Raw genomic sequence first — 63,896 nt, 5'->3', positions numbered from 1 at the left:
ATTTAACTTTATAATGCTATAACTTATTGAAAAGTTTATGGATCCACACAATTTTTTTATGAGAAATAATATTTTTTAATAAACCCTTTTTCATTCGACATACTTTATCTTAATCGAGATATTAATAAGGAACCAGCAGATCAAGTAGCTTTTGGAATAAAACACCAATTTTTTTAAAATTAAACACTATCTAAAGATTTGCATCGAAGCGTTTATTTTTGATAGTGATTTTAATCACTATCAGATATCATTATACTTGATCCAACTATGCCACGTCACCACTGTGCCGCGACCCCCCTGTGCTGGGTTTTATATATTTGAACATTTGCAAAATTAATTCTATTTTAAAAGAATTTTATTATAATTTTTTAAATTAGTATAACCTTAATTTTGAAAAAAGCTATTCGGTTTATCATTATTTGTTATAATCCTAACCAATTTAAAATTTTATTCCAAGTTCTTTGTAGTATAGTACAACATATATATTTGATTGAAGCACAATAAGAAGAAATCAAAGTGACGTTCTAAAAATTGAAATAAATTGAAATAAATTTATTTATTTAATAGATTCCCAATTCTCAAAATTATTTAAAAAAATTAAAATCTAGAATGTTTATATCTGAAAATAATTAACAATAAAACTATATGACGATTGAGATAGTTATTGTTATTATTAAAAACTTCTGCATACATAAATATATAATATTAAAAATGGTTACTGTGTATTAGTTACTCTAGATGATAATTAAATATTTTTATGGTAATAATAATAATTATGTGCTAATAATGAACTTCAATAACGAGGATATAAATTAGTCATAAATCTAGTTTTAGATATAAAAATCGACTGATAAGAATATTTTCAATTATGAAGGTTTGAAATTTACTCCTATAATGTGTCTTATTCTATAATCGTGTTAAATTTTATAATTTTTTATGCTTCCATTATGATTTTTGATTCTATTAAATATATTTCTCGTTTCGCAATTGTATATGAAAATAAAAAAATTAGGCGTTAGTCTGTACTAGTATAATTTATCAAATCTTAATTAAGCTTATTGAATTTTTTACGTTATTTTCAAGAAAGCGCTGAAAAATAATTAAATAATACCTACACTTATAGGAACTTTGAATGGAAGTGTCATTTCGCTGTTAAAAAAATTCCAATTTTTTAAAGTTATAAATTAATAGTTTTATAGGAAATAGGTATTTCATGAATGAAATCCAAACTTGAACATATAAAAACAAATAATTATATATAAATAAAAATTCCATTGATATAAGAATTTATGGATATAAGTGTAGAACTTTTTATATCTCTTTTATGAGCATTCGTCAATTATAAATATACAGTTATGAATGTCAATATTAAAATATTTAATTGTCATCTGTGGTTAATGGTACATAATAACTCTTTATTCTTAGACCATCAAATAACATTTTTACTGTCATAAAGTTTTGTGATGTTAAACATTGGAAATAATAATATTAAATATGAAGGGGTGAAAGTTTTATTGAAATTCTGCTGTCTTTTCCAATAAAATGAAGAATTATCTAAGTACAGTATTTTTTTCACTAGAAATAACAACACATTTTTTAAATATTTTCCCGAAAAAGATCAAAACAATTTTGTTGATTAAAATGATGACCCAGTACATTTTAATAATTTCGTTTTTTTTGACAATAACAAATTTATTGTTGTTATCTTGTTTTTTATTGTTCCTCTTATGTATCAATATTGAATTAGAATACATCAAGTTTTAATAAAATAAATACAATACAATTTTTTTAATCATAAAAAATAACAACAAAATAATTTTGGAATATCAAAAAGGATATTACTTGTACTTATTATAATAACTAATGTATTTTTTAATAAAAAGTGCCATTTTTATATAATAAAATTTATTCATTGAATAAATAACACAGTATGTCATATAATGGTATAGCTGACAAATGTTTAATCATTGAATAAAAAAAAAATCATTATTGTAAAAACAAGGGTTGTTAAAAACATATTTAAAAAAAAGATCCTGTTTAAAAAAACAACTAAACAGTTTAAAATGTTCTAATATTCAATTTTAAATTTTGAAACTTTTGTTGTTTTAAATAGATAGTGTTTAAATTAAAACAACCCTGGTATAAAATTTGCTGTTTGCAATTTAGGGTTAATAAATTTTTCAAAATAGTAGTGAAACAAAAAATAAAAATTATTTTTATATTTTAGGAGGAAATATTGGCACCTAAGTTGAACTATTTGTATTTCATTGATGATCCGTTTATTTAATTAGTATGGCATTCAAATTATTTTCAATTCATAAAAAAATATATTTTGGCAAGAATATTTTAACAAAAATAAACTGTTTTAAAAAATATTGTGTGATACAATTTTCTAATAAACTAAATTTTTAATTACTAATGGTCAAATCGGTATCATCACTTAAATGATATTAATCAAATTTGTATATGATGTATAAAATTTAAAAATATAATAGTTAATTTTCAATAAATGTAGTTATTGAACCATTTTATATAAAACTATTTTCCCTACAAGGCCTTTAATGGAATATGTCTATGTATTTTCGCATACAGAACTATAAATTCTGTCATAGTTGTTTGATAATTTAGTACTAATAAATTATAAAGTTAAAATATAAAAAAATATTATTTGTATATTTTCTAAAGGTATAATACACATGTTTAAAATACGTCTTTAATTAAATAAAAAAAGCGTCTGACGCACGTTTTGGAAAATTTAACTTTGGAAATCAATTCATTTTACACAATTTTAAGCCTGAAATACCTATTACAATCATTTTTTTAAATGAATTAAAATAAAATATAAATTAATCAATTTACTAAGAAATTCAATATAATATTTTTAATTTTCTTCTTATTTTATTATAATAAAGGGCTATTCAATGCCCTTGAATATATAAGTATATTCAAAAAGAATATCCTTATTTTATGTTATATACAGGGTGATTTTTTTATCATAACCCACTCAATTACTTGCAGAATAATAATAATTTAAACATTTTTTTTTTATTATTATCTTTAGTTACACATTATTCTTGAATTATTAACTATGTAATACTTTTTAAGTTCATCCCTTATGCCTTGGAGGGGGGTCAACTTTGTTTTTTTAAATGGTAACACATATTTTTAATTTAATAAAATGTTTGAGTTTTTAATTTAATAGTAAATGGCATTTGAATTTTTAATATAACTTAATTCGTTTATTAGATATAATCATTTAAAGTTTCAAATTTTTGAATTAATATACAGGTATAATACACAAGGGATTACAAATACAGGTAGCTAATTGGTTTTTTATAACATCGATATTAGCAGGTACACAGCATTGTTATTATCAATAGTAGTAAGGCACATTGTTATGAGTTTATAAATACACTAACTGACAATACAGAAAGTATATCTATTGATAATCATAATTGATAATAAACAATCCGTGACTGAGACAGCAATGTCATAAAAATCCAATTAGCTACCTGTATTTACAATCCCATGTGTATTATACATGTATATTAACTCAAAATTTTGAAACTTTAAATGTTTATATCTAATAAGCTAATAAAGTTATATTAAAAATTCAAATGCCATTTACTATTAAATTAAAAACTCAAACATTTTATTAAATTAAAAATATGTGTTACCGCTTAAAAAAACAAAGTTGACCCCCCTCCAAGGCATAAGGGATGAAGTTAAAAAGTATTACATAGTTAAAAATTCAAGAATAATGTGTAACTAAAGATAATAAAAAAAAAAAAATGTTTAAATTATTATTATTCTGCAAGTAATTGAGTGGGTTATGATAAAAAAATCACCCTGTATAGATGAAATTAAAAAAAATCGTATTGAATGGTTAAGAAGTTATAAAGAAAATATTAGATTAACAAAAATCTTTATGTCTATTTTAAAATAAATATAATTTGAAAATTCGAGAAAATTATTTTTATGTTTCAATATTTATTTTTAAGATGTAACGATGAATTTAAGGAAAATATATTAATATATTATCACCAGAATTACGTCGTCTGATTATAAGTTTAATCTTTGATTTAATTAATATTTCGCTGTAATGCTTTTTACAACTTTTGGTAAATATCATAATTGTTTAATCTCAATAAGTTACAAAATGGCGAGGATTATAAAATAATATACTGAGATAAGTATGTTACAAAGAATGGTGTAGGGATAATAATGGACGAGGAGATGAAAAGTAAAGCAGTAGAAGTAGCTAGGAAATGAGACAGAATTATGGTCGTAAAATTTATATTCGAAGAAAAAGTGCTGAATGTAATAAGTGCCTATGCACCACAAGTGAGATGTGATGTAATAGACAAGGAGTGTTTTGAAGAGAATGAGGTGATACAAGGAACACTGATAATGAGGTTGCGGTGATATGTGGAGATATGAATGGACATGTAGGTAATGAGAAGAGAGGATATGAAAAAGTACATGAAAGGTATGATTTTAGTGGAAAAACTGAGGCTGGAGAAAGAATACTGGATATCGTAGTATCGTATGATCTTGCTGTGGTTAATACTTATTTTAGAAAGATGGTAAAACATTGTATAACTTATAAGAGTGGAAGTAATAGATCAAATATTGATTATTTTATGTGGAAGAGAGAGAGTGTAAAGCGAGTACAAATTTTTAAAGTTATTTCAGGCGAGAGTATAACATATACTGGTGCTATAGAAGTTGTTGCGTAGTGGGAAGAGAGTATACAGAGACAGAAAGAAAACAGGAGGAGAGTAAAGGTTCCGGTGATGAAAATTAAAAGGAAAAAAATAAAAAGACTGTAAAAGAGAGGACGATGTGGAATGCCGAGGGAAACATAAATAATATGTGGAATAGATTTGCTAGTTGTGTAAAGAATACTGCAAAGGACATTATTGGTAAGAGTAGGAGTAGAATGATAGGAAACAAGGAAATCTGGTGGTAAGATGAGGACGTCCAGAAAATCATAGAGAGTAAGAAAAAGCAGTTCATAGTAAGTCAGAAGAGCAAAAGGAGAAAAGATTGGATGGAGTATAAACGCTTATGTTAAGAAGTCAAGTATACGGTAGGTAAGACAAAGTTTAAAAGGTATTATAGGCTAGGAACAAAGGGAGACGAAAAAGAAGTTTATAGATTTGCAAAACTTGTGTAAACTGGCCAAATGTGTCAATCGACTAGGTGATGATCATTTAGTAATAATATGGAGTTGTAATGTAGTTATAATGAGGTTATATGATCACTAGTGATATATTTTCGATATGGAGTCAATATGTGTTTAGCGTTGATAATGGTAACATTATTTTTAGAATACATACTAGTATAATCGGTTTTTTTAGTAATTTTATGCTTTTTGGGTTAAATATTTTTTATATTTTTATTTTAATTAAATTATTGAAGATAAGACACTGATTATTTTGAATACTGTTAAAAATTTAAATGTATATTAAAGGAAACTATTGTTTGATGTCAATAACTCTACAATAATGCGTAGTATATGTAGTTTGATAATACTTTTTTTATCTTTTTAGGGAGAAATAACACAAACCCTAAATTTCTTTAATAATCTTTCTCTTTTTACTTTAATGATGTAACTAAAAAAAATTATACTAAATAGCAAATGATCAATTGAAAATTTGTCAAAGATCATTAAACGAAAACCCTATTACAACATTAAAATATTTTTAGACTGTTTTTAATCATAATTAAAGTTTCTACAGGAAATAATCCCCTATAAAAATAAATACAATAAAAAATAAATGGTCAATTAAATGTTGTATATTGTTTTTAATTAAAAAAGTTACAATGTTAATAAAATGATATTTTTAAATTTAGTGAGTCATGATAATATATCATCATACATCAATTTCTTTAGAATAAATTATGCTATTTTTAATGAGCATTTTTCGTACTTTTAGTTTAAATTGATTTAAAAATATATGGTAGTTGGTATTTTAAAATTGGTTCTTAAAATTAGACATACAGTAAGTATAAGTTATTTAGAATTATTTTATAATTTGTTATAATTGGTACAATAAAAGAAAATTAATAGAGTTTTAAGTTCCACTTAATTTATAAGCCTTTATGATACATAAATATCATCAATTCTAATTGATTATAAAAGGGCGCTTATATTAGTTTCACCTGTATTTAATTCAAGCCTAATTTGGTTATAATACAATGAGCATTGTACATGAATCGTAATAGGAATAATTTTTAAAATATAATAGTAGTTAAAATTTTGTAACTCCTGTTTCTAATAAAAAGTATATAACTAAGTACTGAAACTAACAAATACGCTTATAAATTTTAGTATCAGAAAAAATTGTTGCCAGTTCTTAGTAGCATACAAATTCTGTGCTATTGGTATACGATAGAAGTTTATTAGCAAATAATATTAGTAAGTGGTAAACACATATGTGGGATAATCAAACAAAAACTTTATGAATTTTCTATAAAAACGTATGTATAAAATTCGCGCGCATTATCAATATTAAACTAACTATAGCTATTACAACTATGTATTGGTATTTATTGTTATTTACTGCCGTGCTACCGTCTGGTAGTTTCGGAGAAACTTATACATTGGCTGAAATGGTGAATTTATTTGAGCGTTTGGAAGGTGCTAATGTTTCATTAGGCCAGGAGAGTATTATGGTAGCTAACAATAAAGAGACGCAATTGAAAGATACGTTTACAGACATTTCTGGACTATTAAAAAAACATTCTAACGAGGCTATGAAGACAATGAAAGTTGGATTTTCGTGTCGTACTCTGAGGTATACGATGGCCATGAGCCATTTTAGTTCTCGAATTCTCTTACAGTTAAAGGGTATAATTGCAAAACTCATACCTGTGTCTGTGTCGACTATACAGAAATACGCCCAATCTTGTGCAAAAACCGCTGATGCTCATAAAGACAACGCGATGCCTAAATTTGAAGAAGAGGTACCCGTTCAAATTAAAGGGATTATTGCTGATCACTTGTCACAAGAAGCGTTGGTAAACAGAAAAACTGGTACATATACCAGAGGTCTTGCTGAATCCATGTATAAAGGTTACGCTAAAGGAGCAGCCGTTCAATGTGCGAAAGCAGTTGCTGATAAAGTAGTTCAAAGAGTGTTCAATACAATTATAGATCAGGAAGTCGATGAATCAATCAAAGTCGTTGAGCCCGTACTTGAAGATCCTGCATCGTTTAAAAAAGAAGCCAGAGATGCTGCAAAGGTTGCTGCTATGAAACTCCTACAAACTCATATAGATGCAGTGTTGGGAGATATAAAGAAAACTCTTGAAGAAGTTCATCCTTGGGTGTATTTATTTAGAGCTGGAATGGTCAACATAATCGATGACTTGAACCCCGAAAGTAACAAAAAATTGAAATTGCCATCATCAGCTAGCGAAGAGATGAGTAGACACGCAAATTGGGCTCGTGACATATATTTTACTAAATGTATTGGGGAGGATATAGATAAAGAAACGATATATAAGCCATTAGGAGAAATAGATTTGAATATAATTAAGAATGAAACTATTCCTATAAAAACATTGTTTGAATTCCAAGAGAAACTAAAAACAAAAATAATAGAAGAAACCAAAATTTTACCTGAATTTTGGAAGGAACGTGGACCATTTGATGAACTTTAATCATATTTGTGTAAAATATTGTATACTAATAGTTATAAAAATATTTATAATCATATAAATAAATTTATATATATATATATTATTATTATTTTAAGAATTATAATTATATTTTTTTGATAAACATTATCTTGTATAAAATTAATGATTACTATTTATTCTTCATCGTTTTTTACAATGCAAATATACGAGTGTAGAGTTCATTAATAAAATGAATACAAACAGATTACTATTAAATTTTAAGATACTATTGAGACTATAAATTATGAAAACTAAATAATTTTGGTTTTGTTAAATAAAATGTTATTTATAAAAAAATATATGAATTAAAATGTAACAAGTTTTTAAATTTATTTGAATAATTCAATAAAAATATCATTTTTTTCGATATCGAAATTTGATGTTTAATTTTTTAAAGGTTTTGTAAGTTGATTTAACGATAGTCGACTTTTTTACACATATCATCACTTTGTTTTTGATTGACTATTATAAAAATTAGTTTATTAGCCAACTTAAGAATACCTAAGAGATAAAATTATGTTGAAGTATAATTCCTGATCAAAAATTATTTATTTTAGTAAAACATTAGTTCTATGAATGTTATTTTAATTTCTATTTAACTTTAAAAAAAAACATATATACAAATAAAAGATCATAGACACTTTGTAAAATGCTTTATTAATCATTTATGTATTATGTTAATAATATATTTTCATTTACTCTACTTTAATTTAGTGATGAATATTTGTAAGATTTTTCATAAATTTCTGTTAGTATTTATAATGACAATAATACATTTCTTTAACGGATACCTAAAAAGATATTTACAAGTACACTAATTATAAAATTATATACAGGTTGAGACACTTTGTTTTGGAAAATTTTATAACTTTTGATACACAGAATATAATATATTATATTTAGTATTTCGTTAATTTCTATTTTAAATAATTTTTTTTAAATTTTTTAAGCCATTTTAACTCTTTTTTACAAAAAAATTAGATGGGTTGGTAATAATTCTAAAGCAAGTATTCATTGAATTACAAGTATTTCAATATATAGAGTGGGTATATAATGCAGATAGAGTACACGAACACTAGTACAAGCACTTCTCATTTTCACTACATACTCTCTCCATACATTACAATGCTTGTAACTCATAAGCAATTCTCAAGTTATCGTGCCATCAAAATTGTATTTGAGAAAATGGGTAAAAAATGGTTGTATTGAAAATTCGAAAATATAGATAAATAACCTTAAACTTATATTTCTAAGATTCACTTAATCTAGACAATTTTTTAAATTATTTTAATAAAATTGTTTTATGAAAGTAATTTAATAATTTTCAAAAAATTGAAAATTTTTTTATTATAATAGATTTATATTGTTTTTTTCCATTTATATCTATTATCTAGTTAATTGATTATAAATTCTCAAAACTTTTTTCAAGGATACTTAATTTTCATGACCATTATATCAACAAATGAAAACTTTGAAAATATGCTTATTTTTGCTATAATAATTTATAATATTTAATCATCATACACTGAAGTGACAAATTAAGTATAATTGAGTTATTTTTTATAAATATTTTTAATGAAATCTTGAAAAATTGATTTTTTGAAAACATGTTTTTGAAAGATTATTTTTGTTATTATGTGATTTAGTTACTAACAAGAATAATATGATAAGTCGTAACAAATAAATTATGTAACTTTTGTGAAAAATATCGTTAAAAACATATTATTGTGAAAGTAAAAACTACGATTTTTTCTAAAAAAATATCTTTTAAAAAGCAAATGTTTTGCTCCCTTAAACTACGCAGCAATAATATTTAATAATTAGGTGCATTTTTTATTTAAATGAGTAACTTACATAGATTTACATGTAAGGCATACACCTAAGTTTATAGGTATAGGATATATTAGTATGATATACAATGATATATAATGATTTATAGATATATAATGCCTGATATTTGAGTTTTTGATTTAGCTAATTGATGTAATTTGTATACCATTAACATATGAAATTATTTTTGTAGTTAAAATATATTTTTATCTCCATAAGATTCCTTAGTTATAGGAATAATTATCTTCTATTAAATTACAAATAATTAAAATTGTTTCACATTGGTAGCTTTGATATCTTTTTTTAAACACGCATGAAGAAACTTCTTTTAGGAAAGAGAAATTTTTTACGAAAGTTAAACTTTATTTTTTTTTTAAATCAATATATTCAAATTTTACTGTAGAGTTACTCAGAAAATCAATTGAGGTGTTAAGAAAATAGGGTATATTCTTTTCATTTATTTTTTGAAGAAAATTCCTAATCTATGTTATGAACAAAAAAAAAAACTAATAATTCATAGTGCCAGTGTACAAACAGATCTATTGCTATAAATATATAAACTGAGTTTGGTCAGCAATATACTAAATTGCTCAAGTTTCTCTCTTTTATTTTTGTAAATAAAGAAAATTATGTAAATAATTTGGATAAAAAGAGATTAAAGGGTTGATGAATTTAGAGTCAAGTCATATTATTTGATCAAATATGGTAAAATTAAGTTTATTTTTTATTGAAAAAGGCGTTATCACAGTTTTTGTTGTTTTGTATTATAATTATTATGATTATTCGTGCAGCAAAAAATGTAATATGTAAACATTATAGGAGCTTTAGTCACGACGACAGACGCTAAGTTTTTAGTCGACGGTTTATAATTGATGGCACGAACTCAGTATGACACGACTGATTGATTTATAGGTGCGCCCCTCACGTCGCCAGCTGATAAAGGTGGTCATCATAATTTTAACTCTAAACCATCTTTAATACTAGTTATATTTTATTTTTTGGTTAGTTTATGATATTAAACAATACTCTTTATAACTTTAAAATTTATAAGAGCGAAAAAAGCGATATTAAATACACCATAATCTTTTTATCGTTAAATTTTAGTAGAGGTTTGGTTGGGTTTATTTTACATTTTATGAATTTTAAACGAGCATAATATATTATGAAAATAATGATATTAAATTAGTTGTTATAATATGGTTTAGTTCCCTAAAAAATATTTTCTAAAGAATGAATTTAATTAATTCAAATCACATGAATACTGGCGTGAAAATAATGGCGTTTGATAAATTTAAAAGTGTATCAGTGAGAATTATAACAATAATTTTATGCATAAGAATTTTTTTGTTTTTAAGAAGAAAAATTTAAACTTAAAACTATGTAAATGTATTTCATTTTGTTTGTTCTTGTTTCGAATTGCACATGAAATAATATTCATAAAATATTTAAAGAATAAACTAAAGAAACATGAACGATTTCATGTAATAAAATTATAATTAATAGTAAAATAAAATTATAACATTTTCAAGTTTATTAATTTATATAAAAATTTCTTATATATATAGAAGATTCGTTGAGTACTTCCTCTTATTTATATTGTATGGTGAAGATTAAAAATGCTTTAGTAACGTAAATTTAAATGGAAATTTTTTTCTTTAATGTCAATAACAAAATAGCAATTAATTTAGAATGAATGGAAAAAAAGTTGTTGGAAAAATTATTAACAAATGAAAAAATTAAATTTATATGCATTTTATCTAAATAAAAGATAAATTATTTTATCTTTCACCTAGTTAATTTTATCCCCAAATATCTTTATCTCACATACATGCCTTTTTATTCGAATATCTGCATATCTAATTTAGATGAATTTTTGGTTATCTATTCTCAACACTGGATATATTGTAGTAATAAAATAATGGTTATTCAAATAATTTTTCATGAAATTTTTAATTGTAGGTCTCTATGGCTAGATATTATACTGTCCTCATATACAAAAATTTTAATTGTGTATATGATCTCATACCTATGAATAATCGATTAGTTTAAAATCAATAATATGTGATAAATAATTATTTTATATTAAATATTTGTAAGGGCATTGTTTGAACGTTAAATATAAAAACTTTTTGTAGACAGAATTAAACAATTCTAGTCGACAGTTATAAAAATTTAAAATTAATATTTTTACATAAATTTTATTTTAAAATAATATCAGTCACATGTGAGCAATTTTATTTTATAGTAAAAAATATACCCTAGCACTTAATTAATTTTATGCTAATTACATAGGTTTATTTTAAAAGGGTCGGTGTTAAGGATAAACATGAATTTATTTAAACAAGGATAATCAGTACAAAAGATAAAAATATAACGAAAAATTACCAAAAAATATGATGTCATATACTAAAAAATAAAAAATAAGTTCGCATAAATAATGAGACATAAATTTTGCAAAAATATGTTCTAGAAAAATAAAACAATAAATCTATCTGAGTTTTAGTTATATACAGTATTGTTATTAACGTTAATTTTGAACTCAAAATATTAATCTAACAAAAAGATGATATTTTTTTCCCTAAATTGACTGGTATTTTATGAAAATAGAAAGAATGAGTATAATTATTGTATATCATTGGCTTAATAAAAAAAAATGTCCAGGAAAGTTAATAATTTAGACTTGAGAGGGTAACAAATATTGTTCTTATTGTATCCTTTCCCTTAAAATTAATAGTGTTTTGTAGTTTTTAGACGAGAAAAAATCACTTTATATTTTAATCCCTCTAAAATAATTAGAATATCGTTACTAGTATAATACTTCCTATATTTTAGCTTCGATGCAAAGCTGAGTGAAAAGGTATTGGATTAGTGATGGTATTTGTTTTTTTTATGTGTGTATATGAAAAGTCATAGCTCTCACTGGACCGATTTTAATGATCAATATGTCAAAAGAACTTGATTTTAATACAGATGAACCAATTATCACTTAAAATTTGAAAACCTTCCTGATTTATAGAATTAAAAAATATATCTCAAAATTATGCTATCGTAAAAATAGCTATTTTAACAATTTTTTTTGCATTTTAAAATTGATGTAATTTTTTTTAAAACATTGATCCAAATATAATTTTAATATATTATACAAGAGAAAATAAGATTTTTTTTAGGATGTTATTTCAAAATTACTGATGAATAACCTAAGTGTACCAGGAAGTGTTTTAAAGGGCTTAATACTATGCATGTCAATATTTTTTTTCGATTTTTGAAAATGTTCCAGATGTTCAGACAATTTTTAACCTATGATTTTTTTAATTTATCTATTGTTTTGGAAGGAAGGTTAACTTGAGAACCTCCCAAGTATGTGATATTCATTCATTAATGGTATGCGTAACGAAGAGGAGAGTTGGGAATCTGCCCCTTTTATGAAATAACTATTCTAAAATATTTCAGATAGCTAATAGAAAATTATTATTTTCAATAATTTAATTATAAGTTATAAGAGTAAAGTTGTGAAATAGATTTTAGATTTTCATAACTAGACTTAAAAAACAAATTAAAAATTATGTATTTTTAATGCATATATTGTCAAAAACTAAAGACAAACACACAATATTAAATTAAAAAATCCTTCTGGGTATAATGTTCAAAATGAATATTTAAAAATAAAATTTACTAAATCGTTTGATTATAATTTTATATTCTACGAATGATAATGTTTCTATGATAGATAATAAGTAAATCGATCAGAATTAATTAAACTCAAATTCGTTAGTTCTACTCGTATTCTGTATAACACTTGTACTAGGATTAGTATCAAATGATAACAATTTCCTATACACTTGTAATAATTAGGGGTCTATGTAAAACTTCATTTTTGGGGTAGGAAATCTCAATATTTGTTATTACGGTAGATATTCTAAGATTATTTTTTTGTTCAAAACTTTCTTAAATACAACTTGATGGGAAGAAAAATGAATGAACATGTATAGTATTTAAATGGTATATTTTAAATTGGAGATAATTACTATTCGATTAAATTCTTTCCCTTAAACTTATTGTATCAACAGAATACTTGGTTTTATTATAGTTGTAACCAAACAAGCTTTAGTTAAAACGACTGTAGGTTTGTTTTGTTAATTTTTTGAAGTTGTAGAGAGTTAATTTAAATGAACATAACAAATAGTGAACTTTTATAGTTGATCAAGTACTAGCGCATGTTTGGAGTAGCAGTAAAGGAAAAACAAACTTAAATATTAGCATTAAAACATGAGAATTTTGTGAATTGAACAACTTTTTTTGATTATTACTAAAAAAAAAAACTGAGCACAAAAATATATGGGTTCTTATGGAGCGGAAAAGTACCTCTGCTATAAAATTCCTAAATGCGATAAAACCACGTGTACATTAGTTAACTAAATGTATTGCGAGAAATAATCAGGCGATTAAGTGTATAGGTATAGCAAATTATGCCTAACTATAGATATATAAAACATATTTTGTACTTGGTTCTTATAGGAACTTTACTATTGAAGATTTTATTTTATTTTTTACATAAAATCTTATAAATTAATACATTGATATAGTAACAATGCGGCTTAGATTTCGAATACTCTGACAATAATACTATTTTAAATTCAATATGAATCAAATATTTTTTGCGTCTTTAACTTCTTTGCATTTTCTTCCTTCTTAAATTAACAAATTGAGAACGTCACGGTCTGTCAGTAGCGGAATCGCATGGTTGATAGCTTTTTTTGTTGGGCGTGCGGGCGCAACGTGACAGGAAACAGGAAATGCTGCATAAAGAAAACAAACAGCCTAAATAATTCTGAACATCGTCCCAACTAACAACCCTTTTCCATTGCTTTTACATATATTTTTGTTTTAAGTCAAAAACGCACGTACTGCCTTGTTGTCGGATTTTCTCAACGAATTCCTATGTCAAAGTAATTCAGGGTTATCATTACTCAAATATTCATTTGATAATTTAGTTCACAATCAAAAATTAAAAATGTATGTGTTAACTGTTAACTTAAGACATTTTCAACAATTCAAAAAACTTTTGTCGTTTTAATATGTTTAAGAATAGCTTATATACAGTGTTAATTCAGTGTTTCTTCCAGGTTCTATGAGCATTGAAAAAAATAAATAAAAAAATTGCATAAATTTATTAAAATAAAAGTTGATAAGAAAAAAACATAGTTTTGAACTCAATAATTAAATAAATAGCGCTAATATTTCAAAAGTATCTGAATTATTGGCTAGTCCCTGATGTATAACCTGGATTCAAAACTGTTTATATATACACTCTTAACTTAGTAATAAACATTTTTAAATGCATATTACTAAAAAACAAAAATGCTTATTTTAGCACTTAAAAAAGTATTATTTTGTTGAATTAGTGTGGTTAAAAGAGTCAAGCGCTAAATTTCTTGTTTCGTATTAGAGCAACCCTAAGACAATTCGCTAGTTTTAGTCAATGAAAAATGATTTCATCAACTGTATATTTAAAATTTCTATAATCTTAAATAAAAAAATTATTTATTCCTTGAAAATTTAGTATCATACACAATTAAATTCTGAACGTTATAAAAATAATAATCATCAATCAAGTTCCAAACTCTTCTTCTTATGTAAAACTGTTCATTATATCTTCAGTTTCAGAGTGGCATAACATTGAAAATAATTATATGTCAGTACCATTTAATTAATGAAAAAAATTACCAAATTTAAAATTTTTCTTTTTTCTTGATTGGTTAACTAAGAATTGATTTTCAATTTTAGTTTATCGGAATTATTAATACAGATCTTAAAATATTTACAGCTATTATCATACATGTTATGTTTATATTTTGTACTTGTTTCCTTAAGTATTTTTACTTTATTTGTATTTATATCCTTAAATTTATTTTTTGTTATAAACTATTGTGAAAGTGTTTTACATTTAAAATTTTGAATATTCACAAATTATTTTTTTTCAAAACTTCTTGTCATTTTTACCGATGAATCATTGTTGTGTAGCTATGACGTAAATAGAATAAAAAACTGTTGTATTTATTGAAGGCCATAATTATTAAAATAAATTTATTAAATATGTAAAACTTAATGTATAATAAGTTAATTCGATTTAATTGCCATACTTATATGAATATTTAATTATTGACTGTTGCTTTCCTTAATTTCACACTGCAACTAATTAATCAATTTATAATATATCATAATTTAGCCTTATGTGTTTGTTAAATTACATTACCATATTTTTTTCGCTTTTACAGCCCACGTGGGCTATTGCGGCCTTCTCCAAGAAGAAGTTTCTTAACCAAGTATACTCTTAGATGGGTGATAAGTCCATTGCCAGAGAGAGGGACGGCAACTCCAATTACTGAACTAATCTCTCGTTTTGTAAATGGAGTCGTCCGTTTCTGAGTCTCGAACCCCTAAGATTGTTCGTATCAGCCACGATATTATCCTGTACAATACTAAAGGATAATACCACAGAATCCTACAGTATTTATTTACTGCTGCGTTACCGACATAGCCACGCCGTCCCTCTACTTTCTATTTACGTTTAAGAATCAAAAAATAACAATTTACCGGTAATTAAAAAAAAAAAAAAATTATTCATACAAACTTAATGGGTGTTTTCAATTTGTATCAATCCTGTCTTCATTGAGATATATTGAGATATTTCTGTGAATAATTAAATAAATATAACTCGAACAAGTATAACGAAGGATGACGAAGTAGATCCGTTATTAGTTGCACGATATAATTTCATTTCTAATATTGTAGACTTTCCGACAGGTACTTCCGGTTCACATGGCTAAAGAAGAGATCCTTCGATAAAACGTAGCACCTCTCCGTCTCGAGTATCTTAACCTGGAGCTATACGTAGTCGTCGTTCCTTTTCACTAAACACTAGTCAGAAAACACTTGTAACCTATTTATTATTACTGTATTATTATATTATTATGAATTTCAGGTTCAACAAACACGTTGCTTCGTTGTATTAAGTGGTAGCTTACACCCTACAGGTTTTTCAGTGTTATACAGGGCAGTTGTCTTGTTGGCAGTTAAATAATTAATTAGATTTTATTTTAAAGTTGATTTTTATCTAAATATTAGTTTGGCATTAAACAAAATGTAAACATTTTTATACAATTATTTATAATATCATAATAACAAAAATGTTTTCTTTAATATTTTTAATAGAGGGTTTTAGTTTTATCATGTAATTAGTATAATTTTATTCGATTTGATTTATGGTTTACGCAGCCTTATAGAATAAATTACATTTATTCATTTTTATAAGACACTTATATCAATAGTTTTTCCATTGAGTAGTGTTTTCATAATGACTTTTCTTTAATATCTAATGTTTGAATGAACTTTTATGAGTAATTTATTTAATTTTATCTTTTATCTCAAAAATGATAAAAAAAGTCACTAAATTTAAACTTCAAGACATCCCGATAAATAATCTTAGGATTATTTTTCAAAGTATTGATCCACTCACAAAATACGCGGGTACTGATCGGATTTATCGAAACAAATATATAAACACCTACGCCTCTTGAACATAACCAATCGATGAATATTTTGTTTTATAGTCTAATAAAATATTCCAATATTTGTGCGAGGGCGTCTGTTAAAATTACCTGAAATATTCCTCCGAACTTTTAATTCATTATGATCATATTTAGTGTGATGTTACTATCCATTACAGTATGTTTAATAATGAAGAAAATTAACCATAATAATAACGTGTATTGTGTACCTTTTCGATCGGTGACCACAACAATTAGCGGACAGAGAGAACCGGTACAGAACCTCTTGTGTTCACGAGTATCTAGTCTGACCGGTCAGATTGTAATCACATCCACTTATAGTAACAATTTAACGTATTCGGGCCCTTATGTTATTTTATGGATATTTTTAAGCCGAAACAAATCCAGTGCTGTACTCACTATCGTCTTTGCAATAGTCGTCACTTTAATTTGATGCCGAGTAATTCGAGAGTGCTAGTCACAAAACTATAATCAATATTTCCTAAATTTGAAACTCAATAAATCATGACTTTGTGTGATCAAATATTTCATATTTCTTGTGCGTTTTCGCGCGAGCCCGTTTATTGTTTATTTTGCCATATAAAATAAGTGAATAATAAAATTCTACTGACTAGACTGACTAAACTGACTTGTGTGGACAACTAGTCCTTCAATCAGATACACGTGAGAGATTTATGTGCATATAAACACACTTAGTGAATGCTCAGTGAGTAGTTTGCAAAAGGGCCACACATGTACATGACATACCGCAATATTGTAATCAAATAACTGTTAGTCAGGTTATCACTAAAACAGACATTGCGTTTATACTACAGGAATAATTAAACAAATAATTTTCTGGAATAGTTACACGAATACAAACTTATCCAAATGCGCGTATACTTTTCGAAAATGAAAATATAACAGTATGTTGATGAAAAATATAATCTGACTTGTAAAATGTCAACTTTTTACTACAAATTGTGTTGATTGTGTTTATTTACTGCAGAGTCTACTTTTTTTTACTTTCATAAATACATTTTCAAATTGTGTTTGTTTTTAGTTTTTATTTGAACTTTGAAAACTGCAACTGATTAATGAGTAATTTATGCAATTTATGAAAATTGCTTGCTAATTTCGAGCTAAAATGTTATTAGTACTTACAGTCGGTTAAAACACCACAGCTATCTTTTTTTCGACCGGGTCCTTGTATACAATATCTGTTAATTTATAATTGCTATAATGTTGCGTTTTACTTAAGTAATACTATTAAAGTTAAAGTTAATTGTAGTGTTAATTTATTGCTAAGCTAATATTTAATAACGATGGTCGTCTGAAGCATGAAAAAATCGTCCGAGTTCAATTTATTAAACCTATTGACGTCGTCGGTGCTTTTTATGATTCCATAATGGTTTGCTTTACACCCTTCGTGATGTGTTTGAGGTTTATGTAACACTAGTGTTAAGAATAAACAAAAATTTACTGTATATGCGTACAATAACTATTTACGTGCATTTCGTCTAGGTCAAAATCATTAGCCAAACGCGCTATCTGATTTTTAAAACCCTGACGCTTATAAGACAATTACTACGGAGCTGATATTAAAATAACTTGTTTACTATATTTACATTGGCTGTTTGAATTTGTTGTATTTTAAACTCTATAAGGATAAAGAAGCTACATAATAAATGAAAACATCATTTAGATGAAGATAATGACGATGAGAGATTCATTGCTTTGATAAAAAGGTACTAAGTAATAATTATGCTTTAATTTTCTGGCAAACAACGGCGGGTACGAACGAAAAATAATATTTTTTTAATTTTGTTCGAAAACTATATTTTTGGCGTACGTGGGACTCCGTCGCCTACTCGGCGACCTACATCTGTTTTCAAGAGTGTTTCTCGTATAAAACCGTTTTGGATGTGACAAGTGCGAGATGACGATCCAAAAGTATTACAATGAAGAATTTTTTTACAGGCTCGCGAATAAGGAAAGTGTACGACAGATTGTATACTGTGATGGAATCAACATGACCCGTTGAAAATAAAAGAAAGGTCTACGATGTGTGATACAGCGTCACTAAAACGTTGAAATATTATATAAAAATAGAATTCGCTTAGATAATTATAACTGAACGCATTCTAGATGAATTGTGGTCGAGAAATATTTTATGGCAAACAGAACGCACAGTGTTAAATTGTGGAGCTGCCATCCCCACTGGGTATAACTTATTTTTAACAATATCACAACAATAGACGTTAATTATGTATACATGATTATGAGCCTTACGGCTGTATTTTGATTAATAAACGTAAATTGACATATTCTAATACGAAAAACAAACAAATGAGGTAATTCGACAGAGTTACGGCGTTCAAAATACGTTTACTGCACTCATACCGAGTACATTACAGAAAAATAAGTTTGCTTTTAGTATTTCGGTAGTTGATTTTCGGTCATCCTCGACGGACATCCGTGTCAGTCCATCCTGTATGTATTATTACGATACATTTGTACTAACCGTAGATTTATTACGACATCCACGTGTAATTACACGTTAAGTACAGTGATAAGAACTGAGAAGCATCGATTTTATTCATCGCGAGTATTTTGTTTTAATTTAAATATATTTTTTTTATGATTTTACGCTACGTGACGTTGAACCTTAATTGTTAATCTGCAACCGTTTTAATGGTTTTGTTCCCACCACCTCGCACAGTCCCAGTCACGGTTTAATTTCACTTGTAGTAATAGAGTTTGCTTATTCCAGGATTTAAATATCGTGTATACCAACCGCATATTAAGATATAGTCAGTAAGAATATTTCACATTTACTATTTTAGAGAAGTTAACCGTAACTAGAGTTGGTTTATTCCATGAATTTATCACTCAAAATCGTTTTTTTTTTTCATTTTTCCAAGAATAGATTTAAATATTTTTCGAAATATTAGTTAACTTGCGAGTAAAAATGGGACAGAAGAGCTCTAAATTAACAGTAATCATATACACTTGAAGTATTACGTTAATATTGGTATTATTATTGTTGTACATGTACCGCACTATACTTACTTACCTATGAGGCACAGAGGTGAACGTGTGGTGGAAAATTAATGACGTTTGTATAATACGAAACTGTCAATTTCCATCAATAGGGCGCAGTCCTAGGTGACTAATGACGTACCATTTAGTCGACTGTGCAGTGTAAACCCCCTCGGGGATCGCCCACTTAATATCTGATAAAAGTTTGAAATTGCCGTTGTCGCTGTGGGATTGTAATCAGATCTATACAGTAGAAGGAAAAAAAAGAAAAACCGTCCCCGTGTATACGACCGTTAAAGTCTCACTGCGCACAAACGTAAACATATATTTTTATTTGAAATACTCTAACTGTAGACTGTCTTGGAAATACAAGACAAATATCAAGTCTCATGTATAGAATACATTTTTTCGGGGTAATGATATGTTTTATCGATATTGTTCATAATCAAAATATTAAAAAATAATCATTTTTTCAATGGGTAAATTCAAATTCAAACACAAAAATATTAAGCTTTTGAAATGCTCATTTAATGGAAGTTGTAAAGTAATAATTTACGCTTTTAATTATGTATGTATATTTAATTTTAGTGAGTATAAGTGATTAAATAGCTTTAGATGATAATAATTCAATAAAAAATAATTTTTACAATTATTTTAAAATAAAAAATAAGTGTAATATAATTGAGTACATCTTGAGCACTGTTAGTTGCACAAATCTTTTATTACTATTATTGTGTTGATGAAATTTGACTCACAAATTAGTTCCTCATTGTGTTGAAATATATTTGTTTTCTAGTTTTTCCGAGTTTTCTTTTCATTATTTGTTATGTGTTTTTCAGGTTTACTCATTTCGAGGTCAATATATCCGCTGTACATTTTATGCGAATTATGAGAAAAGTAATAAAAGTTATTTCCGTAAAAATATTAATTTCATTAAGTATTACATTATTAATCTATAATTTATTTTTAAATATCACAAAAACCTTTTGAAAATTAGATGATTTATGAATATCTAAATTTAGTCTATAACATAGAAAAGAAAAGTTTATTTCGTAAGGAGCTTTGTTATTGGAACTATATTTTTAAATATTATTAAATTTTCTGATTCGGACAATATTGAATTTTTTATTTAAACATTTCTTAATTTATGTGTAATTATTCAAGTTCATTCGACAATTTTCTGAAACATCATCTAGAGAGTTATGCATTAAGTTATTATTACTGATGCATATTATTTAAAAATTGTTAAATTACATAATCTATTGTTTTGATGTTATAGACATTGTATAATTCACTAAAAATCCATAGAGGTTTATTTTCTCAAGATTATAAAAAACCGAATAGTTATTTATTTTACTTGGTTAGTATATATGTCTACATGAACCTACCTCTAAGTGTCTATCCAATTCAGATCGTTCAGCGAGTTATTACTACGTGGCAAACAATTTCAGTGCGCTCGTTGAATGTTTGCCAAATCAATTATACAAATCACATGGGTCAGGTAGCTATTATATTCTCTACGTCTGTGAATTAATATTGTAACCTTAACTGTATCGTGTAAAACATTTATTGGTAAAAAATTTTCTTTTGTATTTTGATTTTGTCTCGAAAGCGACATTTAAGGTGTTGTCTAAATAAGAACTCTCGCTAATAGAAGTCTTTACAAAATTTTCAAGAAAAGATGCTTTATAGTTTAAAATTTTCCGAGAAAGTAAAAAATATTCAAATAGTTTTTTTTTTATAAAAAACACATTACATATTTAAATTATAAATTTATAACTACTGTTATTTATAAAAACATTTTTTCAGAGAAAGTTAGACTATATATTTATTTATCAAATAAATATTAATATTTTTATATTCAAGTTGAAATAGTCTATTGAAGTATTTTCTCATGCTCTATAATATGAACGTTGTATAAATATCCCAAGTGTTGATCATACCAGTAAGAGACGTGTTTGCTCGATCTGAAATTTGTTTTATGCAAATACACTCGTTCGATTTGTCTTTGTTATCTGGGTGACTCTCGACTTAAGAAAGTAGTACCCTTATAAGGTTTTAGATTAATTAATTTCTATTAGAGAGTAGCGGTAATAGCAATAGCCGTAAACGTTGTAACAACCTTCCTTCGAAAACCACCGCACGAGCGTAACTTAAATTGATTAACCTGGTCGCAGCGATAATCGGTCGCGTAAGTCACACACACATTTTAGTAATTATTTTCCACATTCTTACTTTATTTTTAATTAATACTCAGTGGTATGATAAAAGTGCGCTGAACTGTATTAAAAAACGTCACGTTTAAAAAGCAAATTCGTGTAAGTTTATGGACCTTCCCGGTGATTGCGACTCACGTCTGTTACACAGCGATTACATTTTTTAATGGTCTATCGTTGTGCGAGATATAAGTACACACATATGCTTATTATTATTTTTACATACATTTTATTATAACACTAGTGCATTAAAATAAACTCACCTCATACTCATATCGTGTAGATTTATCGCATTTTTAGCTTTCTCCTACAGGGTCTTTATTTAGCATTACTCTGTTGCTATCAGACGTCAATATTTGAAAACAGGACAGTCTATCAATCAACAGGAACTAGGTATATTATCCAATGTTGAGTGTGCAATTTAGTGTTACAACTAGTTACGATTTAAATTCAACATAAATTAAATTATCATTATTATTGTTATTATTTAATTTATATAACTATTACGTATATTGAGAAACTAAAATTTCACAACAATAGCGAGTATCTGACGTACAGAACTAGAAAATTATTATTATTCTTTACAGATTACCATTAACGATATTACATTTTAAGTTTATTCGAGCAAAGTAAAATAAATGTTAATATAAAGACAAAAAGAAAATGAATATTTATAGTTTTACATCAAATTAATATATTTATAATAATAATAAAAAAAAAAAAAGACTTGAATCATAAACCATAGTATTTTTAATGACAAAGACCTATCCCTTTAAAACAGCATGGGTGTGTCAACCCAATCAATTACATATTCTGATGATACGTTCTTTATCAACTGAGTTGTATAATATTATAATACGTTGTAACGGTTATGGTGGTTAGTAAACTGAAGGATAAGTCTAAGTAGATCGAGTTTATAAAAGGAGTGTATGAGTTCTTTTTAATTCAATTTTTACTTATTCTGTGATGTATACGTCGCGTCGCACCGCTGACGAATATTTATGACTCCAAAAGTGGAGAAGAGAAAGGGTGGGAGATAAAGATGAAAATTATGGAAAGAAACGAGGCGAGGGTATTAATAATCGTGGTGTTCTGTGGGTTGACGTACTCACGGTCGCTTCACCCACTAGGTAGGAGGATCCGAAATGTAATAAAATCACTTGGCGACACAGATCGACAGGGCTTTACTTGTGTGTAAAAAAGGCTGTACTTTACCCTCGTGTATAGACCACACACGAGGGGTGAATAACATAATTATTCACTAATTATCATTCCCACGATTTCCCAATCGGAATAGAAGTTATGAGTAAAATATGTAAGCACACATTATGCGCGTAGAACATAAGGCCATTTGTTAATGGACCGTATAAATGATAATCTTAGGATATTATTATTATTATTAGTTCTTGGCATATCATTGTTTTACACACATTCGAGAGAGCACAGAAAGCTAATACGAGTTGGTCAAAATCTACTCGAGAGCCGAAGAAAAATGAAAGTTTTCCAATTGCATATTATGTTGTTGCAATCATAATTATTGTCGCCAAAACAATTAGAAGACAAAGCGGTCCTGCCAGTAAAAGTCGGTTAGTTGGCGCTAATTTTGATAACGCACGTGTATGTGAACCGCGCACGTTTACAAAGCATAACATCTCAAAACCAACGATCTGTGGTGTTGTCGTTTAGGTATTTTAACAATTCTTATTTAATTTCATCTGAATTGTTTTACTTTCACTGTAAGTGTTGTCGTTTAATAAGTTAACAGCCGTGCCACGGCGATGTCGGTGATGCGTAATCGTTATGCTTTTATTTTGATTAAAAACGTATTATGCATAATTTATTTATTATACAAAGAAGACTTCTTCATCTGTGTAAAATTTAACGTTTCATACATGTTTTAAAACAATTTTAATTCTCTAGTTTGCTTCGTCCAGGCTTATTACTCGTTTCCTTCGCTTTTGTACTCAAAACGTAGTATGTGACTAAGGAACACGTTGCTGTGTCAAACTAAACTACCATAGTTATAAAACTATTTGTGAATGACACTTATTTTTTAAATTTAGTTATTTGAGCGGAATAGAGTGCTATAAAGATTTAAAATATAGAACAGTTTTTGTTAACAGTAGAAGTTAATATTTTCTATGAATTTGTAAACTTCTAGAGATTAACATTTAAATAAAACTTGTAAGACTTACATAACTTTTTGTTTTGTAAATTTAGTAAACCTATTATTAAATTAATTTTTTTACACGAATCATGATAATTAAACCAAAATGATAGACGAACACCGTCAACGTATTAAATTTGATAACAACGGTGTAATTGCAACGAAAAGTAATTGCTATTGCACGTGGACGTGTGCAAGAAGGAACGGGTGGGGTACAAACATAATAGAAAATTAAGTATACGTTGAGAGTGAATTGTATACTTAGGAGGAAAGGAGAAAAATCAAATAAAAACACCTTTTTCGGTTTAAACTAAAATGTGCCGTGAAAGACAATTATTTTTTGGTGCCTACACACGCGCCTCCATGTTCTTGCGCGATTAGAGGGTCGTCGTTTCAGTTGAATTGGAAATTACATATGAAGGTGACACTGTAGAGATGACGAACGCACCGTGGTGTGTTATTATAAGCGTTTACCTACATAAATATATTTTACCTTCCCTCCCCAAAACATTATTTCGGTGCACACACCATGTAATATAATTTAGACGCGACTAGCAAGTCGCCCACAATGTTTACGGGTAATTAGCGTCGTATCATCGTTGGTCATAACAATCTCTAACTACATGAATCCGTCACAAAGAGATGTGCAACATTCGTTTCATAAAATTTTGTCGATTGATCGATTAACTAAAAAAATATCCATATATTATATCAGTTAAATGTTCTTAAATTGCTTAGAGTTAAAAATTGTGGAATCAAAATTTTGCTAAAAGGCTCTCTTACTAATATAAAATTAATGAAAGTGCAACAGTCTAAATTTTTTATTCAAGTACCTTCTCTGAACGAAATAACTAATATAACATAATTCCCAAAGTTATGGTCCAATGTCAACATTTCCATAGGCAAAACTAGGGCAGCATAGCCGCCTTTTAAAATTAAAAAAATTTTAAATAAGGGAAACCCTTAACCATTTTATTCTAGTTATGCCTATGATTAAGTATATTGAAATTTGCGACAGCATAGATTAAATAGAAGTAATTAAGAATGTTTAACTAATGTGAACATTGGTTTCCATTTCTTCGGATTCTTATAGGTACTATAAAATTAATTTTATAAGAACCTAAAATAAGATAGGTACACTTTGGTGAAGAGGTTTCTTCTGACCTACAATTATTTTCTATGAATAAGCTTCATTTACATATTTTCTTATATAATTTTCAATTATATAAGATACAAAGAATAATTGTTTTAATATTTTAGAAATTAATTGAAAAAAAAACAAAATTTTTTGTATACTTAGTCATGACAAATTTTTTTATAATATTACGTCATTTAAATTTATATATGTTCATATAATTATTTGTTATTTTATGATAAATAGGTAAATTTTATGAATTAAGTCATCGCTCATATTTATCAAGCTAACAAAAAAATATGTTATTATTTAAAATATATAAAATATCATAAATAATACGTAATACAAGTATCAACAAAAATGACTAAATTTAAAGGAATATTGATATTGGCGTTCTTAATGATTCTTATAACAATTTTATCAATTTATTTTGCGACTAATGTAATTTATTTAAAATTATCAAAATTCATTAGTACTTATAAAAAACTGATAAAAATAAACCACGATTAAATCTTTTATAATTACGTTTTTTTTCAATAATTCGAACTTAATGTCAAATTTTCAGATAAATAAAATAATATTGTTGAGCACTAATACCATTTTATGTTCATATTGTTATTTTTACAGTAAATTCATAAGAAAATTTATCTAGAAAGAATAGGTAGAGTCAATGGATTAGATAAAATTTTGTACTGAAAAGATATCTAGAGTGTTCACTAGGTAAGGAAACGGGTGTTTATTGTTTTCATTATTTGTAACAATTAACCTGTTTCGTTACTTACTGAACACTTTATATATATACCGTGTTGATCAAATCTAACTGACAACTGATATAACTTTTTTATACGATTATCATTTCTCTGTAATTTTTTTAATTTTTTGTATTATTAGAAAAGCATAATTTAAATTTTTTTTTATAAAATTAACAAAAATAATTTTTTAGAAAATTTTATTTTTTTAAATAGCAATGTTTTAGAGTTTTTATTAAAAAAAAATTGATGGGTCAGTAATAATTTAGGTCAAGTACTCATTGCGTTACAAGCATTTTAAAGCATAGAGTGAATTAATAGCCTGTAAAATGTAAATAATCTTGCATAGCAAATTCTGATGGATTAATAATCAGACAAATTGTGAAATCATAGATTTTTATAATTTGTATAGTATAGTCACCCAATATTTCTGGTATTGATAAAAAAATAAAGATTGAAATTGCAGTTGATTAAACAGAAATATCACAAATAAAATCGGAAACCCCTTCAAAAAATTAAATTAAATAAAATCGTTTCTAGATGCCCAAAATATAATTTATGCATTGCATTTGTATTTCATACTCATTCTATATATTAAAATTTTTTTAATTCAATAAGTCCTTGTGCTATTTTAATTGTTATTAATCAAATTTTTTGTAAAAATCGTTAATTCTAAAATGTTGAAAAAATCAAAAAAAATTATTTTTATGATTAAAATTAAAAAATTCTTATTATACTTTTAACATGGTTTTGGAATGCAAAAAATTTTTGAAAAAAATACAGAAAAATGATAATTTTATCAAAAGTTATAAAGATTATATGTCAGAACTGTTCCGTCTGGTATGAGAAAAATTTTATTATTCCATAATAATAAGAAAATTATACATTTTCATTGTGTAGTTATTTTTCTTTACAATTCATCACTCTCATCTTCCATTACACTCCTGTGTAAAATCATTCTACATTACAAAACATATATATGTTTTTGTATTAGTTTTATAGAATGGATATCAACTTTTTTTTTGATAGAAATTATTTTTAAGGGTTGTAACATAAATTAAATCAATTTACTTTAATAATCATAATTTTCGATTATTTATATTATAGAATTAAGTATTTTAATTTCTTAGAACTTTTGTAACATCCTGTGTACTTTGTATATTATACTTAAAAATATTTTTTCAGTTTGAATACAAATCAAATAAGCTGTTCTAATATTTATTTAATGTTTTGCGTCTTAAGACTCAAGATGTTTTTTTTGTTATATGAATTTGACAACATCAACACTAAAGTAATTATTTTTCTAGAAAAATACCAAATGGGAAACGCTATTTTAGTGAAAATGACATTTTTATTTCTGTTACGAGTAAACATATATTTTTGCTTAACTTAGCTAAACAATATTTGCCAACATTTTTTATTTATTTATACGAAAAAATTTACATTGTAAAATTCTATGATTTATTATTATAATAATAATATATGTTATTCTTATAACTTATTGTTTCCATTTAACATAAAATAATGTTATTTTAAAAGCACAATAATGTTACTAATAAATAGATTGTTTGTACATTACAGTACTGTCCATAAATGCTGTTAAACATAGATCTAAAAAGATATTTTTATTAACTACTTAATCTAGAATAATGCTTGCTAAATATCTTTAAACAATAAAATTTTAGGCATTACTTTGCATTTTATTTACATATTGATTAAAATCACTATCATAAGAAATGCTTTAGTGTAAATCTGTACTTAGTGTATAATTTTAAAAGTTATAATTAATAATTATTAATATAAATAGATTGGTGAATTATTCTAGAAGCAACATCATCTTCTATTTCCTTAATTATTTCCCGATTAGTAGTTCTTTGATTTATAAGTTTAATATACCAATAAGTACTTACCAAATTATAGTTTTAATTATAGTAATAAATATTAATATGAAATTGATATCCAATAATTTAATATTGTAAATTTTAAAGAGAAATTATAAAAAATTTAAAGTAGTTATATATTTTGTCACTTCTATGGAAAATGCCTATATAAATTGAAGTATTGGATGTAAAACTTTTCAGGAAATAAATTAAAATAACTTGGTTTAAACTGATCTACAAAAAATTTTAGTCAGTGACAAAAATCTATTTCTACTAGACCCATTTTTGTGATGATTTCAAATCAGCAATTAAATTTTTTCTAACACCTTTAAATTTTAAGATTATTACTAATTAGCAAAAAACGAATATTTATGTATATAAAAAAAAAAATCTAGGTTTAAATGAAATTCAATAACATATCGGCGGACAAGACTATAGATAAACATATGATCGGAATATTTCTGTACATTACTATATTGTAGAGTATAACTATACGACATAACTCGTATACAAAATTAAATAGTTTTTGGGAATATTCTCCATTTGCATGGAATGAGTTAATTTTTTTCAATTTTCAAAGACAAGTTTTCAACAAAATAACATCTCTGATCTTTTAGCATACTGTTGAAAGAACTTGGTTTGGTGAGAATTGAGAAAAAGTGGTGACAGATATATATAAAAAAAACATATCACAGTAAAATTTATACCACCTTAGCTTCACATCGAAGCTAAAAAATACATTATTTAAAAAAAATAAAATAAATACATGTACAAGTAGCTTCGAAGAAACAATAACTTATGGAAAGGCTACCTAGTGGCGGGACTCCAACTAATTTGTAACATGGATATGAAAAACCAAGACAAATAGTAATAGATTTCAAAAAATTTATATTTAAATGTGCTTTAATGTCATTAAACTCGAGAATTATAGTCATAAACTCAACATTAACATGTTAACGGCAATGAAAATTCTAACAAATTGAAAGTATTAAAGTCAAATTTAATATGTTACTAATTAATTTTAATAAAAAATTTAAGCACACTTAATGAAATTAAAATTAATTAATATATTGGTTACATAATTCATCATGCATGATTAAATGATATATCATTATAACTTATAAATGTTTTTCGAGTAATTACCAACTTTATCAAAGATAAGTGTTCGATAAATATGTACTTCTGAAAAACTGTTTTAAAATTGTATTTAATAAAAACTATCTTTAAATATTTTGATTTATTTTCATGATCGCATATCAGTATCTAAATAATACCTAGCCGTAAACCTTGTAACAGTGTTTAAGATCATAATGGATTAGTAGGCCGATAGAAGATATATTATCTTTGTCTCTTCATCTTCGGTGTATTAATTTACATATTAAACTATAATTATATTGCACGTTACAATATACTACTTCTTGATTTATCACTTAACCAATTATTACTTTTATAACCTGTAGTTTAGCTTGCATTGTAGTAGTCATTAATATCTATATTTTTTTAGTAATATCAATGACTTATAAATATTTAATAATTAGTCAAAACTAATTATATCAATAATTAAATTTGTTTAAACAAGTTAAATTGCTCAAAATATATTTTTATTTATATAATAAATTTATAAAATAGACACTTTATGCAATTGTACGTTTTTCAAATATTTATTTATATTTAGATTAAATTTCGAAAAAAAGTAAATAAATGTTGTTTTATTTTCGTTTAACTATTTAACAATTAACTAAAAACTAAAAATTAAATAATACAATACAATATGAGGTTAAAAAAATACTGTATAGTATAAATTCAATACGTATTGCCCATAACACGTTATATAAAAAGTTATTATCTTCCGAAAATAACTTCCATAATTAGATGAAATGATATGATATAAGCAAAATACGGCTATCCAATATCTTATAAAAAATCTTCATATAACAAGTACTTAAAATAACACTTCACAATTTTCACCAATCTTTATTGTAATGTGTTATTTATTGATTGCACAATACTTTAATTGTATAATTCCCCAGTGTGCTTTTTAAGGAACGAAGAAACCAGTATCTCGTTTAAAAGAGAACAATGGTTATCTTAGTAATTTTATTATGACAAGTATCAGATGAATTTTTATGCTAAAGCCTTCCAGTACTGATATTTGATAGCCTGTCAAAAGCGCATAAAACGTTATAATAATAATAATAATAACTCTGGAAATAAACGCAGAAAAATGATCAGACTACGTTATTGTGAGTACAGAACGGTATTTGCTGCACACGAATACCCAAACCCAAACGATATAATAATTTCGACTGACACTTCGTGTACATAAATATTTTCTTGTTTTTGGTTGTGATAGTATCTTTAACCGTATTAGCATCTTCATTGACTTGTTTATGTGATTTTTATTAAATATAAAAGTGTCGGTCCTTTGGGATCCGGTTGTCATAGAATAGTTAGCGGCGGTTTGCTGTTAGTAAACGAAAAAATTATTATTGGGCCATCGAAGAATTTTTTTTATCAGAGTAAACACTATATTATTTTAATAAGATCTTGGATATGTTTATGAACAAGTTGCTACCATGCGGGCATACCACAGTTTATATTTTTGGATTATTTATTGTAGTTTAAGGGCGACGACAATATTTTTCAATATAGTCAGCCACAATTGTTGTGGCTGCTATGTGACGTGCATAATTATTATACACGTTTGCATAACGTCTGTACTTTAAAACTAAAAAAACTTTCTTTATTCAACGATATAAGTTATGTATTGAACTATAATTTTAACTGTATTGACTATGATATTGTTAAAAATTTATTTTTAGAGAAAACTAAATTAATTTTAGTTTTTCTAATTTTAGAAGTAATATGACTGTTCCAGAACTATTTTCTAAAAATATCAATTATTAAAAACTTTTTTAAAAAAAAATTTAATATAAAAAATTGTAGAGGTTATTATTAAATTTAACTTGAAATGTTTAAATTAAATTCAGGTTTTATAAAAGATAGACTATTTTAATTAAGATGCATGAATACTTCATTGATACTTTATAAATGTACATTTTTATTAGATTCTTAAAATCAATTAACTATTAGAAATTGGTTAAAAAATGAATGAATTGTTTTTCATATTATTATTATTATTATTATTATTTTTTAACGATTCACACTAATTAATTTGCATAAGAATGATATATTGTATGATTTATTTATTTACTTGATGATGACAGTGTTTTTTTGTGGCTAGCTTTTTGACGATGTTTAATAAAAATATTATCAAAAAATAATTTCAGAAAAATTTTTCTTAAAAATATTATTTTGAACCACATAATTGTAAATTGAAAATTACAGAATGAGTGTTATTTAAACACATGTGTTTCTTTACATAAAGTCAACATTCTGATTGGTAATCGCTTAAAACCTATATAAATATGGAGAATTGCAAATCATATTATTGAATTACTTTCGAATACAAAATGTACTTTTACGCGTTCATCGTGGTATTATTGGCGATTTGCCAAGTTCAAGCGACATCCATTTTGAGGGAAGTCCGGGATATATCCAATAATACTAATAAGGTATGGACTAAAGTCAGAAACCAGACAATAATAGACCCAGATAGAAATGTGAAACAGCCGGAGCCGTTAAGTGACATGTTACAACATGACTTGTCTGCTATTGATGAAATTGCCAAGAATATGTACAGAAAAGTTAAAACTGCAATAATGTGTCATGGTTTAAGGTATTTCATGCCAATTATAAAGTTGAGTACTTTAGTGTTCGTAACAGTTATGTCAAACCGAGAAAATACAGAAAGCTCTATTCGAGATGTTGCACTCGATGCAGCGAAGAAAGCTCCGACTCTCATATCAGACAAAATGAAAGATATTATACCAAATTATTTACCAGCCCAATCTAGTCTAGGACAAGAATTTGTAGATAATTTTAAAAATGAAATGGATAATCAAGAACAGGCGCATGAATATGGATCACTTGTAAGCAAAAGAGCTCTAGAGGGTGCAACTGAAGGAATGATAGAGGAAGCAATAAAGAAAGAAGCAAAATTAGCTTCTGCTAAAATTGCAAGTTTAAAAGCTAAAGAGATAGTTGGAGCTACAAAATTCAATAAAGATTTACTGAAAAATAAATTCGTAAGAAAAACTGCTGATGAAAAAAAAACATATAAAGATCAGTTCAAAAAAAAACCAGATGAAAATCCTAATGAAAATGATGAAGTTGCAGAAGAAGACATTGAAAGTATGTTAACTACAATGGTGAACGATACAAATGACAAGGATAAAGAAGAATCACAAAAAATGTTTAGTAGAGTAGCTGGAAAATCAGCTATGAAAAGTCGTAAAAATGTTATCAGAAATGTTATCGATACTGCAATTGAAGCCATTTTAACAGCTATGGATAATATAGAATCCTGGACAAACGATGTTGAAGTGTTAAAAAATTTTTTCCAAGAACTTAGGGCAAATATTAAGAACGCTGGAAGGTCGAAAGTTGTTGTGTTAGAAACATTACAAGGTGTATCAGATCCTATGCTAGATTTGTATTATAAAGAATGCGATTGTAATTTAAATGTGAAAATTTATGAAGAATTTGATAAAAAAATTGCACAAGCCATGAATGAAGAAGGTGAACATTCAATCGCTGAACTTATGTCAAATTTGAATGTTTTAAGTATTAATTTGCAGCAAGAACTAAACACCTTGCCCGTCGAGTGGAAAAATTCTACAAATTTTGAATTGAGTATAACCGGAAGTTGAACATTTTTATTCATCAATGTTTATTTCACAATTTGTACTAAAATTTAATTTAAATTAACAATAAACACTAATTATTTATATGTTTATTTAACAATTATATTATATTATTTGAAAAATACATCTCTTTGTTTGTTGAGTTTTCATTTGTAAATACATTTATATTTCTCTATAAGTTTTTGAAATATCTTATTAAAAAATTACAGACTACATAGATTAAAGAAAAATTATTTGATTAAACTTGATAATGTTTAGTATTTAATTTAACGTAATGAATTTATTAAAATATAATTAATTAAGAATATAAGCTATTTAAATTTTTTTTAAATTATTTAAGGATCTAATCTATCTATTTAATTTATTATTATTTTATAATGTTGCTTTCGTACAAGTTGGTCAATTTTACATGGTTAGAATTAATTAACTAAATAGGGCGCCTCGTAAATTTTTTTTATAAAACTATCTGTTTCTAAAACAAACAAATGATTAACACTCAATAGAATGAACAACTTCGATAACCTTTTCTGTACTTATTTAGTATGTAAACATATTTATAAAGTCAATAATTTATAATATATTACGTAAAATAGTACAAATATGTATAAATCACACAAGTATACATGCGTATTTTTATATATATTATTAATGCAAATAAATTATTTCAATTAAAATAATTAAATGTATTATTAATACTAAATATAACTGATTACAATAAGATGATTTTTTGGAATTATAAATAATCGTTTTCAATAATTAATTTTACAAAAATTGAGCAGAAATTCTAGTTGCTGATGAGCCACACCAATAGACTTAGGAATAGGTAACCAAATATCAACTAGACAGAGTATAGATATTGGAAAAAAAAGTTATCCAAACGAGATAAAAATATATAAGGAAAAAAATTATCTATATAAAATAATTTATCTGGACAAAATGCAGAAAAAATTACTGTTTTTTTTTATTAATAATGTTCATAATATTTTTCTCTCCCTCTCTCATGCTAATTAAGTGTTTATTATTCTGTCAACAATATAGTCAAATTTTTCCAATCTTAAACGTTTTACTAAAGCACTTTTAATTTTCATTATTAATTAATGAAGATAAAAAAAAATTGGTAGCGTTACACACTATTTCCATTTACAGAAATCATTATTCTTTTTTTTTTATTTACAGTCTGAATTATTAAGAATACTACCATTCTTTTTTTCGTTAATTAATTGATTTTCTAAAAAAATGTATAAATTTAAATTTAATTTTATTTTTATATACCTAGTAATTTTTCATTTTTTTTTTTGCAAATAAATATTATTTCTAAGGGTGATTTTAGTGGTAATTTTAAAAAGTTAAATGAAAATTTACTAGTATAATTATATTTTCTTATCTGTGTGTTATAGTAAAAATAGAACATTGCTAAACACACCCCACCATTCACCTTTTTTTAATTCTATAATGCTAATATCTTTAAAAGTAATATTGTAAAACTTGTTATTGACTAGCCAACATTTTATTTAGACCATTTTTCTCCATTTTATAATTAAAAATAATTATAAGCTCTCATTTCATTTCTGACAGGGTTGTTATGTTTTAAGACTGCGCTTTTAAAACATCAAAAAGTTCAAATTTTTTATTGATCATTGAGAAACTGTTTACTTATGTTTTAAACATGTATTTTTATTGTTAATAACAACCCTGAATTTTGTAAATTACATCTAAAAATGTACCCTAAGATATCAATTTTACTTGCTATAAACTTGTTTTTTACTATAGTTAATAAAAGTATATCAATTTTAAATCTGTTCATATTTAAAACAAAATTCTTAATGAATCATGTTATACATCAAAAGTAAAGAAATAAATCTTCACTTTCAACCAACACAAGCTTAATGATTTTTATCACAATATATCGTTTTCACATAATGTAATTTGTTAGTACTAACTATCATTACAAGATAAGTTACTACCAAAAAATACTTAAAGGATAAAATAACATGGGATAGCAATTTATAAGAAAATAGCTAATATTTTAAAAATAATAGAGTAATTAAAGTTAAACAAAAAATAGATTAAGAATTAGATGATTAAAAACTTAAAATACATAAAAATAAATTTTTTGACAATTTTTTTTTTCATGAATAACAATAAAAAGATGATAAAACAACAACAAAAATATAAGATGAAGAAAAATAACACCACAACAAAAATACTAAAAACAACAACAAAAATGATAAGAAAACAAGCCAAACTGTCAGTAAAGTTGCAACTTCAGATCAGTAACTGTTGCTCCGAAGACGTAGTGTACAAAAAATTATTTGTATATTTAAATGATATAACTGAAAATATTATTCATAACTCAAATATCGTTTAATCAATAAATTTTTATATGGAACTTTTTAAACTTATTTTTATTTATGAAGTTTTTTTTTATCATTATTATGTTTAATCTACAATAATGTCAGTATTTTAATTTTATTTTTTTTGTAATTAATGAATATTTATAGTTATTTTTTACAATTAATTAGCTAAATTTATGTTACTTAACAACCGTATATACTACACCCAAAGAAAAACCTCAATCAAAATTGAAAGAGAAATTTTATCAAGGGTTTATGATAATGTTTTATTAATACGAACAAAATAACTATTCTTATAAATAATTATTGTTCAAGACAAGAAAAAAAAATATCATATTGATAAATATATCATTGATTCAATAGTAATGATATATTTATCAAATTGAACAATGAATTTATTATATAGATCGAGGTTTTTCTCTGGGTGTAGATAATTAAAAAAAATAGAAATGTCATAGGCATTTTCATTCCCTTCTTTAAGTGTTTAATTGGATTACAGTTTGATGAAAGAATCACTTCTTTGAGTTATTTTGACATTTGAGTATTTTGTATAGTCGATGTCTGTTTTTTTTGTATTGAGTGTATGTCACAAATGGGTTGCTCATTTCTTGAAATAATATTACTATATTTTCTAATATATTATAACAGAGAATCAGAAAGTTTTGGTCCAATTATTCTTCAAGTAATTATGCTTCTTTGCATCTGATATTGTTGATAGACAAGTACCAATTTTAAATTGATTTTTTTTTATTCCTTTAGTTTGATATTTTTGAGTAATGATGTCAATGAGTGCTTTAGTTTGAAAATTAATGACTGCGAAAACTTATTTTTTTTAATATTAGTTAATCGGAAGGTAGCCACATAAATTTAGAAAAATATCAACTCTGACAAACTGATAAACTATTTTTCACAAACTTCGAAAAATATATAAGAATTTTAATATTATTGTTAAGATTTGTTATTATATCAGTGCGTCAGTACTAGTGCGACAACGGCCACAATAACCTATCCGCTAGCTCCGCTCAATGTCAATCAATTATAAATTGTATAAAATTTATATTTGTGAATTAATAAATAATTCTTATATTAATTACATTAAACTATATTGTTGAGAATTTCATTTTTATATTCTACAGTCCGCTAAGCATAAAAACAGAAATAAAATAACACACGAACCATTACATGGCGTTAACAATTATTATAATACATAGCATTGAGAGGATAGTAAAAATTAATAATAAAAAAAATAATGTGCAAATAAACTTGTATGATTTGTTAATGTTGGTAAAATATGGGTTATATGTTTTTTCGGTGTTCACATATATAAAATTTTGATAGAATCATTTTTGTCGGAATTTTTATACAGTCATCATTTTTATGACAAGGTTTCTGGGAGAATGTCTTGAATTTTCTGTATGATTTCGTTTGTAGGTGGGACTTTTAAGTGCATTAAGTATATGCAAGGTACTTGACATACACACTAGCTATAAGCTTCAGATATCGCGGTTCTTGAATTTAAAAGGAACCTATCAACCAAAATTGGGATTTTTCGATTATTAGTATATTTTAACCAACATTAAAAAATTTAATGATTTTGAAAGATATATTTTTTAAGAGAAAATAACATTTTTTCATTAGTTTAAATAAAAATTGAAAATTTAATTTTGCTATCCTGAAATATGGAATATGTTGATACGTTTTTTATTCCTATTTGATACATAAATCAGCTATACTTCCACCATAAAATACAATTGTGTATATAATTTTTTTTTCAAGAAGTTTTAAGAAAAACAGGTTTTTCTCGAAAAATTAAATGCAATATAATGTAAGATGCATAAGACTTAGTTCTGTTTAAATTAGTAATAGGAGAGACCTGTGTTATTACAACAAGGTGTATTTGTTTCAATGTTGTAATTCATTTTTATCAAAATTGGTGGTTTTTGTTTTATAACGATATAGTTTAGATACCTTTGAGTAACTTAAAAAGTTGTCATTTGAAGTTGTCGTTCTACTGACTAATTTAAAACAACTTTTTGCATTTTACTGTTAAATTTGTATTATGATACAATTTGTATAAAAAAAATTCACCTAGTAAATAAGTAAATATTTAACTAATAAATATGTTTTCTACTGATACATACTCCTTAATGATTAATTCTGAAATCCCGCAGACTTATTTTTTTTTTAATCAATTTTTCCTTTATTAAACTTTGATGCAAAGCTGAAAAAGTATTAGTTATACAATGATACGTTTTTTTTGTCTCTGTTCATGAAAATTCTTTCTTGTATTTAACCGATTTTATTGATTTATGCGTCAAAATAATTCGATTTTAATATAGTTGAATCTAATAATTCATAAAGGAAAAAAACTGTAATTTTGGAAATTTTTGAAAAATATCGCAAAGTTACGCTATCATAAACCAATTTTATAGTTGTTTGCATAATAAACCAATACTTACATCATTCTAAATTATACCAAATTAAATCTTGTTTAATTTAATATATGATTAAAAAATAAAACATGTTCGGGTGACTTGTTATCTATGAGTAATTGGCCTTTTAAGTAAAAAATGATGTAACTTTTAATATATATGATAGATTTAATTTTTTTCCAAATACTGCAGCGATTTTAATTAATACCAAACTAAGAAATAGCTCGATTTCAGCTCGATTCCAGTCTATATTTAATTTTTTAAACTTAATTGATATCGTTTAAACTCATATTGAGGTAATGTCAATGTTGTTTTCAGTGTTTTTATAAAATTAAGCAGCTTACTTATAGGGATTTGACAATAGATTGATAAAATAAATAAATAACATCCATTTTCTTATCTTGTTTTATTATCTGTACAACATTATTGACTAATTATTTTGTGTATAAATATATCGTCTCCAATTATCCAGATATGAATATATTCAGAGTTAGATTAGAGAATGCAAAATGTATACAAAATCGGTTAATACACAAATAAAGCCATGGCATATTTAGGCTTATCACTTTATCGAAAAATGACAGGAATATTAATTAAAATTACACACATATGAGTATATTACCGTAAAACACGCATGGCATCCTGTGGATTATGGATTTGTCATAATGTGTTATGTAGAAGCATACAGATGTAGATTAACAGATTTTTACTCGAAGATTAATAAAATATCTAGATAAAAAATCTGTCTTAGATGATGTTTAGATAACTATTTATGAAGTCATTTAGTTATACTTAAAGACATTATTTTTGTTTAGATAAAAAACTATTACTATAAAACTATATAACTAAATCTTCCCAATACTGTACACCTGGCGCTATAAGCTCTCGGATGAGTGATCACATGGCGTCATATTTAGCGGAAAAAATCACCATGTCATTAGATTGATAGCAAAAAGAACTCTTCTCTTCATATGAGCCAGTTAAACTGAAGTTACCATATATAATACCAACCTTTTCTTTGTTAACTGGAAAAAGAAGATGACCTTTGCCTGGCGAATGTGGTAAAAATAATTTAAAGGCTTAATGTCTATAATATTATGTTGTCGTTTATAATATTAGCATATAATATGATATCATTTGTACATGTATGACACATAGATAAATTTACAAGATCATTAAAACAGGGTTCCTTTCTTTAAAAGACTAAATTACTAGTTAACTTAGGGATAAAACCTGATTAATCTACAGATTTAAAGTAACACCTATATGCAGATCCTCAATTAAGTCGAGCCAATCACATTTAAAAATTAATTAAAATCTCTAGCCTCCAAGATCACACCAGAGATTGCTATACTACCCTTTGTCTATAATAACCTATTTTTTTATGTCGAAATCAGTTCTTTAAGTAATTTCAAAATACCCAAAATCTGGAACACTCTATACAAGATTCTAACTCTCTGGTACTAAGTTTTTTTTTCATTTAATTTGAACTTGGAATATTTTTCAAATTAAAAAGACTTACTCTTTTTTTTTAAATATTTTTTGACTTAACTATATTTTTTCAGATTAAACGGAAATATAATAAATTTAAAGTGAATTTTTTTTTGGTGAATCTTAAATTTATTTCTTTATGGAATAATAATTTTTTATTTTTCTTATTTTGGAAATAAATTTGAATTAAACCTCGAACATTTTGAAATTATTTTATTTTAAAATAAACCCAATTCAACTTCAAACACTCAGTTAAAAGTAAATTTTCATTGTGAGTTTTCTTACTGGGTAGCTAATCTCGTTGCTAATGTCTTTGTTCTAACGAAAATCGCGTCGGTAGACAACGCAAACAAATTTACAGATATATTTTTAGTGTTTAATTTTTGTCTTGGTAGTTTGTGCCGTACCCTTTCAAGGATTTTTGAAAACATTGTTTTTTCATTGGACCACCACAAAATCGCTTTGATAAAATTTCTACATTGATATAAATTTTTTTGAATTCAGACCAAAGGATTCTTTAAAAAATATTGCTATAAATTTCTCAATAAAATATACTTTCTCTCCCAAAAAAAAAAAAAATATACAAAGTTGAAATAAGGGTAAATTATTAAAGTTTAGTGTTTAGTATTTTATTTTTACACGTAACAATAAATCATAGATTTAGTGTAATGAGGTTGTACTATTTAAAATTAAATCGTTTTCCTAAATAATCATATTAACTATACAACGCGTAGTCTGAAACGTGTGAAATTCAGAGTGAACTTTGGATTGTTTAATATATCGTTACTTGACATAGAATATAAGGTAAGTGCAAGTTTTATTCATTCTTTTTTACCACAAACAATCTATTTCGTAATAAACCATTGAGATAATATAAATTTTTCTAAGGGATATTTAACATAGTTTGTTCAATATTGTTGAACCCCCGAGATTGTAATACAGATAGACAAAATAGTACTATTTTGTCAAAAACGTTTATTTTATTTTTTGACCATTACCCTTATATTTTTAGTCACCGATTCATCCTTTCGTATTTTATTTTATAGAATTATTTAACATTTTTTCTTTTTTGATTTATTACATGTATCACAATTGTATGATTATATTTATATGTTTTTAATTCATAAAAACTCCTCCTTACATTGTATGTATAAGGTTATATTAAATTTTTACAAATTATTAGTTAAATCACCTATAAGAGAGGTCTCAGTTGAATCTATTTCATAGTTTTTTAATTTTATATCTATCATTATAGGTTTTCAAACGGTCGTACTAAAATTATAATCATAAGACCCATTTTTTGATCTAGTGGTTAGGAACAAAATTTTATTGTCGAGTTTGAAAATTTACTATAAACCAAAGGGATTGTCAATAATTCAATGTTGATGATTTAGTCAATATGTTTACTTTTAAATGCAATAAAGTAATTATTCGACACTTAAAATAAATCAACTTTGTACGTAGGAGGGTGTATTTGTGAAAACATTTTTAAATGTTATTATTTGTTTTTTCTAATAAAAATTATCTCTCGTAATAAAGTCAATACAAAAGTCGTGAACAATAACATTGGTTATTATATATATATATTATACGAAATATGATATCATTAAAACGCGGTTAAAAAATTTGAACATTTTCGTGATGAAAATCTTCCGAACAAATAAAACGAACTTGTCAGAACAGCAGCATTTGAATGTTTGCGTTTTTGCTTACTAGCGACGCGACAAAGTGGACTTTTAGAGAAGACTGAGCTACAGAGAAATTTCAACTGGAACCCAAACCGAACGGTGTGGAGCTTCTATTAGATGACGACAGGATATTTAAAGGGAATCCATTACGATTTTAGACATCCACAGCATAGATCTCAAAATAATAATCATCGTGCGAGATGTGTTTGAAATAAATAGATTTCATGCGCAAAGTAGTTGAATAGGAGGCGGCATGTATGTGGTCAGCAGCAGCGGCTAAGGAAGCCGCCGCCGCCAAAGTGTTTCACAGATACGGCTGGCAGATATAAAATATCGGCCGTAGACGCGATAAATAAATCCAGTTGGGACCGCCGCCAATGCCGCTAAGCGACGTCTCGTTTAATTCTATTCAAATATCAGAGTTAAAACACACAAACAACAGGATGAATAATATCCACGTAAAAGATATTGACTAATATGGAATTTTGATACGCTTATGTATGTAAAGCCGAACTAATACACAGCAGATGTGTGTGTATGATAATAAATTATTGGTGACGGGCCACAGTTTAATGATTGAATATCTTAATATTTTTTTTTTTTTACCTAGGTCGCGACCGATATTACTTGTTTAGCACACATTTTCTAACACATTTTCACCAATGCGTCATACATTTTTTTTCTAACTATCTATCCAGTAATATTGATAATTCAATGAATGTCAATATTTTAACCGTGCAAAATAGCTTACCAGTAATAAACGCATCAAATGATTTTTAATTAAAAGCGTCTAATGAAGCTGTTTCCAACCCGACATTCAAACGCTTTTGCAACGATAAAAACTATCGTTTGAACACTTCAAATTGTGAAAATTGACATTGTGTGTCGGTATGGACAAGTATGGTTGTAGTTTTTGTTGTTGGGGAGGATTTGTCAATAATTGTTATCGGATACAAAAAAAATTTTAAAGATTCGGACTACCGATCTGTTTTCTATAAATTATAAATATTTTTAGTACATGATATTGAAGTCAATACATAAATTTGCGTTTTTTTTTCTATATATATATTTCCAAAGAAACCTGTGATACATTGAAACGACGAACCTTGTGTCATCGACTATTGTCTATATACGTAATGCGCAAACAGTTTAAATAACATAAATATCTGTGGACAGTTATCGGCATAATATATGTATGTGATTTTTATAGGGAAATAAGAAACTGTCCTGTAAAACGATAAAAGATCGAGTAGCTAAATAAAATAAAAAAAGAAAAGGAAAAAAGGAAAATGGAATAAAAAAAAATGTTATGTTATGCCGTTCTGTCCATGTGAAATACTTCTTTGGAGGATAAAATGAGGGGAAGACCAAGACTGCGCATTTAAATAAATAAAACGGCATGTCAATGTGCGTGCTGTCGAAAAAATGGTTGGATAAGTATTATCTCTCTCCCTCACTTTCTGTATTTGACCAGAGATGGCTGCTGCTGAAACCTGTTCGACGCGCAAGAAACCATTTGATCACTAGTGTGCGGCGGCTACCGCGTTTTTTCACCACATGAGATTAAGTCTGTGATTAAAATAAGAATATTGTTTATTAAATGTATTGGAAAAAGTTGAGCATGTTATTACGCTTAGTTTTACATCTATAAACTTGTAATAAAGTTGAAGTCGACACGTTATTCGAGTTAAAGAAAGTAACCAGTCAAATCAAAACCCCAAAATAGTAGCGAATTGCCCACCGTAATCAACTCGATGTTCAATTGTATAAATACGCAGATTTCTATAAAAATATTCTAAATCGTTCGCTTTAAATTATATTTTCTCGGACAATCGCCAGTGTCAGTTTTGATTTATTTGATTAAAAATAACATGTTCAAATTTTGTCTTTTTATAAACTCGTTATTTTAATGGTGAAATATTCGAATTATAAGAGTGTAGTTTTAATTTCTATTAAAATACTTCCAAAATGGATTGTATTACTTACTAAAACAAATAAACAATATTTATGAGGATTTATTTTTTATCAAGTATTTCTATTTCTAGTTGAAAATTGCTCAAAGAAATTGTGTGTTTTCATTAATGTTAAAAGACTAGACATACTGGTTTGAAAAAAACGAGTATATTGGTCTGTATGACTGTTCTACGTTTATCAACCCACAATATTGTAGTAATTCGTCTAATGTTTGACCACCCGCGACGTATAGCACACTTCCGGTAATATTTATTATCCGAATTATCTTTATTTTTGAAATTTGGCCCTGGGCGAATATTAAAATACTTAATAATATGTAAGATGCAAGTAACATATTTGTACGATATTAATCGTTTTTCATTTGTATATAATTAAAAGCATCATTAACAGAATAAAATACTCAAATATTTTACATTACTTAAAAATATATTTTTTAAACCGTTATTCTATAGAAAATATCAATATTAAGATTAAGATACTTCAGGAATAATTTTCTTTTTTCTTATGTAATATATATTTTTATTGATTTTATTTTGAAATAATTTTTCGAAAATGTAAAAACATTAATATTTTTTGCAGAGACTGTAAAAATAGTGCGACGAGATTTCATCTCTTAAGAAGCAAACCAAAAATGTTTAAAATGTGTTAATCAGTTGTTTCCCATACTTGGACAAACTAGAACGTAACGTTTTCTAGCCAGTTAGAATAAGAACTAATAAATCATAAAGAAATGCTTAAAAAATGACGCGGTACAAATTATATTGCACGACGATTTGCGATTGCAACTTTAGCTATAACAGTACAAATGATATTTACTACTTATGTCGTTAGTAATAAAACGAAAGCAAACCACTGACCGTTTTTAAATTCTTTAATAGTATTTTTCTAATGCTGTAAGTCTAAGTCGCAAAAGAACCGTTCACGACGCTATTATTTTATCATTGCTATTACTTTTTGTCAATATCAGCTTATCACGTGTATGATACAATAACCATAAATAAAATATATGTTTGAATACTAAATATCAACGAAATGTAATATTGATACTCAAGGCATTTATTATGTTGAGTGTATTTTACAACGGAAAATATTGGCTAGATCACTGATGGAGAAAAGCTATAATTTTTTGTGGTGGACCGGATTATTACAATGTTTGTTCGGATTTATTTCAAATTCGTAGGATAAAACTAGCCAATATATATAAGACGATCCTCAAAAATATGTCAAACCCAATAACAAATTCTAATAATCATTTTGCAGAAATTTTTTTTTAACAATTATTGCACCTATAGGCTATGTTAAAATCATATTTTTTTTCATTATTTTTCTATAATAAATAAAAATAAAGATATAAACAAAAATTAACAAATAAAATTTTTTTTTTGTTAATTTTTTCAAGATTCCAAAATAGCTTTTTTTTTTTACAAAACAATTTAATGGGTTGATAAAAACTTAAGGATAAAAGGGGTGAGTCAAATCATAGTGGTAAGATGCGCTCTGTCCAGACTACATACAAACCGCTATGTATTAAATGCTTTTTATCCAAAAAGTACTTATCTTAAATTTATTATCGATTCGATAAAATTTTTTGTAAAATGAAAAAAGTCAAAAATAAGCTACTTAAATTTTCGAAAAAATAAAATTTTGCATTTCTATTTTTTACTTATTAAAGGCAAACAACGAAAAATATGTTTTTTTCTGTTTAAAAATGTAAAAACTGTTAATAAAGAAATTACAGCCAAATGATCATTGATAAAAAATTATTGCATTTGCCACATCTTATCTTGCTGATTGCATAGTACGGATTTGGAGACAATCCGGTCCACTGTAAAAAATTACAATAACTATTTTCTCAGAGTATGCGTTCATTGCTATACTGTTGAGTTCGTTGTGTATCCGTCGGAAATTTCATTAGATCCAATAAAATCAAGTACGACACCGACGTATTGTGTCGAACCTTTAAATTATATCTGAGCAGGTTCTCCTCGTGGAAGATCTCATTAGACGCAAACAGATCTCGGCGTTTGATAAAAGAATCACGGGACAGTGGCAGTAGCTGTGGTATAACGTCAATTTGTACACGTACATGTGTCCCTGTCAGTTGCGTCCGTAGTCGCTTCAGGTTCATTTAAATATTATATATTATGCCTCCTAAGTTTTGCACAGCAGGCGCGGACATCTACTGCTTGTCCCGCTGTTCTTCGAACACCACCACGACAGCGGTCATAGATCACTGTGCACAAATAAACCATACCGATTTCATTCGGGTAAGAATAATTGGACGGCGACATTGCGATCTACCGATCACTAGCAGACGATTATTTTCAAAACTTAGTTTATGCTTAAAATTTCTAGATTGATCGACACAATTAAATTGATACATAAAAGTGCGTTTTCAACGTTTTTAATTACATTTTAATAAAAATTATACTTCATTCATCCTAAAGGTTTCTGAAAATAATAATTATTTTCATAAACTTGTAACGCCGACCTATTTGAGGTCACATATGTATTATATGGGGTGTTCAGTAAGTAAAGAAACAGGTTTCCATTGTTCTCATTGTTTGTAACAATTTTCACGATTCCTTACTTACTGAGTGCCCTGTATATTTTAACATTAAACCAAATTGCATGTAAGAAGTAAAGTTGTGCCTTACTTAATTAACCTTTAGGGCTTACAATAACTAGAGCAAAGGTTAAAAACATTTAAAATAATGTATAATTATCCGATAACCTAATAACTATTAGGTTGTACAAACACCACAGAATAAATTAAACTTATTTTATCCTATGATTTTTTACAACAAAAAACGATTCTTTGCCATCTCATGTTACAGTCATGATGCTAATATGAAAACGTATAAACATTTTTTTTTTAAGAGTTTAAACGTCTGAACAAATAAAATAAGAATATATTTCAATATTTTACAAAACACGTTACGCTCTCTAGTTGCCATCATTATTTCTTGTTAATTGATACTTACGTATAATACCTATTTTTGTTTCTAGATGGTAATCTACTTTTCTCTAATTTTGAATAATTTAACTTAAAAAAAATATCTTTTTATGTATAAAATATCATTTTTATCGTGCATTGTATAGAGAAGTCCCGGGTAATATACCGCTCATATTGATATCTCGTTAAATACTACAATTATTTAAATAGATACCGTCAAAATTTAATTTATAATCAGCTTTCAGATTAACTATCAAAGATAAATTTCTATCTGTTTTTAATATGTATTTATGATCAATATTTTAATTTAGCGGTATTTCATCTAATATTTTATTGATAGAATTTTTAATTTTAACTAATCTATGATAATTATGCTCTATAGTATTTTAAAACAGCTCAAGATACTGTTTTCAAAAAAAGCTATTATTTAACACATATTTTTTATTAATCAATGAGTGATTTAAAATTTTATAAACAATTTTAAATCAAGTATTGATATCTTGGTAAACTAATGCATCAAATAAAATGTGTTTTTAAACGTAATTAAAAAAAAAGATAGATTTATTATTATTCATATGAAGGGCGGAATCACTAGCATAGGAGAATAAAAAAAACAATTTTGTGTGGTATACCTAAAGATATTTATAGGGGAATAACGTGTAATTTCATATTACATCATTTTATTTTCTCTTCGCACATTACAAATGCATTTAAAAAATGTTCAATTTGTATTTATGTAATAAAACAAAAAGGAAATAAGAATAAAAAGTAAAAAAATATAGGTTAAAAGTATAAAAAATATAAAATACAATAAGAATGTAAGGGTGGAGGTGAATGGATAAAAGCGATAAAATTATGGGATGGGTAAATATCTATATCTCGGTTGGGTTGAATAGTATTAATTAATACATTATGTTAAATATCCCTTAAAATTAAATAATTTTTCTTAATGGTTGTTTTCTACGAAATTGATTGTTGGAAGTTCGAAAGCATAGGTCAAATTGTACTTACCTTATGTCACGCAATAAAAATTTAATTAATCCAACGTTTATTTAGAATTAAATGTACTACGTTAAGGTTTACACTACACGTCATATAGTCAATATATGACTATATATAATTACTTACGAAAACGATTCAAATTTTAAATAATACGACTGAATTACACAAAATCTATGAATAATTTTTCTTGCAAATGGTTCTCTAAGCTCTCTATATATTTATTAGATAAATAATTTTATAATTTGATTTTATTAAATTTTTTACGTTTGTTGAATAAGTATTTTTTGAGAGAGTACATTTTAAATCTTCCTGTGGCCTGGCCAAAAGAAGATTCAAAAATATTTATATCTATGCAAACATTTTATCAAGGCGATATTGTGGTGGCCCAATGTGTCCTAGCGCTAATGCATTGAAAGGATGAGGCACAATATTTACCAAGACAAAAATTAAACACTGAAAATATATTCGCAAGTTTTTTTGCGCTGTCTGCCGGCATGATGTTCGTTAGAACAATGACATTAAGCTCAAAGACTAGCTACCCAATACACATAGGCTTACAAATATATTCTAACCTAATATACCTAATTCTAGAATAATATCTAGTTGCAACCTTTACTCTGTCTGCCGGCGCGGTGTTTGTTTTTACCAGGGGCAGGAAATAATATCGCGCTTACCTGGTGATTAATAGGAAAGGATTTTTATATTCAAATGTATGCATAAAGAAGATTGTGGTTGCTGGCTCACATAAAATTATATCTGTTTTATACAATTGACAATAATACAATATGTCGAAAATTTACAATGTCACCTTGAGTGATATAATAACAACAGTTGACAAAAATACCAATAAGTACTTTTCAATAGAAATAAATGTGATTTTTAATGAATATGCATAAATATAAATACAAAGAACGTTCAATATACATAATTAGTAGTAAATATATAATTAATACAAACAACAATTATTTGCGAGATATCCGAGTTAACAATTGACAATTGTCATCCGTGTGACTTAAATAAATTGAATAATCCAGCCGCGTGGAGTATATGAGCAACCAACAAAAAATATGATTATTACCTTAGGTGATCTGACACAATAACAAAACCGGTGAACAGAATCTTCAACAATTCATAATAATTACATAGTATAAAATGACAACACTACTAAGGTCATCCGTGTGACTTAAATCATTTCAAATAAAACTAATCACCAAAATATACTACTAATATAATATAATAACACTTATGCTACAGTGCGGCTAGCTATAAAAACAACTGCCTGTCACTCAAAAAAAGGAAAAAAAGGTACAAAAACTTATACAGGGTGTTCAGTAAGTCAGGAAACGGGTATCTATTGTTCTCATTGTTACAAACAACGAGAACAATAGAAACCCGTTTCCTGACTTACTGAACACCCTGTATAATTTAACCTATACTTAAGAAAAACATACATATTTTTTAATTATTGGCCGACAGTGATAACTGACCGATGCCGCTAAAAAACCTGGTGAGGAAGGGAAGGGAGTGGACGGAACCAAGTTAGCGCGCGCTATCTACGCGTTCGTATGCAGCGCGAACAATGTTCTTTAAAACAAAGACATTTAGCTCAGAGACTAGCTACCCAATAAGTATAGAGTTGCAATACACTTAGTCAAATTAAATAATTATTAAGTTGCTTTATATTTCAGTTCGAATTTAAATAATTGTGACCTTTAATTTTGTCTGCCGACGCGATGTCCGTTACAACAAAGACATTAAGCTCAATGACGAGCTACCCAGTAAGAAAAGATCACAATAAGTATTTACCATTAAATAAATAGTTAATGTTGGTTGGGTTTATTATAAAAATAAAATAATTTCAAAATGTTTGAGGTTTAAAATATTGATTGACATTTATTTCCACTATAAGAAAAAAGAACATTATATTTTAATGAATGAATAAATTTAAAATAAAAGATTCACCAAAACAAAATTAACTTTAAATTTATTCTATTTTACATTTAATTTGGAAAAATATTTTAAGTAAAAAAATATTAAAAAAAAAACTAAGTGTTTTTAATTAAAAAAATTATTCCGAGTCGAAATTTATTAGAAAAACGTCCAAGTCCCAGAGAGTGAAATCTTGAGGTAAAGCGACGCAGATGTTGTGTATTTTAAAATTATCAAAAGAACTGGTTTTGAACTTTTTAGCTTCGATGCGAAGTTGAGAAGGTATTGGTTTTACTATGATGTGTGTTTTTTTTTTTGTGTCTGTTACCACTTTTTGTCAGCTCTCACCGAATAAGGTGGTTGAAGGAACTTTTAAATAAAATCTTATTAGAAGGGAAAATACCAAATGAATGGAGGAATAGTATTGTGGTGCCCATATTTAAAGGTAAAGAAGACATACAGGAGTGTGGAAATTATAGAGGCATAAAGCTTATGAGTCATAGTATGAAAATTTGGGAAAAGGTAATAAATAAAAGAGTAAGAAATGAGACATCGGTATCTAAAAACCAGATTGGATTTATGCCTGGTAAGTCAACAATGGAGCCAGTATTTTGTGTGAGGCAACTAATAGAAAAGTTTAGGGAAAAGAAGAAAAAGCTGTTATGGTATTTATAGATTGGGAAAAAGCGTATGACAGAGTACCCAGAGAGGTTTTAAAGTGGGCATTAATGAGAAAAAGTGTCCCGAAAAGGTAAAATAATATAACAGAACATATATATGATGGCACTTGTACCAGGGTAAAAAGCGTAAAAGGAATATCAGAAGGTCAAGGTTCTTACTTATTCTATATAGTGATGGATGAAATTACTAGAGAAATACAAGGAGAGGTGCCGTGGTGCATGTTGTTTGCTGACGATATAGTGTTAATATGAGAAAATAGGGAGGAAATTAATCAAATGCTAGAGGTGTGGAGATCAGCACTTGAAGAAAAAAGTTTAAGAATAAGTAGAAGTAAGTCAGAGTATATAGAGTACATAGAGTACGAGTTTGATAAAGGAGAACACGTGGTAGGTGAAATGAGGAGGTCAGTTACAATAGACGAGGACGTGATTGGAGAGGTGGAGAGTTTTAAGTATTTAGGGTCAGTTGTGCAAAAGAGTGGTGGTATTGATGAGGATGTAAGACACAGAATTAAGTGCGGGTGGTTGAAGTGGAGAGAAGCTTTTGGCGTCTTATGCGATAAAAGAATTCCAATGAGGCTGAAAGAAAAATTCTACAAGACTGTAGTAAGGCCAGCTATGATGTATGGTTCAGAGTGTTGGGCGGTTGATAAGAAAGTAGAGCAGAGAATGAGTGTAGCAGAGAATGAGTGTAGCAGAGATGAGAATGCTTAGTTGGATGAGTGAAGTGACTAGAATAGGGAACGAGCATATAAGAGGGAGTATAGGTGTAGCGTCAATCGTGGATAAGATGACAGAAAATAGACTTAGATTGATTAGTCATGTTATGAGGAGATTAGAATCGGAAGCTGTAAGAACAGTTATAGAAATGAATGTTGAAGGAAGAAGAGATAGAGGAAGACCAAAAAAGAGAAGGAGGGATGCTATTGAATACGATTTGAGGACAGCTGATGTGAGCGTAGAAGATGTGGGAGATCGTGTCAAGCGGACGCTTAGGATAAGGGTGGCCGACCCCAAGTAGTTGGGATTAAGGCAAAGAAAAAGAAAAAGATTATCAGAAATTCCGGTGGCAATTGACATAATATGATTGTTGTTTGGGAATGTACAATTTAGCGNGATTGTTGTTTGGAAATGTACAATTTAGCGTTTAGTTGGGTTTAAACAATATAGCGTCAAATCAATTACCTACTCTATTGCTTGTATATTAATATACACTACACTTTAATGATACAATAAATAAATAAACTCACACATACACACATATGCATTTATAANATCACACATACACACATATACATTTATAACATTGTGTCTAACGTAAGTGTAATATGATAAAAAGTAACCGTAAAATGAAAAAAATGGAATATAAATTTTAGTACTCATATTAAATGTAATGTAACTCGAAAAATATTTNTTAAATGTAATGTAACTTGAAAAATGTTTGTTTAAATGAAAAAATATAAAATAATTTTTTTGTTTATAATAGTCTTTTAAACAACTTTTGTACGAAACTTTTTTTTAAATATAAGTTAAATATTTTTTGAGAAAATTAAAAATCTCATATTTTTGAACTTTTTCGAAGCTGTAAAAAAAAAGATCAATTCTGAATAATGAGGACTATTAGTATGTCATTATACATATTTTAATTCAACTTTAAAAAAAAAAAAAGAATTAATTTTAATGATTTACTTTAACTAAAAAAAAAAAAAGTTATTATTTTGAATCCCTCTTGTGGGCAGGTAAAGGGTTAGATTTATAAAAAAAAACCAAATAATAGATAAAGACACGCATCTATATAAAAAAAAAATTTTACTGATTTGGTCATTTTTGATAAAGTTTAACAGTTAACAAAGTTATAAGTTTTATACACTGTACTACAAGGAACTTTCATCCAGGGATTCGGAACGGAGCAAATTTTGTTTCGTTCCAATATTTGTTCCGAAACGGAACTTTTCCTAAAAATCGTTCCGACTATTTGCTCCGGAACGGAACTATTAGTAAAATTCGTTCCGGCCATTTGCTCCGGAACGGAACTGTTCCTAAAAATCGTTCCGACCATTTGTTCCGGAACGGAACTATTAGTAAAAATCGTTCCGGCCATTTGATCCGGAACGGAACTTTGCCTAAAAATCGTTCCGACCATTTGCTCCGGAACAGAATGCTAGCTACAAATTGTTTCGCAAAAATGCTTTGGAATGTTCCTATTTATTTTCACCCCTCTGATATTTATTAATCACATTTAAATTATTATTATTGTTGTAATAGGCCCTTCACACAACCGAACAAAATGTTTATCTGTTATTCTTTCATCTTCTACCCACACACCAATAAATTACAAAACACAATCAACACTTTCTATCACTGACTGCAGATACACACACAACTCACACAATCACGCCATGCACGCACATCCGTTCCTTCCCAACATGTACAACCCCGTAGTTTTACAAAATCCTTCTACAATGTCAACAAAATAGCAACAAAAGAATCTAAATAAATGTAAGGCCGATGGTCATGTACGTGTCTGGAAGGGGACTTTGGAAGGACACCAAAGGACTCCATGGGCTCGTCTGATACGTACTGTTCCAATCCAACCGACATACGAACACGTCGCGATCATCGTCCGGCTCTCTTTCGCCTTTTAAACCAATTTTGTATTTTTTTTAGTTTTGTTTGTTTTTCCTTTACTATTATTGTATCATGTGTTTTTAATAATAAAATAATCGAAGATATTTTTTTATACAAATTGGTTATTATAATTCATACTTTCTTTATTGTTCCACGAGTAAATTATTGTATCAATGAGGATTATATGATTAAGGTAAGAACATCCTAATTTATTGTGCATGTATTTAAGATAGCAAGTGACCCTCGAAAAACACACCTCGAGAAAAGGGATAGTTCTTATTTTGCGATACTCCTATAACATTCCCTTCCATTATTATCATATCCCATTCATATTTTTGTTTTACAACATTATATTTTTTTATATTAATCTACTATTAAATTTTTATCTTTTATATAGAGGCGAGCCTCATATGGATTCAGATCTTTGTACTTAAGAGACTTAACTGGAGAGCGTTATATTCAGCCTATTCAATTATTTTAACGTATTGCATTGCTATAACTAGATTTATTTTAGCAGTCGCTTTTCTGAATTTATAAAAACAATATTATTATTGACGAGTGATGGAACTTAAATTTTAATTTTACCGTGTCATTTTTACCATAGAGTTACTCTATGATTTTTACTTGTAAATAACAATGCAAATACAATAAAAATATCTACTAATCAGAAATTTGAAGGAAGTTGATTTTTTTGGAACATTAGAAAGTAAACTTGTCACGAATAAGAGTTGACAGCATACATTCTATTCGAGGGCATCTAGACGGATTATCCATCCTTTTAGTAGCTGATTTTTTAATAAACAATAAAAATAATTTAAATTTAAATAATTAATTCCCCAACAATTTCAATTATATCCAATGTTTCAACTTACCAGAACAAATTTTACTAATGGTTCCGTTCCGGAGCAAATGGACGGAACGATTTTTACTAATAATTCCGTTCCGGAGCAAATAGTCGGAACGAATTTTAGGAAGAGTTCCGTTCCGGAGCAAATGGCCGGAACGATTTTTACTAATAGTTCCGTTCCGGAGCAAATAGTCGGAACGAATTTTACTAATAGTTCCGTTCCGGAACAAATGGTCGGAACGATTTTTAGGAAGAGTTCCGTTCCGGAGCAAACTTGGAACGGAACGAAATTTTACGTTCCGGAACAATATTTTTGTTCCGTTCCGAATTCCTGCTTTCATCACAAACAAAAATATAATATTCTAAATCAACATTTCGCGATGTTTTTAAATGTGCAATTAGACTATTTCTATCACTTTTAAGTTTTAATATTATTAAAAAATAGTATGTACATATAAAAAATTCTCAGCTTCGCATCGAAGCTAAAAAATAATTAAGAACAAAAAAATTGTTTTAATTTAATACTGATTTTGATTATTAATATGTTAAAAATAAGGAAAATGATATATTTAATCTATTTTTTAAATCGTTTAAAGTTGATTTTTGTGAATGTTTATAGTAAAAAGAAATTAATTTATTTTACCATATCTTTTAGCTCAATTGGCAAGTTTGAAATTGATTTGAAATGAAAGAAAAATTCTACAAGATTGTATTAAGGCCAGCTATGATGTATGGTTCAGAGTGTTAGGCGGTTGATAAGAAAGTAGAGCAGAGAATGAGTGTAGCAGAGATTAGAATGCTTAGGTGGATGAGTGGAGTGACTAGAAAAGATAGAATAAGGAACGAGCATATAAGAGGTAGTATAGGTGTAGCGTCAACCGTGGATAAGTGAGAGAAAATAGACTTAGATGGTTTGGTCATGTTATGAAGAGAGAAGAATCGGAAGCTGTAAGAACAATTATAGAAATGAATGTTGAAAGAAGAAGAGATAGAGGAAGACCAAAAAAGAGACGGAGGAATGCTATTGAATGAGATTTGAGAACTACAACAAGTAGTTGGGATTAAGGCGAGGAAGAAGAAGAAGAATTTGAAAAGAATTATATAATATACAATTTTATATTATATTTTTGAATCTAGGAATTACTTATCTGGATATAATTAAGGAAATAGTTGATATTGCTTTTGTAATTATCCACCAATTTCTTAGAATTAAACATTATCTAAAGATTTGCATCGAAGTGTTTCTTATGGTAGTGATTTTAATCACTGTCAGATTAAAACTATACTGGACCACGTCCCCTCTGTGCCTCGATCTCATTGTGCTGAGTTTTTGCTACACTGATTTTGTTGTAATATTTTTCTTGTAAAACACTTATCGTGTCCGGCGTAGTCGGATACTCCTACTGGAATCAGTGGCCTACTTACGAGGATGGCCCAAAGCGACTTACGCGCCGAAGTCACGTGAGGCTCGTAGGGCTCAGGTCTGGACCAGAGTCTCAGCTAGGCGAAGCCTAGTAGTATAATTTTACATTAGTAACTAATATTTTATTTATAATTTAAATTAATGTTTCAGGTGATATAAAAATTTTTTATTAAAATTTAATTTTTTTGTAGCATCTTTGTTTAATACTTTTAATTGTGTAAAAATAATAAATCCCTCCAAATGTCTTGAAAAAAAAAGTTTTTCAAAGGTTACTTTGTATATAATTATACAAAATCTCATAACAAAAATTTTCTAGGTGAATTTTTACTGGTTATTGAAGGAACTGAAAAAATCGTTTTCAAAGTTGTACATTTAATATTTTAAAAGTAAGTGCAGGATTTTGGTTCTGAGTACTATTAAAGTAAATAATGAAAGTAAAGTATGATAATAATAAGCAAGATTATAATAATGATAAAACCACTGTAAATGCTATTATAGATTTCACTTTAATTGTTAAAACGATTTTTAACATAACACATTTATTATTATTTTAATATAAAAATGTTTATATCTTAATTATTTTGCACAACGATACATCAAAATATAACAAATCGTACTAGTTGAAGTTATTAATGGCGATATTTTGAAGAATTAACTTCAATTTCCACCACAAAGAGAAGTGTTCCATAAAATTACAGTTATTAATAAATTTTCCTCTTCATCCTCTACTTCTTTTTTTTTGCCTTTATCCCAACTACTTGCATCGAGCACTCTTACTTAAACTTTTATTTGACAAGATCTACCACATCAGCCGTTCTCATATCACATGCAATAACATCTCTTTTGATCTTTTTTTTCCACTTCCTCCTTCAATATTTATTTCCATAACAGTTCTTACAACTTCTGATTTTTTTCTCCTCATAACATGGCTAAACCATTAAAGTCTATTTTCTAACATCTTATCCACAATTGATGGTACACCTATATTCCCTTTATTCTCTTATATATTTTTTTTTATCGCTTTATCAGCCCATTATCGAGGCCCATGGCTCTTAAGACCCGGAGTATAAATAGTTAAGAAAACTCCTTCTTTGGGGGAGGCGGGTGGTTAGTCTGTCGCCGGAGAAAAGGATGGTGACTCCAATTACTGAACTGATTTCTTGTTTGACAAATGAAGTCGTCCGTGACCGAGTTTCGAACTCCAGGCAGTGCGCGTCAAACATTGCCGCGTTACTGACTCAGCCATACTGTCCCTCTTATAAGTTCGTTCGTTATCCTTTCTTCTCTAGTTACTTCACTCATTTATCTAAGCATTTTTATCTCTGCTACACTCGTTCTCTGCTTTATTCTCTTATTTTTGCACTTCCATAGATTTCTTTTTCACCTTCTTTTGTTCCAAGCTTGTTATATAACTCATTATACCTCTTAAAACTTCGCCTTACCGTACACTTGGCTTCTTTTCATAAGCGTTTATACTCCATCCAATCTTAACTCCTTTTGCTCTTCTGACTTACTATGAACTAATTTTTCTTACTTTCTATGATTTTCTGAACGTTCTCATCCCACTACCAAATTTTCTTATTTCCTGGCATTCTCCTCTTACTTTCACTAATAATCACCTTTGCAGTATTCAGTAAATATAATTCACGCATCATTTATATCTTTCGTAACGTTCCATACCGTCCTTTTTTTACCGTCTTTGAAAACTCTTTTTCCTTTTCTTTATTGTTAATAATCAATGTTAATATTATTAGTTCTTACTTTATCTCAAAATAACTTATTAAAAACTGGTTAGGTTATTACTATACAACTAAAAAAGGGAAAGATTTTTGAAAACTTGTTTTATATTCAAGTTTTAAACTTTTTTTCCTTTTATTTACTTTATTTGACTTTTATTTAACAAAGTTACTGAAACGTTTTTCATTTTAAAGCATATATTATTTTTTTGTTAATATTTACTATATATTATAATACATGAATATGATAAATATGATTTTTTTAAATATCTTTCAATGCACATCAAATTGTTTTACGATAGCGATTTCATTCACTGTCGGAATTCAGTCAATACTAATCTAACTCTATAACGCTGATTTTAATTTTTATCATATTTGTTTGAACTTTTGTTAACGTGGATTGTTCATTTATGTTGAATTCAACTATTGTTACAGTGTTAACTTTAACAAAATTAAATTGTTTAAAAATGTTATTTTTTGTAAAATTCTAAATTTTTGTGCTCTGTTTTTTATTATTATTATTAGTGAAAAAATACAACTTGCATACATTTTTTAACTTTACTGACAAAATGTATTGTTAATAATAATTAATTTTGTTTTCTTAGTAATTATATAAATTAAAATAACACACTTATTCTGTATAGTAATGCAATTATAATACAAATTTAGTACAAGAAAATTAATCTAAGAATACATATTAAATGGTTTATTCATATAATCAGAATATTCCATTAGTTAGTTTGAATCATCATGTGTAATTAATGGGAGGCTTAGCACTTTTAAAAATCCTTGCTTCACCAGAGAGGTAACCGATAACTTTATTTATAACAATAATTATAGCATATATTATTCTAGAATAATAAAAGTATACAATTGAACAAAATAGCCATAACAATCACATGGAAAGGAGTCATCAAAGAAAAATATGAATTAGAACTAATATTGTTCTTAAAAAATGTAACCTTATTAAGCTATTATAGACACATAACTAAATATTTTAGTAAATATAATGTTTCTTTTAAGTTTTGAGTATTGTCCGTCTATAGGTCTAAGATAAAAAAAAAAACAAAACAAAATTTATTTTTATGATTTTGTGTTTGAAAATTATATATAATATAGTATATTATGTATTTTACAATAATTAAAAAGTAAGAATAAATGTAATAAATGTAATTATTGTTTTTATTTTTTATAGCAATTCACCTAATATCTTACTATTATTCATCATGTTTTTTTACTTCCTCAATTACTAAAATTTCTGCATCTCATTTTCATGAATCCACAAAATCCCAATTTAATTATCTTTTTTTTTTAAGCATTGTAAATCAATTACTTTTTTTTAAAATCTTATTAAGCTACTTTAAATAAATTTGTTTAAAGTAATAAAGTTAATGTTTAAAATTTTTAATTCTGTTTTATACACAATATTTATTTCTATTTCATTCAATGGCAAAAAAAAATTGAAAAATGAAGTAGATATACAAGAAGAGATTCAGAAAAATCGTATTTTGTATATCTATTTCATTGGTGATTTTTGTTAAATTTATAGAAGGATATTGTGCGATTTCTGAAATATTTTAACAAAAAAATAATTCAAATAAATTTAATATTGCTTAAATAGTAATACCTAGCTTGACAGGAGTAGATAGAGCAGCTAAAATGGTCTGACCTGTGTTCGATTCAAATTAAAATCCAAGTTCAATATACTATTTCAAGATTGTCATTAGGAATAAATTGATAATTTTAACACTAAGAAAAATGAAAAACTCTTCATATTTTCCTTGAGACTTTAATGTATCGACTTCGTTGTTCCAAATAATCCACAATAACTTAATATCTAAGGTCTTTAGTTGACATCTTCTTCAAGTTCATAATACCTAGTTTGTAAAATGATTGCGGTGGTCAATAACGCAGTTTTAATTGAGTCCTTATTATTTTCCTGAGGAACCAATTTTTTTATAGATTCAATTTTCTGTAAATTTGTAAAAACTTCACTTTGTAGAAACCGGACTCTATTTTGAGTGTTCAGAGGCTTATTGTGATATTTTTCTATGGCATATAAAGCTCCTTTTATAAATTTTGCTCTCGGAACAAATTCAATCATTTTTTCTAAAAGTTTGACTGTACAATTGTGCAATGATTTTACCAGAACGAAGTAGCTTATAACAATATTCTTGAAATTTATAAATGTATAGAACATTGTATTTAAATCATTAGCATAAGAATATCCAAGGAATATTGTTGCTTTACGAATTAAATTATCGTAATTATAAACTATTATAAGATTTTTAATCATATCCTGAATTTATACTGTTTACCCCTACAAATAATATGTTTGACATTATTTATATTTTTCCATCCGGGTTGATGTAGTAAATTATTTATTATTTCGACGTTTACTTTTTATTAGGTGTTCCTTCAGTATTAAAAAAGTGAAAAATATACATTAAATATTTAGCATTATTGAGATTTTCATTTTAAAAATGTTTAGGAATCGATATTTTTATACTGAAAAAATAATTGTCATACAATTTTTTTTCAATGTAATGGTAATATGAATAAATTCTCTTATTTTCATACTAATAAAGTAACTATCAAAAATATCAACTGCGTACACTTGCGTAAATAGATAAACAAAATGAATTGTACCATAACTTAAAAAAAAATTATCTAGTTTCGCTTGAAATAATTTATACACTCATATTTTTATCTAATAATTGATTTGATCTACATGTTTAAGATTAGAAATAAATTGTAACAATGTTCATAATGTGAATAATTATACAATATAATAAATCTAAGTTTATTAGACGAAAAACTATAGTTATTAAGACTATTGTAACTTGTATCTATTTTTTATTTAAAACATTTAACATAATGATGAACAAATTGAATAAAAACAATTTATAGCTAAATTAAACAAGAATGTTTAATAATTTCACGGAATACATCATGATATCTTTAATATTTTAAAACATGTTTCGCTCAACCTCTTGCCAGATATTATTTTAAAATTGGGATATTTTTTAATATTATTTAATTTTATTTCTTCATAATCATTTTAGATGGATGTTTTGTGTTTATTAAAACAAATTCTACCAAATAATAAAAAATAATTATGTTAAAAACGAATATTACATTAAATTTTTGTCACATCTTAGACATACTTATAAGAAGTTCCTGTAAAAACTTTAAACATTTTCTCATGAAAACCGACATTTTAGGTGTATATTATTTATAGTTTTTAAAGAAACTACTAAGTTTATTGATGTAAACAATGAGTAAACTTTATCATTTTCGAGTCATTAATAACACATTAAAAAAATTTCAGATCTACAATTCACAGTTCAGGTGATTTCACATGATATTATAATATTTGCAAAGGCTATTAAATTAAAGAGGGCTTTTGAAATTTTCTCAGTAGCTCACCTAATCTATCCAAACCTACTTCTAGATATCATTTCTTACAACTTAAAAGAGTGCCAACTTTATTCTCAGCTGTACTCAATCTCCCGCCAAGGTATAAAAATGTTTATAGTTTCTGTAATACTATTTCAAACTTTTTATTGTTTCGTCATTTTCTTAATTATATAATTTTCTATTATTTCAACTGATTAAATTTAATGTAAATATTTAAGTAACACAAATTTTTGAGTATACTAATTAAATGTATAGTTAATATTAATTAATTGAGAAAACATTTAAATCATGCTTAAACATTAAATTAACATAATAATTATAAATAATAATGTAATTATAATAAAAATTTAGCACAAAAAAGTTAACTTAAAGATACCTATTAAATGGTAATAAATGATTAGGATATTCAATTAGTTCGCCCGATTCAGGTTCCGTTTCACATATGACATCTAATTTTGAACAAAAATAAATTATTAAAGAGAGTTACGAAATTGTACACACATAATAAAATATTATTGCAAATATAATATTTCTTTTATGTCTTCTTCTTGTATACTCTTCGGCTAAAGGTTAAGATTAAAGAATAAAACAAAATTTATTTATATCTTATTGTATTTCGTAAAGAATATGTAATTTTCAAATATTAACAAATCAAAATAATATTTTTTCATATTGGAACCTTAGGTAATTTCCTTTTGTTTGATATCATTTTTTTTTGAATATCTAACACTTATTCTGCTCACAAGGGGGATTTAAAATAGCAACTTTTTACAAAAACTAACTTTTTCAACTTAATTTTTGAAAATGTTCCGGAAACACTGCGTCCTTTAAACATATATCAAATTAAAGCTTATTTTAGGTACTATAAAATTAAAAAAAAAAATTTGTCCCGACGCCCTATCTTCTATGCGCAAATGGCTGCCGTATTAAAAAATATACGATTTTTCTATTAAAATTCTAGGTTTTGTATTTTATTTTATTTTAAAATATCTTATTAGGAGAATATATATTGACTTTCATGAATATTATGTAATTTAATTGACATAGAATAAAGTTCATAAGACATAAGAAATTAAACTTATTAAGCTTCAATGCGAAGCTGAGAAGGTATTAATTTTGCTTTTTTTTTTTTTTTTTTGTCTGTCACTACTTTTTCTGAGCTCTCACTGGACCGATTTCTTTCAACAATACGTCAAAAGATCATAAATTGTATCTAGTTGAAGACATTACCCTTAAAAATTTTAAAATTTCCCCTCATTCCCCGCAAATGGAGTAAATTCCCTAAAAAATTACAAATTTAAAAATCGGTAAATTTTGTCATTTTTTTCTTAAAACTTCCATAACTTTTTCAAAAATAAACAAATCAACATAATTTTTTTTTATACTAAAACCTTTGATATTTCTCTTTCATTTGATATCATTTTTTTTGAAAATCTAACACTTAACCTGCTCATTGGGGGGGATTTAAATCTAAGAATTTAAAATTTAAAATTAAGAAACTAAACTTATTAAAATTTTTTTACTCTTTTAAAGTCGAAAAAGTAATTTTTAAATTTGAGTTAGCTTAAATAGCCAATTTTACCAAACAGCGAAAGCAATGAACAGTTGCCGAATGGGAAAACCTGTGTCTTTCACGCTTAGGGTACGAGGTTCAAATCCGTCTGTTGCAATTAATATTTTGTATTTTTTTTGTGTTAGAATAAAATTTTCAAATCATTTGATATTTATCTCATTTAGATTCAACAACTTCAATAAATATAAAGGATCTAAATAAATATAAAGGAAATAGAAGTTAATGTTGCTTTTGTAATTATTCATCAATTTTTTAAAATTAAACGCTGTCTACAGATTTGCATCGAAGCGTTTCTTATGATAGTGATTTTAATCACTGTCATATATCATCTATACTCGTCCCATTTATGAGTTGTCCATATTGTGCTGCGACCCCACTGTGCTACCGTTTTTTTTAAATTTAAATTTATATAGCAACATGTTACAAAAAAATTTGGAATATTATAAACTGGTAGTAGCACACACAAATAGAGTTAAAAAAATTAATAAATTACAAAGTAAAATTATTTACTTTTGTAGTTGAATACATTTACCATATCAAATCTAATTCGACAATGAATACTTTAAGAATATTAGAAATTAATGATTTTAATTGTTTGTATGGAAAAAGCTGCTTAAGCTACTTTTTATTTAAATAAGGAATATTTTTTCGATTTTTAAGAGTAATAACTTAAACTAAATACAAACTGTAATCATTTGACGTATCATTGAAAAAAGTAGGTCTAGTGAGGGTTGGCAAAATAAATTGTAACCACAAAAAGAACCACATAGTAAAATTATATTAACATGAATAAGAAATTTCTTCTCATGAGGGGAGATTACAGTGATGGGATCCTTGATATTTATTGAAGTTATTGAATCTAAATGAGATAAAAATCAAATGATTTGAAAAATTTTTTAACTCAAAAAAAATGCAAAATATATATTGCCACAGGAGAATTTTTTGAACCTTATACCTTAAGCATGAAAGAGACAAGTGTTACCGATTCGGCAACTGTTCGTTGCTTTCGTCACATGAAAAAATTGGCTATTTAAGCTAACTCAAATTTAAAAATTACTTTTTCGACTTTAAAAAAGTAAAAAATTAATAAGTTTAATTTCTTATGTCTTATGAACTTTATTTTATGTCTATTAAATTATATAATATTCATGAAAGTCTGTGTATTCCTCTAATAAGATATTTTAAAATAAAATAAAATACAAAACCCAAAATTTTAATACAAAAATAGCATATTTTTGAATACGGTATCCATTTGCGCATAGAAGATAAGGTGTCGGAACAAATTTTTTGTTTTCATTTTATACTAAATGACATAACCTTTGATTTGATATGTTTAAATGACGCAGTATTTCCGGAACATTTTAAAAAATTAAGTTGAAAAAGTTAGTTTTTGTAAAGAGTTGCTATTTTAAATCCCCCTTAGTGAGCAGGTTAAGTGCTAAATTTTCAAAAAATGATATCAAATGAAAGGAAAATATTTAAGGTTTTAGAATAAAAAAAAATTATGTTGATTTTTAAAAAAGTTATAGAAGTTTTAAGAAAAAAAAGTAACAAAAAAGACAAAATTTTACGATTTTTAAATTTGTAATTTTTTAGGGAATTTACTCCATTTACGGGGAATGAGGGGAAATTTTTCAATTTTTAAGGGTAATATCTTCAATTAGATACGATTTGTGATTTTTTGACGTATTGTTGAAAAAAATCGATCCAGTGAGAGCTGAGAAAATGTAGTGTCAGACACAAAAAAAAATAAATAAATAAACACATCATGGTAAAATTAATACTTTCTCAGCTTCGCATCGAAGCTAAAAATGGTTTTTAGCTTAATTAGAAACTTTTTTTAAACAAAGAAGAAATATAAAATTTTAAATCTATTTAAATTATAAAATATATGTACATTATTATATTAAGAAATCATTACCATTATGTAGAATAGAAGTATTTTGTACGATATCTAAAAATATTAAAAGGTTTTAAATAGTTAAATATTTGTAACCTAATTCATTTTAAGTAGTAAAGTTATTTTTAAAATTTCATTGAAACCCAAAAGACAAATAAATTTTTAAAATAATTTAAAACCCATTTTAATTATAATTATATGTATCTACAAAACCTTACTTTTTTGTTGAATATTTTCCATCATATCTACTTCATTGGTATGTTGTGTCATATTTAAGAAACTATTTTGTGCGATACCTCCTAAACATGTTAACAACAAACAATATCAAATAAATTTTACTATGTTTAAAAAGTTATACCTTGCTTGACATTGGTATGAGGTAGAGCAGGTAAAAAGGTTTCACTGGTGTTTGAATCAAATTTAAATCCAAGTTCAACATACTTTTTCCAGATTGTCGTTAGAAATAAATTGTTTATTTTATCACTTAGAAAAATAATAAATTCTTCGTGTTTTCTTGGACATTTTAGCGTGACATATTCGTTAATCCAAAAATTCCACAAAGAAGAAAAACCTAATTGTTTTATTTTACATAAATAAATATCATCATTGAGTTCATAATGACTAGTTTGTAAAATTTCCGTGATATTTACTAATGCAGTTTTAATAGAGTCCTTATTGTTTTTCAAAGGAAACATTTTCTTTAAAGATTCATTTTTCTGTAAATTTGTAAGAACTTTACTTAGTAAAAACCCGAATTTTTTTTGAGTATTCAAAGGTTTATTGTGATATTTTTCTATAGCATATAAAGCTCCTTTCATAAATTTTGCCATCGGAACAAATTC

The 63,896-nt window shown here is 26.6% G+C and overlaps 1 protein-coding gene and 1 long non-coding RNA gene across 3 annotated transcripts in view; both read right to left on the bottom strand.

Annotated features, from left to right (window-relative positions):
* Positions 1 to 16,799: 16,799 nt before the first annotated feature.
* LOC126905674 (uncharacterized) lies at positions 16,800 to 18,503 on the bottom strand. The gene is made up of 3 exons (XR_007704084.1): positions 18,231 to 18,503; positions 17,938 to 18,156; positions 16,800 to 17,873 (listed from the first exon to the last, which is right to left on the bottom strand). It is a non-coding gene; the product is annotated as an uncharacterized LOC126905674 (long non-coding RNA).
* Positions 18,504 to 59,032: 40,529 nt separating this feature from the next.
* Positions 59,033 to 63,896, bottom strand: part of LOC126905552 (uncharacterized) — an 11,811-nt gene continuing 6,947 nt past the window's right edge. Inside the window, exons 3-6 of one of the 2 annotated variants that reach the window (XM_050685372.1) lie at positions 63,413 to 63,896; positions 63,273 to 63,353; positions 63,076 to 63,108; positions 59,033 to 60,030 (exon numbers count right to left, since the gene is read on the bottom strand). The exon at positions 63,413 to 63,896 is cut by the window's right edge and continues 323 nt beyond it. In XM_050685372.1, the coding sequence (XP_050541329.1) occupies positions 59,948 to 60,030; positions 63,076 to 63,108; positions 63,273 to 63,353; positions 63,413 to 63,896 (681 nt within the window). In that variant the 3' untranslated portion in view covers positions 59,033 to 59,947. The remainder of the gene's footprint in view (positions 60,031 to 63,075; positions 63,109 to 63,272; positions 63,354 to 63,412) is intronic. The other variant, XM_050685365.1, reaches the window with a different exon arrangement.

Source organism: Daktulosphaira vitifoliae, unplaced genomic scaffold, assembly GCF_025091365.1.
Source record: "Daktulosphaira vitifoliae isolate Bord-2020 unplaced genomic scaffold, ASM2509136v1 Scaffold_1, whole genome shotgun sequence".
In the NCBI taxonomy this organism is placed as follows: domain Eukaryota; kingdom Metazoa; phylum Arthropoda; class Insecta; order Hemiptera; family Phylloxeridae; genus Daktulosphaira; species Daktulosphaira vitifoliae.
The sequence above is the reverse complement of the archived record's forward strand: the minus strand, read 5'-3'. Positions and strand labels throughout refer to the sequence as shown.